Genomic DNA, 69,230 nt, shown 5'->3' with positions numbered 1-69,230 from the left:
CCTCCCCGCGCGGACGCGGCCCGACTTGGGCTCTCGCGTGACCCGCCCCTCCCTTCCGCGGCCCAGGGGGTCCCCATCCCTCAGAGCCCCTCCAGCCCCTGGGCGGAGTCCCCAGCTTTCCCCGCGCCCCTCACGGCCCCTCCGATTTCCCCGCAGGCTCTCGGGCGGGAACACACTTCGCAGAGACTTTTCCCCGACAAACTTCCAGAAGCTCTGGAGGACGGTGAGTTTCTGCACGGCCCGGCTGCCCGCCACCCGCTCAGGCCCAGACCTCCGTGGGAGGGAGGGAGCGAACCGAGGGGGCGCCTCCCCCCAACGGCAGCTCCAGGAGGCGGTAAAACCGAGGGGGTGGGGAGAGTGGGGGGCGGGTTTCCCGGGCGCCTCCGGGCTCGAGTCACTTCCGGTGCCCTGACCTTTATAGGAGTAAACAGACCCCCTTCATCTCCGCCTCCCCTCTGCCCAGGTGACTGCCTAATCCCCTGTCCCGAGGAGAAAGCGCTGGCAGGGTTCCTGGGCCGGCTGGGAGGGTGGGGGTCAGGTGGGGGCCGCCTGGGGAAGGCCTGGACCTGGATCTTCGCAGAACTTGGCACTGGGCACCTCCATCCCGTTTCTTCTCACGAACTTGAAGGGGACCCCTTGGCAATTCTTGCTTTTCTCTCGAGAGCAGACAGCCTTCAGCCCTCGCTGCCCTGCCCGGGCTGGCGTGTCTGACCCCGCTGTGGTTTTTCCAGGCCTGAAGGCCCCGGAGTGCGCTAGCAGCATGTACAAAGACACCGTCTACTCCGCCTTCAATCTGCTCATGCACTACCCGCCCCCCTCGGGAGCAGGGCAGCACCCCCAGCCGCAGCCCCCACTGGTAAGTGGCCCTAGCCCCCCCGGGTGCCTGCGACCTCCTTGACCAGGTATGTGAGGCCCGAGCAAGAAGTGACTTTCGCTTACAACAAAATAGATACGGGAGAATTCCGTTCTGGTCTGTCTTCCCATTCATGCCGAGCGGGATCTGAACCAGAGAACTGTGCTGAAGGAAGGAGGGGTGGCCCTGGGCACGCCACTTCCCCGCTGGCTGTTGGCTTTTGTCTTCCCAGCTTGCTCACAAGCAGGTGTAGGCCTTATCCTGGTGCTTGGTGATGCTGGGGTGTAATCTTCTCACAGTACATTTGTGCTGAGATCCATCCCCCTGACTCCTGAGGGTGGTGTGCATAGTGTGGTCTGAGCTGTGAGCTCTGTAGTTAGCCTCCCCCCTAAAGCCCGAAGCCCCAAGCCTTGGTGCTGGGAGGAACCCGCAGAAAAGCTGGTGGGCTTCAGATTTCCTGGGTGTGGATCGCTACTTGCTCTGTCCTTATTGGCATGAGTGCACCATGCAACAGAAAGCCTAAACACCATGTGTGGAAAGTGAAGCTGGCTTGGTCTCAAATGCACCACGAAAGGTTTGTTGAGGTGTTTCAAATCAGTAATGTTGGTAAAGGGCCTGTTTGATGAATTTGCAAATTAAGTATGTTTACATACCTAGTGGTTTGAAAAGATTTCATGATCATTACAAACCATGCTTTTCTGACCATTGGAGCAGATGATCTCAAGTGTGAAGAGCCTACTTTGAGTGCTTTGGAGCAGTTAAGCTGCACTTAAAAAAAAAATTCAGATTAGTGTTTCAGATTGTCCTCAGGTAGCCCAAGTTGGGGTGAGGTTAGAGCTCCTAGAGTACATGAAAGGTCTGGGGGACTCTCTTTGGCGGATGTTGGGTGCATATGCGGGCACAGTGTAGGTGGGTCCCACAGGTGCAGGCCCTATCCTGGCTCACATGGCTCATGGTGGGGGTCACCCAGAGGGAGGAGGGTGACTGCCTGGCTTTCTGATCTGGAGATGAGGGTTTCATGCTGAAGGCAGTGGGAGGTGAGATGACAGATTGAGGCTTCCCTCTAGAAACCCAGGATGGAAAGCCTTGTAGACAGCTGACTCAGGAAGTGAGCTCCTTGCCCTCTGCACCCCTATTTTCTCATTTCTAGAAGGAGCATGTTGGATGAGTGTTCTATCTCTTTCTGCTCGGGGGTGGCTCTATCTAGATGTTTGCTTCCTTTCAAGTCTAGCGGGGAGGGGGCTGACCACTGACCTTGCCACCTGATGCCACAGCTCTCCTGAGAGACCTCTGCCCCACAGGAGCAGATGCTTAACAAAGATGCTTTCGGGGCCCCTTAGAAGGAGCAAGCCCTTCGATTTGGGGCCAGGTTGACATAACTCACTACTGCCAAACCACTGGCAGGTGAGTTGCTTGCTTACATGGTCAGGGGCCTTGAGTCACTGTGATAACCCTGACTAGACAAAAGGCCTAGGCCCGAGAACAAGCCTAGCAGGGCAGGCTCCCCTCCTGCTTCTTGTGAGTCCACAGTGGTGCAAGGAGAAGCAGTGTTTCCGAGTTCCTCTCATGGCATGGGCAAGTGGTGGGAGAGTGCCCAGAGAGGGAGGGCCTCGTTCTCTGTAGGGGTGTGATGCTGAGACCATTTGGTGTCCTTTAGTTCACATTGGTCAAAGAGTAGGTGGACCCACAGCCAACTCCAGCCTAAGGATTGGGGGTGGGGTACAACACCCCTCTCCTGGCCTGGGTTGTGTTTTTTTTTCAACTTAGGAGCTTTCTCAAGATACAGCAGATGTATTTGTATGTGTCACACCCTCCCTGTAAGGGCAGACCCCTTGGTTCTCCTCCCCACTCAGCTGCTGCCTCCCCACAGCCTCGCTTCTGGGAGCACAGGAGGAGGACAGGCTCTGGCACTGACTTTCAGTGCCCTGGTGCCAGCTGCTTCAGGGGGTGGGCAAGGGCCTAAGTAGGGGTGGCACTGCGTGCGGAAGATGTATGTGAATGTAGTGGAGCCTCTTTTAAGAAAACTTGAAAGCCCTAGTCAGTTTGGCCCAGAGGATAGAGTGTCAGCCCACGGACTAAAGGGTCCTGGGTTCGATTCCAGTCAAGAGCATGTACCTCCCTTAAAGGCTTGATCCTGGCTCTGGCCCCAGGCACATGCGGGAGGCAACCGATCGTTGTGTCTTTCTCACATCGATGTTTCTCTCTGTCTCTCCCGCTCCCTTCCACTCTCTGAAAACTTGATAGTTACAAGCAAATAGCAAGTAAGAGTAGTTGTTTGCAATACTTGAAGAGTTGTATAGACAATTAAAAATTTGGTTGTGTTTTAAAAAGCAAAATTAATTGACCCTATGTTTTGGGAACACATTTATCATGTGACTCAAGGTTCATGTCTAGAATCAGAAAATATTCTCTTCAAGTGGGTCAGGAACCCCTTGCAGGGGCCCTGAGGGAAAACTGCCTTTGGACGTTTTCTTCAAAGCGGTGCTTTCCTGAGCCCATCTTCACGGCACAAATGACAGGCTGCCCAGCCCCTGCCCGTGGGCTTTAGAACTAGGCTCCCCGGCCCTTTGCCCAGCCCTCTCTGAGAGAATGCAAGTGGTCAGCAGTTGTGCTGAGGAGCTCAAGACCAATCCCTTGACTTCTCTGCCCATGTGTAGATGGAATGTCCATGTGGCTACCACATTCGGTACCTCAAAACAGGCAGACCCGAACCTAGCCTGGAGTAACGGGCCAGGTAACCACCTCAAGCTCAATTGCCACAGGGCAGAGGGAGATTTTTCCCCCCAAAAAAGTTTGTTTCTTTTTGGTACTTGGTGTCTTGTAGACTCTGTAAGGGGAATTAGGTCAAAGTTTATTTCATGGCTGATGTTTGTCAGGCATCTAATGCGGGTTTGCACAGTTACTGGCCTAGAGCAGTCACCACTCCTTATTTTGGTTTTATTTCCTCTGCTCTGAGACCTGGAGATGGGGGTGGAGAGCAGTGAGTGGGTCCTGGGCCAGACTTTGAGGGGCTTCTGGGATGAGTAAGGCATCATTCCTTAGGGAAACACAGGCTTTTGAATATGCAGGACTGATGATCTGGTACAAATCCTCATCTCAAAAGGAATACGAGGCCACATTGCTCTTGTGACCCCTTCCCTGGGCTACACTGAGAACCTGTGGCCTAGAAAGCTGATGAGCTTTTTGCTATTTAGATGAACTGTCCAGAATGGGCAAATCTATAGGGACAGACAGTAAATTAGTAGTTGTCAGGGCCTGGGAGAAGAGGGGTGTGAGGATGGACTCTAATGGGGTTGCTTTTTGGGGTGATGAATATGTTCTGGAATTAGATAGTGGACACATTTTTTCTACCATATGAATATACTAAAAGCCACTGAATCATACACTTTTTAATGGTGAATGTTATAGTACATGAATTACATCTCAGTACAGGGGGAAAAAAACACACCTGAGGCTCTTGGCTCTTATAGGGACTCGGGACTATTTCCCTGTGTCTGAGCACTATAGCCTTCCTGATACCTGGGTGTGCTTCAAGCCAGGGAGTCAGGCATCAGCTCCTGGGTGGAGGAGCCCAGCTAGGCAGTGGACTCATGCTGGGGCTCCTGGCCATTTGGCTCACATTCCCTGACTCCAAGGTCTGAGGTCCAGGTGAGGGCTGTGCAAACAAGTCCCCGGGGAGCAGGAGGTGAGGGTGTGAGCAAGACGAGCATAGGAAGGAAGTGCTGCTGACACATGGCCAGCGTATCCAGGGGAGCTCTGCAGAGATGCACCCACTCAGCCCGCCACACCCCGCAGAGAGAGCAGCAGGGCCTTGTTAGGGAGGGTTACTGATGGTCCATCACCAGCTCTGGTTGGAGTGAAGCCTGTTAGAAGGGAGGCTGGCACCAGGCTGAGCACCTAGGTGCTCCGCCTCTGGGAGCACCTGGCCGAGTGGAGAAGACTCCCTCCTGGCTGGACAGTGCTGTCACAAAAGACCCAGCTGGGAGCATCCTGGGCAGAGCTGATGCAGGAGGGTCTGCTGAGCAAATTCCTAAGGCACAGTTGTCCGACAGGTGAAGACAGAGGGACTGGCAGGCACCTGGGCTCCTCTCCAGATATCCCCGATTTCCCACTTCTCCACTTCAGTCACCACTCCCCAAGCCCAAGCATCTCCATCCCTCACCCAGATGGCAGTAGCAGCCCCCTCCAGGGTCCCTCTGCACCTGCCCCCACCCTAACCCTTACCCTAACTGCCACTCCAGGCTCCACATAGTAGCCAAAGGAGTCCTTTATTTTTTATTTCATTTTTTAAATATATTTTATTGATTTTTTACAGAGAGGAAGGGAGAGAGATAGAGAGTTAGAAACATCGATGAGAGAGAAACATCGATCAGCTGCCTCCTGCACATCTCCAACGGAGGATGTGCCCGCAACCCAGGTACATGCCCTTTACCGGAATCGAACCTGGGACCCTTCAGTCCCCAGGCCGACGCTCTATCCACTGAGCCAAACCGGTTTCGGCCAAAGGAGTCCTTTAAAAACATAAATCAGCCCTAGCCAATTTGGCTCAGTGGATAGAGCATCTTCGGCCTGTGGACATGAAGGGTTCTGGGTTCGATCCAGTCAAGGGCACATGCCCGGGTTGTGGGCTCGATCCCTAGTAGGGGGCATGCAGGAGGCAGCCGAGTGATTCTCATCATTGATGTTTCTATCTCTCTCTACCTCTCTGAAATCAATCAATAAAAATATATTTAAAAAACAACAACATAAATCAGATCCCATCTCCCACCTGATTAAACCCTATAGTGGCTTCCCATTGCTCATGGAATAAAGTCCAAACCACTCACCACAGCCTGAGTGCCTGGGTGGCCAGCACCTGATCACCCCTCTCATCAGCACCATACTCTTCTCTCCCTAAATAGCAGCCACTTCAGTGTCATGATAAGTTTTACAACCAACGAGAATCTTTTCCACCTCAGGACCTTTGCACTTGCCCCTCAGCTTGGAATTCTTTGGCAGCTCTTAACATAGCTACACCTTTTTCATTCCTCATTCGTGGCTTAATTCAAAGGTCGCCTCCTCAGAGAAGCCTCCTTTGGTACCCTCTGTCATGGCCATGGGCCTTGGCTGCCTACCCTCACAGCCTCTCTGGCCAAAGATGGCCCTGCTTTATGATGCACTTGCCATGCTCAGACCAAAGATAGCTCATCCATCAAAAGTATCTCAGCCTGCTCTGGCCAGGTGGCTAAGTTGGTTGGAGCATCATCCCATACACCAAAAGGCTGGGTGTTCTTTCCCAGTTAGGGCACATACCTGGGTTGCAGGTTCGATCCCCCGTTGGAGCGCATATAATCGATGTTTCAATCTTTCTCTCTCACATCCATGTTTCTACCCCCCCCCCCCCTTTCTCTCTCTCTAAAATCAATAAACATATCCTCAGGTGAGGATAAAAGAAAAGGGCGGGAACAGTATCTCAGCCTTAGTGTCCTCATCTGCACAATGGGAGTGGTAAGCCCTCCTCCCAACATTGGAGTGAGGTCAGGAGGCAGAAGTGCCAGGGAGGTGCCCAGGGAAGTGCTGGTGTGGCCTGGGCTTGCGACAGTGGTGGTTGGGTCAGGACTGATGCTTTCTCCCTTGCTGTCCTGGCTCCTCTGGGGCCGTTGTGGCTCAGTTGTAGCCCCATGTGGACTACCATCTAGAGGGCTGTATCTCCACTTTGGGCCACAGGGGCCTGGGGATCTGAATCCTGGGGCCAGCCCTAGGGTGGGGACACAGGTGCACAGACCCCCTCCTCACTGCTGCTCTACGTCACCCAGGGGTTCTTGGAAGGGGAAGTGCTATTCCTGGGCCAGGACAGGAGCTGTGGCCACTCAGTTTATCCTGAGAATCCTCTCCCACCACCCTAAGTATTTATCTGAAAGAGGTCCCCTTTCCTCAACCATATAGAACCCCTTACACAGGATGATAGGGGCTTAAGCTATTTTGTAAGAAAAAAAGGGAAAGAGACCCACGTGGTCATTAGCCTCCGAACCATCCTCAGACCTTTTCTCACAGTCACCCCTGCATGCCCCCCTGTGTCTTGCCACGATTCTCCCTTTGTGTGGGGGTGCATATTTGCAGGCCCCCTGACAGTGCCATGTACAGCATCTTTACTTGTTTATCTCGAATACTGACTCTCTCCCTCATGTGGCCTCGTTTGCTCACAGGTTGGGAAATGTTGCTCTGTAGAAATCACTCCTTAGTGGCTATTTTGCTTATTTTCCTGGAGCACAGTATCCAAGGAGAATTATGGGACCAAGAGGGAGGAAGAATCTGGCATTTGCTTCCCTGTAGCCCCAGTTCACTTTGGGATCCTTGCAGGGCCTGAGTATACATGGCTAATGTGGACTTTCTCTTTCATCATTCATGTAATAGGTTTGTCGTGTGCATTGGGACTTAGAAGTTATTTTGACTTGCATTCTTTCCTGACTTGGAAGGCCATGTGGTGTTGGCTGTGGTATTTGGAAAATCTGCAGCACCCCCTCAGCTGCTCCCCAAATCGGGCCTTTCAGGACCAGGAAGGTCCATCCTGCAGATCCCTGCACCACCCTGTTCCCAGGGACAGCAGTTTTAGGGCTGCCCTCTAGCTCAGCGGGGTGGAAAGGCTAACAGAGAGCTTTGGGTTGGTTGCCAGGACCCAGGTATTCTTCCTGCATTCTTACCACAGTTTCACCAAGTCAGTTTCCACAGCCAGGAAATAGGGACATTCATACCAGCTCTGTCCACCTCCCCAGGTGCCCAGAGGCTCGGGTGTGAGTGGGGTTGAAGGGAGGTCTTGGTGATCCCCTCCCAGAGGCTGCCAGCAGCCCATGCCTCCTGGGTCTCCTGAGACTCCCATGCTCTGTCCCTGCGGGAAAGGAGGTTTAGTTGAGCTGTAAAAATGGGCTCCAGGGGCACTGGCTTCAAGTCATTTAACTGCTGAGGTCTAGCTGGATCAGGATGGACATAGAGCCACATGGTGAGGATAGGGGGGCCTTCTTAGGCAGCTGCGGTCCTGAAGACATACAGTCACACTCCCTCATACCTTGTGACTGGCTGCTTCCTGCCACTGTGTACAAACAAGACTCTGTTGGAGGAAACAGGTGTTTTATCAGGTCACAGGGCCTCCCTCCCCCAACGGTAAAGTGCCCAGATCCTCGGGTAACAACCCTTCTTCTGCAGGTGGGGACAGTAAGATCAGGTCAGTACTGGTGTGGCCTGGGCTTGAGACGGTGGGGGGACTTGTCCAAGGCCCCTTAGGAGAGTGGAAGGGGAAGGCATTGAGTCTAGAAGACCCACCCTCAAATATATCTGCCACTTCTTGGCTGAGTGGCCTTGGGTAAGTTACTTAACTCCTCTGGATCATAGGTTCCTCATCTAAAATTGAGGATAATGAGAGTTCCTACCTCCATGGGTTACTGTGGAATGGATTGCGATAGTGTATGTGAGATCCCTAGCACATAGTAGATGCTTCATGAATGGAAGCCACTGTGGGAGGGATTGAACAGTGATAATGGCCCTTGTGAAGGGCGCTGTGCCAAGTAGGTGGGGCACTCCTGAAGCTGAGACTGGGCTGGAGCCGGGGTGCTCTCCCTCAGCTCAGCAGCCAGCTCGCCTGGGGCAGTGCAGAGGACAGCTATTCTGCCCATCTGGCCCTAGAATCCTGGGCCGAGACCCCTACTGGCAGTTACTGAGTCACCTGCTCCTACCCCCACCCCCACCCCCACTGTATACTTGGCCTTGTCTCAGCACTGAGAGGACAGCTGCCTCTGCCCGCCCAGAGCTCAGTCCTGGCAAGGCCAAGAGACTCTCCTGTGGGCTCAGAGTCAGCTTTGAGGTTCTGCCTGCCTGAGTTTGTAAAGGGCACCGAGGAGGGAGAGAGGCCAGTGGGGGCAGCCCGGGAGGGTTCCAGCTGGCCAGGAACCTGCACAGTTGAGAGTGAGAGAACACTCAAGGTGTGGGGACACAGCTTGTGCATAGGGTGTGAAACAGAAATTTGTATTTTCTTGACCATTGGAAGGGTGGACCAAAGCCCAGATCTGTGGGGGCCACGAGGTGAGGCTAGAGAAACAGGGCTAATACTGATGGCCCAGCATGTGACCTTGATGCCCAGGCAATGCTGGTTCCAGAGCCTGGGAGTGCCTGGTGGGCACATGTGGTGTGTTGGCAGCACAAAGGTCAGGGTAGTGCCCACCAGGGCAAGGCAGGCAGAGCCTGCACCTGGCACAGGATGGATGTTGGTAGATGCAGGGTAACGGAGGTGCGAGCAGGGCCTGGGGAGGGGTGGGCTTTGGGGAGGTTCAAGGGTGCTGGCACGTGCAAGGCAAGAAGAGTACCTCAGAAGTGGAAGTTTCCATTTTAGTGTTATTGTATTTGACTCTCAGTCTCTCCAGGGTCATGAGTGGAGGGTTTTGGCCCCCTGTTTACTCAGGGGCACTGAACCTCAGAGGTCAGGTCCCACCCATTGGTGATTCAGCCAGGGTGTGGAGAGCACCTCTCAACAGCATTGTCTCTAGCAGGACTCTGAGGTTCCAGGAGTCTGACAAGGGGGTTCTCTGAGAACCAGGACATTGTTAGCTTCTTCCTTCAGGCAGTTTGCTGCCTCAGCTCACAGGCCTATGATGCTTGGGGTTTGGACATGGGTGCCGCCTCCCTCCCTAAAAGGTGTAGTCCATATCATCCTTCACATGCATGAAGTCTCTGAGCTGCAGCGGGGTGGGTTTTTCCTGGTCAGAGGATCTGGCCCCTTCTTGGCTCAGTCCCCTGGTGGGTGAAGAGACTGTCCCTTACTGGGTAGGGGGTAGGGACCCTGGCCTGGGGTGTGGCTGAGATGCACGTGATCTGATCCTCTGGGGAGGCTGCCTGTGTAGCTTGTCTCACCCATTGAGACTGCCTGCCTGGGCTGTGTCAATAGACAGAGCCTTAACGCCCAGAGGGAGACTGGAGATACAGAGCCTTCACACTGTGGCAGACTTCTACAGCCATAGCTCCCCAGAGGTCAGAGGAAGTGGATGTTCTGCCAAATAAGCTTCTCCCTGCCCCCTTACTCCTCCCATTAAAACAACCAACTCTTTCTCCCTCCAAGGACAGGAGAGCTGTCTGGGCCCCACTATCTGCTTCCAAATGATGGGTATACAGCTGTGGCTGTAGGCATGGGTGGGCAGGCTGAGGCCCCAGGGAACAGTGGGCTGGCCCCCTCCTAGAAAGCCCCATTTGCCCATGAAGCCAGGGGGCTGTGATGAGTAAGGAAGCCAGGGGACCAGGGCATCTCCTCTCATGGCTATATGAGTTCAAGCAAATCTGTTAACCTCTCTAGGTCTCAGTTTCTCCCTCTAAAATGGGGGCAGGGGATCCCTAGCCTTGGCGGATTTCTGAGCGTCAGATAAGTATTGGCTGGAGAGGCCTGCTGTGGGGGGTGGGGGGGGCTATTATAAGGATTGCTCCAGGGCCAGCCTCCCCATCAGGCAAGAAGCGATTGTGGGGAGGGAGGTACAGGTGACGGGAGTCCAGGCTTAGGGTATTCTGACTAACTCTGACCTGGCTCTGGTGGCAGCAGGCCCAGCCTCCCAGTCTGCTGGGCCGCCATCTGAAACGCATTACCGATGCTTTGTAAACTCTACATCATTCAGCCACATGAAAGCCTGGAATCTAAAAATAGGCACTCCCAGAAGACGCCCCGCATTGGTGAGGCTCAGCTGACCTCTGCACGAACACCCACCACTAGGCCACCTCCCTTGCCAGGGAGCCCTAACTGACAGGACCACACCCACCCATCCTCCCAGCGTGGGCAGCCACTGCCTGGGGCCACTTTATCTGGGCGCAGATTTCATCCAGCTGGTCAAAGCTTTAGGCCCCAAGGCCTCACCCAGGGCAGAATGTCTGAAAGAACCAGGAGGAAGCAGAGTGTGTTGGTGGCCCTAAGACCCCTTCCTCAATGCCATACACGCCTGGAATGTCCATGGGAAAGTTAATGGTGAAACCATTGGAGCCATCTTACAGATGAGGATACGGGGTCCTGTGGAGGAAGAACACAGAAAGGGAGCCTTGGCCACTGTCAGATTGGTGGACAGGGCGGCCACTGGCTGATGTGCTGGTGTGAGAAGGGCAGGGGCCTGCCCAGGATCCTGTGGTGGCGGTGGAGAGCCTGCTGCAACAGGAACGGGGAGCGGCTGTGGGTCTCCAGGCTGCTAGGCTTGACTCTTTGCCTTGCTTTCTGTGGGTTCCCTTTCCCTATGGTCTCCATGACCAACTGCAAACCACTCTTTTCCCTAAAAATAAACATGCTTATGGGATTGGGGGAAGCTTTGTAACTATCAAAGGAAATAATAGGGTGTTTAAGAAAATTACATTGCGTTTTAAATAACCAGCATGAAAGTCATTAAGTTTGAAGTTTCATTCAAATCATATGGCTCTGTGGCTGGCCTGGTGGCCAGGCAGGCAGAGGGTGGGTGAGGCAGGCAGAGGGTGGGTGGGCCTGGGCCCTCAGATGCTGAGAGACAGCCTGTGGAGAGTTCTGCAGCAGCAGCAGCAGCAGTGAGGTCTCTGGTGGGATAAGCTACCCAAGGGTCCAGGCGGCGTGGCCACTGTGTTTGCCAGGCTGTGGCCACCACCCCAGAGCTTGCTGGCTGGCTTTGAATCAGGGTGCAGCCTGGGAGCCACCCAGCTGTGGTAGGCAACCCCATGGGTGGGGCTGAGGGTGACCGCAGTCCACAGGGTGTGGGGACAGATGAAGCTGGGATTGCTTAGGCTACAGGGATTGATGGCCATGACGAGTTGGGGGTTTCAGGGAAGATGGTTTGGATTAAAAAAGGCTAGAGGAGATCTACAGGGCCAGGGCCACATCTGTCCTCTTCATTGATGGAATTTCAGTGCCTTGCATAGTAGGTGCTCAGCAAACAGTTGCCAAAAGAATAATAGCAGCAATAGTGCCAGATCTGTACCAGGGTTTTTAATCCCAATATCAAGATCCTTGCAAGAAAGTAGATACTATTATTGCTCTCATTTTGCAGATGGGGAAACTGAGCTCAGAGTGGTTAAGATCGTGCTAATACCTAGCAGATCAGGACTTGGACTGAGGTCTGTTTTATCTCAAAGCCCATGCTCCTCGCTGCCCTGCCCCTTAGCTGGTGAATGTGTGGAGATGGGGGCATTGTAGGCCAAGAAGCTGAAGGTCTCTGGTGGGATAAGCTAGGCGAGGGTCCAGGAAAAGTTTTCCCTACTCTTTTGGGTTCATGCGTTGGATCCAGCTGGATTCCTCTGGCCCCAAGGAAAGATTTGGTCTTCATTACCCCACTGCATGTGACCTCATAGCTCTGGGCTTGGGTCAGGGCTGGACCCTTTCCTTCTTGGATGCCTGGCAAGGTCAGGGCTCCCAAAGCCAAAGAGGTTGTATTTCTTGGTTAGAGGCAGGAGCACAGGGCTTCCAAAATAAATGCTACCTGGAAAAGTGTTTATAAATGACATTTAAAATTGAATCAGGTTTGATGCATGACATAGGACAGGTCCTGGTCCTAGCTTAGCTCAAAGCTCATTGTTGGGCTTCTCTGGGCCCAGGAGCCCTCCTCTGTGTGGTCTGGGGTTAGGCTAGAGGGTTTCTTAGACCCTGAGTCACTGCTAATGGCTGGACTGAGGAAGTTGAGGGCATCCTTGAATGTGCCCCCCACGCTCAGTGGGAAAGCTTTTGTGAACCAGAGCCAACTGCCAGCCCTGCAGGGGCATTTTGAGAGCAGTTTTTTCTATTGCTACTATCCTCTGCTTCCCGCCCCCGACTTTAGTCACTGAAAGCGAGTCAGGAGCTCAGCAGTCTGAGCCGATAGCAACCAGGCAATAGTCCAAAGGAAATAGAGGGCCAGCGGCCCCAGCCTGGCACAAAGGCTGGCTTTCCTGAAAAGCCTTGGTCCAGGAACGCACTTGCCTTTGTCATTATTAACTCCCTTAATCCTGACATCAATCCAGTGAGGTATAGCCATGGTACAGTTGGGGAACCTGAGGCATGGAGAGACTGGCACCTTGTAAATGCTGGAAGAGGGATTTGAACCCAGGCATGTACTTGTTTTTACTGCCCTTAAACTGCCATGCTTCCTTGCCTCTTAGACAATTTATCTCTCCACCCAGTTTTTTAAAAATGAATTTATAGTTACAGCTGGGTCTCCCTGTTCCATCCCTCCCCATACTTCACCCCCAGCAATTTGGCATTTCACCCTCTCCCCTGTATTTTTATATGGTTACACTCAGGTGTGTATCTATAAGAGCTGCTTGGTGTGGTTTGGGAACCCCTAACTCAACCTCATTAGGAAGCTCCATCACAGAGGGGCCCTGTGGCAGTTGGCAGCCCTGCCCTCCTCTCCCACTCACACTGGGCAGGAGGGGCTTGGGTAGAAGCACTGGGGCCTGAAGCCTCCAGCAGCTCCTTTCCTCTCCTTGCTTGCATTCCCTTTGGATAAACCGCTGAGTCCAGGCAGAGCCCCAAGGGCCTTAACTGGCAATAGCTACAAGGGGTTAGACCTGAGTGAGCTTCCTGACTGTGGCCCAAGGCAGAACTGTTCTGGGACTAGTACAGGCCAGGCAACTCAGACACCCTTGCTCCTCAGAAGCTGGCTGGAATGAATCTGGCTGGGAACATAGTGCCGAAGCTGGGGGTGAGATCTCCACGTCTGTCCCTTCCACCCTCGAGCCATTTCTGACCATCAGCCTCCGAGTTTCTGGGCCTGGACAAGGCTCTCCTGGCTCTCACTCCTAGACAGCACACTTACCCTTCTAGGTAAGCCCTATGGAGAGCCACCCCAGGGGCTATCCCACCCCTCCTGGCATGTGGAGGGGAGAGCACAGCCAGACCCTGTGGGAGGATAACCTCTCGTTTTCCCTTTAGTCCAGTGGTTCTCAACCTTCCTAATGCCACGACCCTTTAATACAGTTCCTCATGTTGTGGTGACCCCCAACCATAAAATTATTTTCGTTGCTACTTCATAACTGTAATTTTGCTACTGTTATGAATCGTAATGTAAATATCTGATATGCAGGATGTATTTTCATTGTTACAAATTGAACATAATTAAAGCATAGTGATTAATCACAAAACCAATATGTAATTATATATGTGTTTTCCGATGGTCTTAGGCGACCCCTGTGAAAGGGTCGTTCGACCCACAGGTTGAGAACCACTGCTTTAGTCCTTTATGATAGAACCTAAATCATTCAAGGACAGGGTCATGGCACCCTTCACATAAGGCTAGGTGGAGGTCAGAGCCAAGCTTCCAGTCAGTTTGTTCCAAGAAAGGTTCTTGGCAAGGAGTTGCTGGCAGAATTGGTGGTCCCAGCTCCCCAGTGGGCTAGAGACCCAGTGTGGGGAAGAGTAGAATTTGAGAACCGCTGGCTCCTTGGTCTCCATGCTGGCACACTACCAGATAGTCTGTGAGGTCTGTTGCCGGGTGGTAAAGATCTTTGGCCAGGAACCCCAAAGGGCTGGATTCAAATCCAGATCTGTCACTACTTGCTGAGAGACCTCAGGCAAGTTGTTGAACCTCTCTGGGCTTCCCTTTCCCCACCTGCAAAATCTGCACAGTCACACAGTGGTTGGGAAGACTGGTGGGACTTTGGTGGGGAACAGAACCCTGCAAGGTGCTAAGGCACACAATCAGCTTTTAGTAGTGGGGGCTGCTATCTCTAAACCTGTACCTCTGCTGGTTTCTTCCTGCCTTTTCTACAAAGCCTTATGGTTTTGCTCCCAGGGGACCAAAATCTCTGAGCTCAAATGCCTCCTTCCCCAGAGCCTTGCTTTCCCTACTGCCAAAGACAGGCTGAGCTCTTAGGTTGAGTCCTGGCCTGCCTCTGCCACGGTGGGCTCTTGGATGGCTGGGCAACTACCCAGTGAGTGACTACCTGGGGATGGGAGGTGCCCAGCCTCAGGGCTGCTGCAGAGTCCCCAGACAATGTGTCGGTAGCATCAGCTAGCAGCTCGCTGCAGCAGCTCCCGGAAGCTTGTATTTTCCTCTAAAAACATCCTGTCCTGAGGGGCGTTCACCTCAATGAGGAGGAAGGAAAACACAAACGAATGCATAGAAACCGCTGGAGGCTGTGGGCCAGGCCACTCAGCTCACGAGGCTCAGCTAGCTCCGAGGGTGCCTCGGCTGGGCTGGGTCTAGAGCAGGCCTGTGGTTTGCCAAGGCTGCATGCAGGGACCCAGTCCTCACCTCTGCTGTGGCAGGGCCCCGTTATCTGATGTCGAGGCCAGGCAGCTGGTGGACTGGTCACACGCACCTGGCAGGGCTCTGTGCAACCATGGGAACAGTCCTGTGCTGGTAGGCAGGACCAAAGCCTCCTGGTCCACGAGGGTGCGGCCCAGCCAACCTCCAGCCCTGTAGCTCCACAGACGATTCGGCCACGGCTCCGTGGTCTGGGGTGGGCGTCTGGCACAAGACGTCCAGTATGATGTGGGTGGGGAGCTTTCGGGCTGTCCTCTGGAGAGCACCATGTCCTGGGCAGCAGGGCTCAGAGCGGGGGCTGAGGATAAAAGGGCATGAGCCCAGCTGGGGGTATATCTGCAGAGGTGGGGTCTGGAGGAGTCCACAAATTGAGGCCCACTTGATATGCAGGGAGTCCCCTTTGGAAGATTTTGGGGTACCTGTCTCCCTCTGGGGAGTTCATTCTCATGGTCCCAGGACTTGGGGGAGCTTCCCACTCAGCAACTGGCCAAAATCCTTAGCACTTAATTTAAGCACCAGTGGCACTGGACAGTGGACCCCAGCTCCAGACACGAAGTCTGAGGGAGCTGTGGGGTTGCCTGGAGCTGGGAGAGGAGCCCAGAAGAACTGATTGAGGCCAGAGTAAATAGATGCTCAGGGCCAGGCTATGGATGGAGCCTGGCTCAGAGCTGGCAAGCCTGGCTCTTTGCAATGTGGGGAAGAGAAGTGAACTGGAGGGGGCCTTTTGAGCAGGGCTACTATGATAGAACCAAAATCATTAGGTAGTTGGGCCAAGGAAATGAAACCCAGGCTGCAGTATGCTCCCCCAAATCATGTGTCCTGGCATGGGCCTGGGTGTCTCAGAGGAAAGGGTACTTTTTCTAATTAGCACAAAGGTACCATTTGAACTAGTGGCGGCCCTGGCTCTGTCTGGTCATTCTGACTCCCAGAGGTATTGCAGGCAGGCAAAAGTCAGGGTAGGAGGAGGTTCAGGGTCTCAGGTACCAGGCAGGATGTCCCTGACTCTAAGCATTGGCCTCAGCTCCTCCCATCTTCCTGTGAGCTACTGACCCTGTGCCCAGCTCCACCAAGGTGCTCTGTCCAGTGCTGGCACATTCTCTCTAAACACTGGCTTACACTGGGTGGGGCACCCATCCACAGTGCTAGAGACCCAACTTTGAGGGCCTAGCTTTAATTTACATAATAGGGATAGTGCAGGGTATGATCTCAGACCCCAGGGAAGGAATGAAGACAGACACTTATAGCAAAGCCAAGTCAGTGCTATAGTCGGTGGGCCTTAGCAGAGGACTCCTGCTCAAATGGGGAGGGTAGGAAAGGCTTCGAGAAAGAAGTCTCATTTATGATGAGTCCTGAAAGATGGATGGGAATTGGATAAGCCAAGAGGAGGGGAGAGTTCTCCCGGCAGAGGAAACGTCATGGCCCTCAGGGCCAGCAGCCCTCAGTGGCTGGAGCAGTGAAAGGAGGGGAGAGATGAGAGTGGCTGTCTGGCATCACATGTGACATTTATACTACTAGAGGCCCGATGCATGAAATTCGTGCAGGGGGCTCAGCCCCCACCACCACGGCAGCTGCCTCTGCCTTGGCCCCCCGCCGCCGCAGCTTCGTCCAGAAGGACGTCTGGTCTAATTAGCATATTACACTTTTATTATTGTTGATTTCTTTTATGTGCCTTGGTGGAGAGAACAGTAACTATCAATAGCCCACCTTTGTGTCTGGTCAGGCCCTGCCATTAAGGAACAGAGGCTCAAGGTGTGGATCTGACACTCCTTGTCAGGGCTCGTCCCCAAGGACCTCTCCCTAGCTCCACAGCAGGCATTGGGAACCCCCACGAGCCAGGAGCTGAGAGACTGAAGTCAGCTCCTGGCAGATGAGTGAGTGAGGCATGCAAAGATTCTCAGGAGCACCGGGGATTCAAGAGGCCTTCATTCAACAAGTCTTAGCGACTATGCTCAGAACCTGACAGGAAAAGATGATTTACCAGCCAATTCTGTCTTCCAGGCTCCCCAGGCTGACCTCTGACCAAGGGGCATCTCTGCATGCTGGGCTTTTGGAACCCCACCCAAGTCATGGTCCTTTCCAAGGAAGTGACCCTTAGCCTGAGGTCAGCATGAGGAGCCAGCCTGGCAAAGAGCAGAAGGAAGTACAGGAAGTTGTGAGAGGAGGGAGAAAGGGATAGGTAAAGGTGCTAAGAGGAAGAGCTGGGCACCTGGTAGGAGAAGTGTAGGCCTGAGCAGCGGGGCATGGCTGGGATGTCGCTGTGCCATAGTGATGTGGGCTAGGACTCTGGGGGCCATGTCCATTGATCACCTGCAGGCAGGCAGGGGTGTGGCCAGAACCCCAATAACAGGAACCTGCTGGAACATTTTTAGGATCAGGGAATCACTGGCTCTGGTAACTCTGACCAACCAGGCTGGAGAAGGGGGACATTGGCTTTAGGACTGGGACTCCCTCTTCTCTTCCCCCTTGTTCTGTCCATGATAGCCATAGAACCTTTGCAGTAGAGTGGGTAGAATCCCAGCTCTGCCACTTACTAGCTGTGTGACCTTGAGCAAGCTATATAACCTCTCTGTGCCCAACTTTCCTCATCATGGGAATAGTAATTATACCGATATAGGTTTGTTTTAGGAGTATGAGTTGAACTCTGTAAGGTGCTCAGAGCTATGCCTAGCACATGGTAAACACTCACCTGTCATTAACAGATGTTGTTCTCTCAGCCTGGAACATTCTTTTGCATGGCACATAGTAGGAGCTTAGTAAATATATCTTGATCAACTGTGTCTGCCAATAGCAACCAACTAAGAATTCTGGTGTGTGTGGAGGGTGGTGGTAAGGGGTGGGTGTTTTTCCTGACACAGCCTCTGCCACAGGGAGGCCTTCTTGGGAGGACCTGGTCAGCCCCACATGCTCCTCAATCTCTGTCTTGAGGGCAGAGGAAGCAGCAACTTTCTTCACTGGGAAAGTGTTGTGGGGCTCAAGCGTTTGGGGGTTTTCAGAGTCAACCGTCAGAGGCGAGGGAGTTTCTCTGCTAGCGGTGGCAAGGGCTCTCAGGGTGCGCACAGCCTGTGAGCAGACCGCTGCGGTCTGCAGGGAAAATGCCGACTGTGTTTATTTTTCACCTGAGCCTGCAGGAAGTTAAGGGGGGTTAGGAAGGGAGGAGGGGAAGCCAGCCAGCCAGGCCCAAGCTCAACTTCAGAGCAGAGGAGATCTACCTCAGGAGTCCCTCATTTCCACCTGTGCCTGCCCAGCCCTGCCCTTGGGCCCCTTCCTGGCTCCAGCCTGCTCAAGAAGAGGAGGGCATGCTGGGGCACCGCAGTAAGGAATTTCCAGCCATGAGCTAATGAAAATATCCCAGAAGGATGAGGACCACCTCTGGGACATGATTTTGAGTTCGGCATGGGAAGAGCAGTAAGAGCAATGCAGCAGCAGGAAGGACCACCTCTGCTGAGACTGTAGCAGACATAGCCTCCCAGCCCCAGGGTTTGAGTGCTGGATCCGTCTTGGAGTCTGGAGGGAGGGGTTCTCGGGGAAGGGGGCACTGCAGGCAAAGGCAAAGAACAAGAGTAGGGGTCCTGAAGTGTTCTGATCAAGGACTATGGACTGCTATTGAGTCTTTCATTCATTTATACCAGGGGTCCTCAAACTACGGCCCGCGGGCCACATGCAAATACAAATATTGTATTTGTTCCCGTTTTGTTTTTTTACTTCAAAATAAGATATGTGCAGTGTGCATAGGAATTTGTTCATAGTTTTTTTTTAAACTATAATCCGGCCCTCCAACGGTCTGAGGGACAGTGAACTGGCCCCCTGTTTAAAAAGTTTGAGGACCCCTGATTTATACAGTCTACCCTGCTGTGAGCACTTAATGAGTGTCCAGTTCTGTGCTCAACACACTGCCCTCAGAGGTAAGAAAGATGAGTTTGCACCATCACGATGCTCAGGACCTGGTGGGGACAATTGACCCAGGCCTCCTTCCCTTGGAGGCTGGGCACAGTCAACACCAGGTAAAGGAGAGGAGAGGAGCTCCCGTCACTGGGCTTCCATACACAACACCAAGCCTCAGGCAACCCCACCCTGTTGTCTGGGCAGCCTGGCCCTGGGACAACCTTGTGCTGAGGCCGTGGAGCGGGACGTTCCACTGGCTGAAAAGGGTATGAGACACTGGGCCCTGTGCCAGACAGCTCCCCCTGGCTACCACCACTAGGCATGGAGGGGGTTGGAGAGTGAAGCCGAAGGGCAGCCTGCATGAACGTGGGAAGGACTGGCCAGGCCCTTAATGCCCTACCCTGGAGCCCTGGCCACCTCAGGGCCTCCAGCTGCTGGCAGGCTCTGCCCTACCCCTGCCCACCTGGCACTTCTCCTGTGCTTTGGCTGCAGGCTCCTGTTTAATGAGGCTTTTCCCTAGTTCCCAGGGAAGGCTGGTAGACAGGATGAACCCTTTGTCCACCAGGCAACGCCCCACGCCCCACCCCACTGCTCCTGTCACACACATACATACTAGGCCAGAGGCTGTAGGCTGAGCTGAATTCTGTGGTTTCCTAGGCCTAGCCTGAGCTGTGCTGCAATCTAGGGCTTAACCAGCCTGGCCAAGGCGGGTCAGCTCTAGCCCTCCTCAGGGAGGGTGGTTTGCCCAGAAGCTTGCTGTGGAGCCAACACCCCTCCGCCCCAACCTTGCTCCAACCAGGCAGAGTGGGACTCTGGAACTCTCTTCCTAGAGCTGGCACCTTGGAAGTCTTAGGCTCTGCTCCTAAGACTTCCCACTGCTCACCCAGAAGCCAGGCTTACAGCCCTGAGTGCCAAAGCGCCAGAGCCAGGGCTAGATGTCAGGGTCTTCTCGGAAGCAAGATCTTAGACTCAAAAGTCCCCTGTGGTGTAGAGGGTGTCCATTCCACCCTTTGGGCCAGGGCACCAGGCATTTGTGCTCTCAGGCAGTGAATGGTGGAATGACTGCCACCAGGGTCCCAGGTTCTTGAGGGAGTAAACCCTGAGGCTCAGTCTCCTGACTTTCATGAAGCCTAGTCAGGGCTAATGCTGTCTGGCTACCACTACCCTAGGAACCTATCAGGATCAAAAGGCCCCAGAGGTTTCCAGGAAGCTTCCTACCTTCATAAGCCCTCGGCTCCAGCTCCTAAAAATTTTATAAAGCCGGGTTTTTGCATCTGTGACCAGTGAGGTAGGCAGGGCTGATATTCTCATCCTTCTTTTACAAGGGGCAAACTGGCCCAGGATCCCATAGTGAAAAGATCAGTAAAAGGTCAGTAAGCCTTGAGATGAGCTTCCCAACTCACTCACTTCACATCATGGTACACTTAAAAATTATCACTGGAGCCCTAACCGGTTTGGCTCAGTGGATAGAGCGTCGGCCTGCAGACTGAAAAGTCCCAGGTTCGATTCTGGTCAAGGGCATGTACCTTGGTTGCGGGCACATCCCTAGTGGGAGGTGTGCAGGAGGCAGCTGATCGATGTTTCTTTCTCATCGATGTTTCTAACTCTCTATCCCTCTCCCTTCCTCTCTGTAAAAAATCAATAAGCCCTGACCGGTTTGGCTCAGTGGATAGAGCGTTGGCCTGCGGACTAGGGGGTCCCAGGTTCGATTCCAGTCAAGGGCATGTACCTTGGTTGCAGGCACATCCCCAGTTGGGTTTTGCTTTGGACATATTGTGCAGAAGGCAGTTGATTGATGTTTCTCTCTCATCGATGTTTCTAGCTCTCTGTCCCTCTCCCTTCCTCTCTGTGGAAAATCAATAAAATATATATTTTTTTAAAAATCAATAAAATATATTTAAAACAACAACAAAAAATTATCACTGGAGTAACTAGAGAAGGAGGTTGGAGGCCGAAGTACCTATGGGAAGTCCTTGGCATAGAGTGTGAGGAAGAGAGGGCAAGGTAATAGGGTTAGAGATGGAGAGGGGGCCTAATCGTGTAGAGCTTTGTAGGCCCAGGTAAGGCAATTAGAGGCTTGAGGCAGAGGAGGATGTGATCTGATTTATGTGGCTGCCAGATGGAGGCCTGGCTGAGGGGGCAGGAGGCTACTGCAGTCATCCAGGTGAGAAGTGGCTGTAGCATGGACTTGGTGGGGGATCAGGAGGAAATGGTTGTTTTCTAGGTATATTTTGAAAGTAGAGCCATTAGGATTTGCTGACAAACTGGATATGGGTGTGAGAGAAAACGAAGAGTCAAGGATGACTCCAAGGTATTTGGTCTGATCATCTGGAAGAATGGAGTAGCCATTAATTGAGGAAGATGGAAAGGAGCATTTGGGGCAGAAAGTCAAAGGTTTTGCTTTGGACATATTGAGTCTGGGTAGCATTTTAGACCTCTGAGTAGAGTTTATGAGTAAGCATTTGGAGAGGGGAGTTCCTAGGAGAAGTTAGCACTGGAGATATAAATGTGGAGTCATCAGATGAAGATGCTTAAAGCCATGGATGAGAGCACCCTGGGAGTGAGCTGAAGGCCAATTTTGGGTCAAGAAGAGAATGAGATGGAACCAAAGCTGAGGAATAGCCTGTGAAGTTGGAGAAAAATCAGGTAAGTGTGGAATTCCACTGTGGAAGACTAATGAAGAAACTGTTTCGAGGAGGAGGAAGAGATCAGTGTGTCCAATGCTGCTGAGATGACATGAAGATAACATGAAGACTGAGAAGTGACCACTAAGATCAGCAACATGGAAGTCATGGAGATCTTGGCAACAGTCATCTGGCGAAGTGATAGGACAAGAGACTAGCTAGGTTGAAGAGAGGATGAGAGCTGAGAACTGGACAAGTGAATGTGGACAGATCTGTTGAGGTTTTCAATAAAAGGGGGATTGAAACATGAGGTAGTAGCTGGGGGAGGATTTACAGATGTGAGAAATGAGAGCCAGTGGGTACCCTGATAGGAATGAGACTGGGCTTGCAAAGTGTTTGGCATAGTGCCTGGCCTGTGACTGGTACTCAGTATATGAAGGATTTCACATGCATCCACATACCCCACAGCTGTCCCAGCCCACTCCTCTTTCCAGCCACCTGCAGACCCGATGATCCTACATCCCACCTTCCATTCCCACACATACTCCCAAACAGTCACAGTTGTGTCTGAGCTCAGTGCTGGAAATAAAAGAAAGCCTGAGATTGGCACAAGACTCCCCCAGGAAACCTGGCCTCAGAACAGCAACAGGAAAGTCACAGCACCCAAGGCCTGGGGACTGAATGGTGCTATCATTACCCTCCCCAGGTGATGCTGCCAGTGGGCTGCCAGGCATGCCTGCCATCTCCAGGCAACACTCGCCTCCCCTCAACCCTCCACCCCCACTTGGCATATCAGGCCTAAGTGTCTGGCCTGTGTGGGGACCAGCACCAGAGGGCTAGGGAAGCACTATGAGTAGCATTTCCTCTGCACCTGTGAAGGCTCTGTAGGATGAAAAAGGGGCTTCCTACATGTCCCTTCCTCATTGCCTGACAACTAAGTAATTGAGCTCTTGGGTATTGTCTGGTTTTATCCTCACAACAACCCTCTGATCATCTCCATTTTACAAGGAAATGTATGGTCAGATATTGTAATAAGTTCTTGAAGGCCACACATGTTAGAAAAAGGATCTGAACATGGTTGGCCCACTCTTCCTCAAGTTCACAGCAGAGAGCCCTCCCTGGGAGTGACACAGGGAGGCTCACCTGCCCTGCCCAAGGAGGCCAGGAAGGCTCCAGTCAGAGGTAGGGCATCGAACTCAGGAAGGTGCTATGATGCCATATATACGCCATATGCAAAGGAGGAGCCACTGCTATTGGGACATCTACCCGTCTGCCTGAGGACAAAAAGAAGGCTAATTAGCTCTGGGATGTAAGGTTGCTCCTGGTGGGCAGATGAGCAGGAGACTGATAGGTGGCAGTGACAATACCTTCCCTAAGCCCTGAGGGAAGTTTGCAGTTTATAGCCCAGCCTCAAGCTTCCATGGAGGCAGGAATGTAGGAAAGATGGAGGCCAGGACTGTTGCTGGGAAGTATGGGAGCCTGTGCCCACCTGGTAAACTCACACTTTGACTCTATGCAGTTCATACCCCATCTTCCCTGTAGCCTCACCCTGGACCCCAACAGCCAGTGCTAAGAGACCTGTGCCGAGATGTTAAGGAGTCTGGCTAAATTCCACTAGTGGGAGATTTCACCCACAGGGCCACAACCTCTCATTATTGTCTTGCCCCAGAGATGTCCCATTCCTTCTGTGCCATGGATCAGAAGTCACTCATCAGTGCTCCCAGCATCCCCACAGATGGACTTTCCTGAGTGGAAGTTGGGCCTCAGTTGTAGATGATGTCTCCAGAGCCTTGGCCCGTACAGATGTGTGCTCAGGATATGCAGAGCTGGGCCTTGGCCCTGAGCAACAACTCCCTGTGCCTGGGTCGCATGGGGAGCCCCCATCTCAGCCTGACTGAGTCATCTCATGACAGATCCATGTGACTAGTATGAAAAGTAAGAGTCCTGTGGTGTGAGCAAACAGGAAGTGTGGGGTTGGGTGGGTTGGCCCTGGGGGAAGCCTGGCCCCACTTAGCCCCTCCCCTGAGTTAGAGGGCTGAGCGGGGGCTCTTGCCTGTGTCAACAAATCCTATTAAGCCTGAGGTGGTACAGAAGGTCAAAGTCAGGACCCCTAGTCTGGGTGCTGGAGGAGGAAAGAAAGCTGCTAGGGTAGGTCAGCTCCTCAGACCATATCCTGATGTATGGACCTAGAGGCTGTGAGCAAGTCATAGGGCCTCAGAAACCGGAGGATCTCTGAAACTGGGAGGCAGCAAGAATTTCGTGGACAGGGGAGATATGCCTCCTGGAATTGAGTGCACACTCTCTACGAGGTGGGATAGCTTGGGCAGAGTCTGGGGAGGGGGAGGTGGGCAGGAGGGCTGGATCACTGGACACTGCCTGGTTTGAGTGGTACCCCCTCCTATGAGGACTGTGGTTTTGACCACCCCCATTTTCCTTTGACAATTGGGCTGCCCCCACACACAGCTATAGCCCCAAGCCCTGTGCCTTCCTGCCTCAGGTCTCCCCACAATCACCCATCCTCCTCATTTTTTCAGCACAACAAGGCCAGTCAGCCTGCCCATGGCGTCCCCCAACTCTCTCCTCTCTATGAACATTTCAGCAGTCCACACCCCACACCTGCACCGGCCGACATCAACCAGAAGCAAGGTACAAATCTGGGATGGGGAGGGGCCCAATGAGACAGGTGGCTGGATCCTTTTTTACAACTAGAGAACCTAGTGCTGTGCAAAATCGGGGCCCTCCTAGATGCCAGAAAAGTGGATCAGGGGACCTTGGAGGTACCAGAGGGCTGGGGGAGGTGGTGCCAGGTCAGAATTTGAAGGCTTCAAGTTGAGGTAGAAACCTAAATCCTGAGTGACCTCCCAATGCCAGTATGAGAGCAGGCATTTGTGTAAAGCTGATTATAACACTTATAGCTGTTCCCTCCCCCAGTGAGAAAATGGAAAGTGGTGGTTGTGATGGCTGATTCACCTCAGCCTCAGGCAAAGTCATTCTGAAATCAGCCACTGTCGACTGTGGGAAACCTGCTGACTCAAAGGGGGTGCTCGAAACCCTGGCTCCACAGGCCAGGTTCCCCCAGACTCGGGGGGAGGGGGCAGTAGAGGCCCCAGTTGCAGACTATCAGTGGCAAGGCCTGGCCTCCCATTCCTGAATGACTCCAACTCTGCCACTGACCAGCCAGTGTCCTCAGTCAAGTCACCCAGCCCTTCTGCCTTTGGTTCCCTAGCTTGTAAATGCAGCACTGTTATCACACTGGGGTAGTCCCGAACAAAGCCATATGTGTGGTACCCTAACATGGAAGGTGGGATCTTAGAAGCCCCCCACAGGAAGCTCTAGAATGCAGTAACTAGCTAAAGTGACCTCCAAGTCAGGCTAGCTCACTTACTCGGCCCTCTCCACTGCAGTTCACAGGCCTCTGCAGACCTCTGACCTCTCTGGCTTCTACTCTCTGACCTCAGGCAGCATGGGACAGCTCCCCCACACTGTGAGCTGGTGAGTGTGGGCCCAATGGGAAAGGGGCACCTCCTGATTTAGACTCTTACCTGCCCTTTTTTTCCCATCCTGTGCTGAGCACCCTGCTGCCAGTTCTATATACATACCAGAGCTGGCCAGCAGCTCTATCATTCCTCAGGTAGCCTGACATATTCCCTTTGGCAAGACTGGAGACTAGGCTACGGTCCCAGCCCTGTCGCCCTTGAACTCTGCTTCACTGTCTGAGACTTGAATGAGAGAACCTTGGACTGTTCAGGGCCATCTATGTGAGGAAGAAAAGGTAGGCCTGAACAGGGAGATAACAGCATGAATGGCCATAAGCGAGGCTGTTGCTTCTCAGCTACCTGGTGGGCAGGAGGATACTTCCCACTCACCTCAATGCCTACTGCTGGCTGGACCCTTCCTTGGCTGAGTTGCTTGAGGGCCAGGGTCCCTCCTTGCCTCAGTTGTGCCTGCTTGAGCCTAAGCCCTGGGCCAGTCTGCTTGGAGAGCCTATTTAGGCTGGGCCAGGAAAAGCCAGCCTGGACCCCAAGTCAGTAGGCCCAACTGTGGGCCAAAAGGCCTGTCTTCGGCTTGAGTTGGGTCTGGCAGGCTAATTGGCCCTTTGCTCAGCAACCACAGTGTGACTTGGGCAGGTCTTTAGCCTCTCTGGCCTGGGGCAATCACTTAACATCAGGAAAGCTTGGCTTCCCAGGAAGGCAGGGTAGGTCCCGAGGCCCAATCTAGAGGCCCACTTGTCCCTTTCTACTTGCCCTTCATCCAAGTTAAGCTGATTCCTCCATTTCTAGATTCTCCTTGGACAGAGTTCCACTCTGAATACAAACCATGACTACCTCCATGAGTACCCTCAGGTTTGAACTTGCCAGGCAAGGATCTGGGCACCAGAAAAGCACTGCTGAAGCTTGCTGATCCTCAGGTCCCCCTCCTCACAGAATTCACTCTTAACTAGTGCACAACCCAGACAAGTGGCCAGCCAATTACAAGGCACTGTTAGCAGTGCTTTGACAGGACTGTAGGAACCCAGGATGACCAGGAGCTGAAGCAGGCAAAGTGAGCAGGAGAACAATCCTGACAGTGTCGTGAGCAGGAGAACAATCCTGACAGTGTCGACAGTAAGTGCAAAGGCCCTAGGACAGATATCAATCCTGTACTGACACCTGGGGGCCTGCTGAGCTGGCTCCCCAAAGAATGCTGTCATTTCTACCCCTTAAGCACCAGTACTAGCCTGTAGAGCAGCGGCCCTTAAGCACCAGTACTAGCCTGTAGAGCAGCGGTTCTCAACCTGTGACAGGGGTCGCCTAAGACCATCAGAAAACACATATATAATTACATATTGTTTTTGTGATTAATCACTATGCTTTAATTATGTTCAATTTGTAACAATGAAATTGGGGGTCACCACAACATGAGGAACTGTATTAAAGGGTCGCGGCATTAGGAAGGTTGAGAACCACTGCTGTAGAGGAAAATAGGTGCAGCACAGGTTGCCCTCTGGTGGCAGATGCTTAAAGCACACATTGGAGTGGTCCAAGCAGAAGCCAATTTGTCTCTCATCTATGGGTCAGGCCTGAGCATGGAGGGAAGTCCTTCCCCATATAGAGCCAGTAGCCAGACTGCTAACAGCTGTCTTTCCCAACCACAGGCCCAGCCCTCCTCTCTATCCCCTGTCCCCTTCCTGCGGATATAGACAGCACTTCCCTGCCCCCACTGCAGCCCCTGGCGCCCCCTATCCCAGGTGAGTCCCCTACCCTGCAGCCAGGCTCCTGCTTTCTGTTGCCCAGGCTTCAATGCCCACACAAGGCCATGTTCAGGCCACTGCTTGCCCTGTGCTAGTCGTCTGTTCATCCGTCTGTCTGTCATTCTGCAGCACCTTGCTGCCCTGTGTCTGAGAATGAAGCCAATGGGACTGCAAGAGTTCTAAACCCAGGCCAAACTGTGCAGCACAGCACCACAAAGCAGCCAGGGACAGTACATGCACATGTGTGCTTGAGCTCCTGCCTCTGTGCATGTGCAAGTCAGTCCGTGTGCAGGTCTGTATGCATTCATCTCTGTTCTGCATCCCTGGGCAGAACAGAGCTCCACCCAAGCTGAGGCAGCATTTCACATGTGTCTTCAACATCTGGCCTGCTCAGAGACCCTACACCAGGGGTCCTCAAACTACGGCCTGCGGGCCACATGCAAATACAAATACTGTATTTGTTCCCGTTTTGTTTTTTTACTTCAAAATAAGATATGTGCAGTGTGCATAGGAATTTGTTCATAGTTTTTTTTTAAACTATAGTCCAGCCCTCTAACGGTCTGAGGGACAGTGAACTGGCCCCCTGTTTAAAAAGTTTGAGGACCCCTGCCCTACACCAGTGTAAGCAGCAAGAGGCAGAGTGGTAGCCATACAACAGCAAGAAAGTAAAGTGGGAGGCGTGTGTATATGTAAGCCCCTTTATTTAGCTCACTCCCTTAGTGACAGATGTATGCTAAGTATGGAACAAGGAATTCAGACATTTTCAGCCCATGGAGCTCACCGCCTAGGGTAGGAGGTATAGACAGCACACCAGCAATTGAATTGGGCTATGCCCTGTGGGTGATGGGGAAGCCCCAAGGAGACCTCAGCCAGATTTGATGGGTCACAGAGAGCTTCATAAAAAGGGTTAACATCTCCTGAGTAGTAGGGGATGGCTGGAAGTGGGAAGTGATGGGAAATGGGGGAAAAGATGGGGCTAGAAATGTCAGCAGGGCTGTAGGCAAAGGGAGAATTTCAGCAAGAACAGTCAGGAGCACACAGGTGTTTTTAAAAGGTCATTCTGGCTGTTGTGTGGAGAGAGTCCTAGAAGAGTCAGGAGAATGAGGAAGCACACAGGGTAGTCACAGGCTCATGAGGCTGAGCTGGAGAGGGCAGGTGGTGACAAGGGGAGAGATTCAAAAGCTATGTAGGGCTTAATTTAGTAACTACCTAAACGATGAATATATAGATTTTTGCAATGATGTCTTTGTGATGTGTTGGGAGCAGGTATTTGTATGTATCAGTGTACTTGTATGCAAGCAATGAGGGTGGGGTATCTGTTCACCTGTCGTTTAATGTGCAGGGCCTCTGTGTTTGCCAGGGTCTGTCCTGCACACACCTGACTCAGTGTTAACTTCCTCCTGCCTCTAGGTTCACCCACCCATCCCTGATGCTAGGTTCCAGCGTACCTGGTCACCCAGCAGCCATTCCCCACCCGGCCATTGTGCCCCCCTCAGGGAAGCAGGAACTGCAGCCCTATGATCGAAGCCTGTGAGTGAAAAGGCACAGAGTGGGGAGGAGCGGGGGGGCGGGGGGAGCAGACTTCAGATTCCCATCTATTTGTCAGCCAGGATACACATTTCTTCCACCAAGCCCAAGTCCTGCTGCCAGAGGAAGCCTTTGGTCAAACTGTTTTGTAGCTATTGCCACGGGCCACTGTTTTTTGAGGCTCTGAAGCAGGAGGGATTGGGTGGAGTGAGAAACAAGGCTTTAGTCTGAGCCAAGATGGGAGGGGCTGAGAAGTCCTTACACATATTTTTCTTACTTAGCTGCAATATTCCTATAAGGAACAAATACTTAACTCTGGTCACCCATTTTGGAGCAGCTAAGAAAAACACACACACACACACACACACACACACAAAACAGAATTTCACTAAAAAACCTCTAGTATCCATGCACTTACACATGCAATGGACACACTACAGGGTGGTAGCATTAGGTGGGCATGTGGGGACTCCCAAGTGATCTGGACATGTGCTCCTCAGGAAGACGCAGGCAGAATCCAAAGCAGAGAAGGAGGCCAAGAAACCAACCATCAAGAAGCCACTCAATGCCTTCATGCTGTACATGAAGGAGATGAGAGCCAAGGTTATTGCAGAATGCACACTCAAGGAGAGTGCTGCCATCAATCAGATCCTGGGCCGCAGGGTGAGGCCACAGGCAAGGTGGGCTGGCAGGGGTGGTACAAGCCTGATGATTGCCTTACACATCCCATCTGCCCCTCCTTCCCCTTTGCAGTGGCACGCACTGTCACGGGAAGAGCAGGCCAAGTATTACGAGCTGGCCCGCAAGGAGAGGCAGCTGCACATGCAGCTATACCCAGGCTGGTCAGCGCGGGACAATTACGTGAGTGGCCAACAACACACAGGGATGGGTAGGGGAACCTTCAAGATTCCATGCCCTGGGCCACAGTCTCAGCAAGAAAGGAATATTGTCCTGAAGGCACAGATGAGGGAGGTGGTGGACTGGTGGAGGGTCCATGGCCTCCCGTGGCTAGCTCAGGAGAGGATCAAGCAAGGGACACAGGAGGCAGACCCGTGTCCTGTTTTCTACCCAGGATCTATTCCCATGCAGGGCTGTTTCCCAGTATTTGATTGGGGCTCATGAGCAGAAGGGGAGAAAAGGGCCTGGAAGTTACTCTTCCATTCAAAATGGAGACAAGTGTGAGAAAGGGAGGAGGAATCCCTAATTGCCCCATATTACCTAGCAAGAACTGCAATCAAGAAACTGTGCCTGGAATCCTAGCGACAGCCAGGCTAGGCAGCAGGCTGCAGGTATCCCAGCCATTTGCTCACTGGGATTAGTGTCCACCTCCCACATCTGAGGATCCCTCCCTTTATTCCCTGCAGGGGAAGAAGAAGCGGCGATCCAGAGAAAAGCACCAAGAATCCAACACAGGTGAGGCCTTCCCTCAACAGTAGTGGAGGCTCCTCTCCAGGTCCCTATGTGACAAACATCACTGCTCTAGCCCAGAGGGAGGGGCAGAGTACTTGGCCATGAACCTTCAATGCCTGGGCCCTTGACTCTGTATACAAGGCCTGGCATCTCACAAGTCAAATCCCTACTTTAGGAACAGCTATACTAAGTCCTAGGGGTGACCAGTAGAAGCCAACACACTCCCACTACCTTGGCTAACCCTACCCTACTCACAGCTTTGCCTGTCAGGGAAAGTTAGTGAGGAACTGACAGTGTGATCCATGTTAAACACAAACACTGCATCCTGGTTAGTTCTGAGGTGGATAGCAGATTGTCTGGAGACTGAGCCAGGCCCCATACCTAGGCCCAGTAATCACCCAGCCTGCTGGCTGGTGCCCAGCAATTTCTCTATCACACTGTACCCAACTCCCAAGCCCTGTTTTTCATTGCAGGTTCTAAGTGCTCTATATAGAGGACCCAGGGAGCCCACACACTGTTGCAAGTCTCCTTCCTGTGAATAGATTCCTGCCCCAACTCTGATCCACATTTATGAACGACTCTCTCAACAGTGCTGTCCCCACATGCTACAACCAGGGCAGGGCAGACCTCAGCCATTTTTCTGAAGTTACAAAATGGGCTTTACTTTCACATAGAAAGTGTGTGGAATATGTTTTAAGTTACAGCACAAGGAGATATGGGTCAGGCAGATAGAGCATTCGCAAAAATGAAAAAATGGCAGGGAGTTTTGGGGTGGAGGCAGCCCTAAGGAAGAAGAGGCTGGATATGGATCCCCATGGGCATCCCTGGATTCTTCTGCCACAGCTCCCATACTGCAAGTGGCCCCTCAAGCCATAGAAAGGAGCTAGCCTGATATGGTCCCTTCTCTTCCCCACCATTCTTACCACTGCCTCTTCTGCCCAATTGGGTGCCGTGCCCGCCTTTCCAAATGACTCTGGGCGCTAGGGCTCCCACTGGGGCTGGCTGTGCCATGGAGAGGCCCTCTGCCTGTGGGGGCTGTGGGGTATCTGTTACTAGCTAACACTGATGTTACCTCTTCTTTCTGGGCCCTGCTCTGCCCTGCTGCCTGCCTGCTCGCCCTCTGCCCTGCTCTGCCCCTCTGGCATGGCTGTGAGCAGACCCTGGCTCGCCTAAGAAATGCCGTGCTCGCTTTGGCCTCAACCAGCAGACGGATTGGTGTGGTCCGTGCAGGTGGGTTTGTCCCCACCACCATCTTCCCTTTGCTTCAAGCTGCTTCCTTGACTCTGCACATATTCTGCTGGGCTTATATAAGCCTTCCTGTGGCTCCCCAGCCCCATAGGATACCTGCAGATTAAAGAGCCCATGCCTCGTAAGAATGGGAATGAATACTGAACACATCTTGTAGGGAAGATCTTTTGGATCTAAGTGGAAGGAGGGGGAGAGACAGAATGTTCTAGAAGGGAAGGAAAGGCAGACTCAAGAATGTAGTTCTGGTGCCTAGGATCCTCAGGTAATGATGGTTTGGTGCTAACTAGGCCCAACTGGTCCTCAGTAGCCAAACCTCACACCATTCATCATGTGGCCTCTGCCCCTACTCTCAGGCCTGAAAGTCATAATGGCCAACCAGCTCCATCACTTCAAGTTGAGATCCGTCTGAGCCCGTAAATCTAAGAAAAATAAGGTAACTATAATTGAGAATATCATGAGTAACCTGGATGCCAAGTGACTCACCATTTTGTACCTACTGAGACCAGAGGGCTAGAGAGGAAGGGAGAGAAGATGAGGGCTGTCCTAGCCAAAGGACCATACAAAGGTTTCATCTCATAACAGAAAATATCCCTGTGTATATGAAAAGAAGGTGTGCCTATCAAGTGGCTAAAAGTTGCCTAGTTTCAGGTTCATACCAGGCCTGATACGGCCAAGGCTGAGACTACTCTAGGCAGTTAGTTCACTGACTAAGGAATATTTGTGCAGCCCCTCAGAGTGCCCTCATGCTTCTTTATCAAAGGATAGAGATCTTGGATAATATGTGTGTGCGTGTGTATATAAACATGATGGGAGGCAACCCTGTCCCTCAGGGAAGGTCCTACTTTTACCCATTCCACAATCAGAGACAAATTGTGGTCCAGAGAACTCAAGATAGTAAGAATGTAGGAGAAGACTCAAAGAATCACTGTTCATTTCTATTTCCCCTTCTCCACGCCTAACCTAGCTTTGAGCCCTGAGATTACTCAGCCCAAGAAGCCACAAGCATTGCAGCCCCTTGTCTTAATGCTGATCTGAGCCCCACAAACATGCAGAGGCTCAAAGGCTCTCCTGGAAAACAAAGCAGCCCACAGGTCCAACTACAAAAGGTCCCTGTGCCACCATGTGGTGGTGCTGGCAAACTGCACCTGTCCCAGGTCTGGGCCAGGCCCAGCAGAGTTGCAGTGCTGATTCAGGTCTGAAGGATAAGCACATCCAAGTACTGGGGAGAGGGGATGAGAGGTCAGCTAGGCCTGTGCAAGGACAGCATTTTTTGGTTGTGGTGTGTGACTATGAATTCACCCTCTATTTACAGATAACTCTCTTCACTATTCCTAGGAGGAAAAAGAAATGCATTCGGTACTTACCCGGAGAAGGCCGCTGCCCCAGCCCCTTTCCTTCCGATGACAGTACTCTAGGCTGCTCCGGGTCCCCAGCCCCTCAGGACTCACCCTCATACCTCCTGCTGCCTCACTTCCCTACTGCACTACTCGCTAGCCCTGCGGAACCGGCGCCTACATCACCAGGTCTCTCTGCGGCACTCAGCCTCCCAGCTCCCTGGGCCCCCACGGCCCCCCAGCGGTGCCCTGCAGAGTACACAGGTACAGCAACAGGAATTTCGGAGGCAGGCAGCCTAGCATGCACAGGACACCTGGCCTCCTCCAGGGACCCACTCTTTGAGAAGCAGCAACAGAGCCCCAAAGCACGTGGAAACCGATCAGGGGCCCTGTTAACTTCTTCTTAGGGTCCAGGTGCTGGAGATTTCAGAGGCTGCACAACTTCTGCCTGAACCTGGGGCCATCAATTCAAACTGCTCCGAGTGGTGCATCAGATCTGTGTTGTCATTTGATTTAAGGGCATCTCCTGTGCCGGTGGAAGCCTGCATCTTTTTACCATCTGTCTGGTTAGCCAGATGCCCCCGCCTCCCTTCCTTTCCTGCTATAGATCATAGATGGACTACCCTGAGTTCAGCTGCTTTCTCTACCCTGCCTCCTCACTCCCCCTGCACTGCCACACCCTCCCCATACCAGACACTTCATGGACCAAGAATGAGTTGGTTTATCACACATGTAAGCCTGGTCACAACCACAAAGCTCAAAATGACAGTGCTTTTCTCTTGAAGGCCTGGAAAAGCCATGTTTTACAGAAAACTAGCTACCATTTTTAAGCTGGGCCAGAGGAATCCTGCCGAATTCTCAGGAGCTTATAAGTGGATGGGATGAACAAGTTAGTTTAAATCTATACCCTAGGCAACAGAAAAACCTGACACTACCTTAATCTGGCTCTCTACTTCAAATTACTTGGAAATGATTCCTGAGAAACTCAATCGCCTAAGAAGCCCTGATATCAAAGCCCCAAGGCCTGTTACTAGTGGCTGTAGTCAATAGTTCAAAGAAGTTATGGCCCCAAATCCAGTGTGCATCCCTCCCCATTCTGAGGGCCTTTATTACGGATCCATTTCCAGTTTATCCACCCCTTGGGCAGTGGTGAGGGCAAACACAACCTTTTGTGACAGCCAATATCTTTCAGCATGAAACGAGGCCAGCTTCAGATTTCCTATGGTTCTGTGGGAATGAGGACTATTACAACCAAAACAATAAGCCCAGAAAACCTTTAGGGATAGACACTGGGTTTTCACCACAGCCTAATTTAACCCATTTATGAGCCAAGCTTCAACCCTGAGCCTTTAAAAAAATCTTTTTAATTTAACTTGTTTTTTTGCCTCCTCACCGTACATAGCCTGAATCCAAAGAAAAAGGGCTGTCCCTGTACCCACATACACCCTTCAACAAATGCCTTTAATACCTACTTTAGCCACTGGCTTCTCAGATTCCAAAGATCATGTATTCTGGTGTAGTGTTGCAGGAAGTTTTGAGAAAAAAGGACCATTGTAGTATTCAAAATATTTTTGTATTGTTAATGCATCATCATAGAAAAACTTTAAATGTGAGAATAAAGATACTTTTTCCTGTTGTTTTTTTCACCCCCCCCCCCCCCCCCCCAAGCTTGACCCTGAGGAATAAGCTGTTTCAGAAACAGGATAATTCTTTTCTTCACAGCCATGAAACTTGGGGTTTATTCTCTACTATGGTACACATGTTAAAGACTCAACCTACAGAAGCCGGGGATTACTCTCATCTCCCCTTAAGGGGCTTGGGCCTGCCCAGCTCATGCTGCGGATAAGCTCCCATTCCAAGCCTTGCTCTGAACCCACCAACCCTCTGACCTAAAAATTGATGCAGGCACAGGCCAGCCTGCCTCCCACCCCCATAAGATATGTTGGAAACTGCTATCCATAAACCCTAAGACAATCCAATTAGAAATAGATGTACAGACCACTAGACTCCATTTTCTCTGAGAGTTGAGATTAGACTAACCACTCCATAAGTACATATTCTATTATAAGGAAAATAAGTCTTTTTATGTACTGGTATAAACTCCAAAAAAATTTAATAGAACGCTTTCCTCCCCAAAACTGTATTAAGGTGCTTGAGGTATCTCCATATTTTTATATAAAACCTCTGAAATTTGATAATTCTACAACCTTTTCACACAGCAGCTTCCATTAAAGTACAATGTTAACTTTAAGACCCATCACAAATGTAAAAGGTATCATAAAGCCACCTCAATAGGTCAGTCAACCACTGGGCCACCATCATGCATTGTAATTTTCACTGAGTTATATTTTTTGGATTTTGTGTGTCAGAGTAGTGTCTATTTAAAGTAGGCCACTGGAAATTGTAATCTTGGAGTTGCTTTTTTCTGGAAGGGTGCTAGAGGAGACCAGCCATTTTCTTGACATCTGTCCCATTTAAAGAATTCCGCTCTGGCTACTGGCCTAGATGTTTCAAAAAACTACATTCTAACCAAGGCTTATGCAAGACTGGGTTACTGCATCTGATTAGATGTCTTATTTAGAGTACACTGGGTACATGAACAATGCACTCTTTGTGTATGTGAGGGTAGAGAGGGGGGCTTTGGCAACATTGTTAAAATCAAGCCAGCCTTTTTAAAAAACTGACATCAAAGAGGAAATTCAAACCCTCCTGGATCACACACATTCCTATGAGGTCTCATGGTGACTTGAGAGTGTCCAATTCAACTTCAAATACCATACCAGTTCCACCTTACTGCCAGCCAAGAACCAGCCTCGTTTTCTGAGACCTGAGACAAAATAACCTAACACATCCTGTACATGTTCCCATACAACTGGCATATTTGCTTGAAATACAGATCTGGAGCCCTCTCCCGTTGCAGCTGCTCCCACTGTGCTCAGGATATTGTGATGGCTTAGCATGGCAAAACTAGCAGGGATTTCCCAATTTGAAGGTGTTTCTCCCTTTTATAGGAAGCCCCAGGGCTAGGATCTTCTGAGCTGTTAACTATCTTGAATGGCCCAGAAGCATAGCTATTCACTGTACAATAATCCTGGAGAAGAAGGCCACACCTGGAGGGAAGAGAAATAGTTCTTTACGTTGTTCCAAAAAAGGAATTGATTACTGTGTGCATCACTAGGAAAACAGCACAGAAGGAATTTGTCAGGCCTATATATCAAAGTAGAAGATTTGAGACCAAAAAATAATTCATATCATAAAAACACTGAATTGGCTTTTGAGGTTGGAAAGGCTGTTTTAGCATGAGTTATTCTCAGGTCTTTTCAGAACTTTAACCCTTTGCACTCCGAACCATTCTGGACATTGGCTACCAGCTACTCGACGCTACTTTGCGGCAGAAACGTGCATTTACAGACCCTCGTATTATTTAGTATAATTTTGGAACCAAGTAACGTATTATAATTATATTGGACTTATATGAATTGGGTGACATCGAGGAATGTATATTTGCAAAAAAAACAATATTTTATTGTTTATAATTTTGTACAGTATGATAAGTTTTGTAACACTCCCCAATATGCATTGCAGGCTGATTAGTGCATGTTTGACAGTAATAAGTGGTTTGACGCCTGCCACCAGGTGTTTTCCTGTTAGAGCACACAATGCAGTCCCGTTTTCTTTGTCCCACATCGGGAATATGTAGTTTATTGTTTAATCCGACACAAAACCCGCTGACATTTCTCGTATATATCTTAGTAATTTTACGATATTTTGATTTAATTTCTTGTGCCATTTCAAGATAAAACTTCAGGGAAACATGCATGTCTCAAAAAGTTGCGTTGAAATAACTCAACTCCCCGTAATCACTAATAAACTGCAATGTCCCCTGAGAGGGGACATCCGAGTGATATGCTAGAATTCCGATGTCCCCTGAGAGGGGACAGCGGAGTGCAAAGGGTTAATATTTCACCATGGGTCCTTGAGACCAAACTGGCTATGCAAGCAGATCCTGGTTCTTGAGTTGAGTCAACTCACCCGATCCCAATTATTCTAATCACTTTCTTTCTGAGATCTCAAATCACTACAGGACTCTTTAACTCAGGATTCTGGGCTCTCCAATGTCTGGAGCAGCTAATAGATTTTTAACTGGTCTTCTATTTAAAGTAGGCCACTGGAAAGTGTAATCCCAGACTTGCCCACAATGGACATGGTTGTCTGAGAGGAGCCCTAATTTCATGTATCCAAAACAGCAGAGAGTTTTTAAAAAGAACAGATGGGGATATTTCCCATAATCGGTTCTGTAGAATAAAAGCCTAGCTCAGGTTAGGAGAAATTTTGAAGTAGTTAGAGATAGTATGGGATTGGGCATAGAGTTAACTGGAAAGGGCAAATTCTATCCTAGGGTTAGGAATTACCCTATCCCTGGCTATACTCATGAGTCAGATCACTAGCAATAAAAGTAAGGGATATTTCAATAGCCATGAATTACATGGGAGATAGTTAATTAGAAGTTCAGGCTAACACTTATTTCAAGTTCACGAGAGGCTCTGGACCATCAACCAGGGTTTACGTTTTCATTCAAGGGTTCTCTCATTCCTTAATCGGAAGTCTTCAGACATGTTGTACAGTCAATGTTAAGGGTGGGGGAAAGAAATATGGAGATGGAGGAGTTACAGTCTACTCACCACCACCCCCAATGCCACTCTGGAAACCCCTTGAATATAAATTTCTGAGTGTAGTGCTCTGTATTCCTACCCCTCCTGTAAACCTGCTGATACAGAAATACCCGTAAACCATTTGAAGCAAAAAAAAAAAAAAAAGTTGAGGTTGTGAAATGGCATGGTCAGCACAGAAAGGGCACATGAATTTGCACCATACAGGTGGGAAGTATTGAAAGTGAAAAAACTTTTATGAAATAGGCTGATCCTCAGAGTGAAAGAAGAGGCTGGTATATAGCAGGTTAGGTGCTCATTAAATACTTCCTGAAAATATCAAGTTCAGTGGTATCAGAAGGTCATGAGAACAAGAGAAGTGGAAGCATATATTGTGAGCAACTAACTATACTTCATCCACAAAATGCCTCTCACACAGAACAGCTTTATCCAAAAGTGCAAAATTCTGCAAGCTAGCAGTTAGCCATGAATTAAACTATCACTCACACGAAGTCCCACATTGGAAATCTGTCAAATAAAGAACACTTTTATACCACCAACAATGCTCATAACTACTGACAACTCAACAGGAAGGACCAAGTGTCCAAATCCTGCTTAGGTGTCCAAATGACTCAATCTTGGACCAAGGATGTTCTAAACTACTACTTACATCATTCTTTGTCTTGATATATACATTGAGTTCTTACTCATTCTTCCTTCTTTTTAAAGATACAGTGATTTTAAAAATATATATATTTTTTATTTCAGAGAGGAAGGGAGAAGAGAAAGAGAGAAACATCAATGATGAATCACTGATCAGCTACCTCCTGCACACCCCACACTGGGGATCGAGCCCACAATCTGGGCATGTGCCCTACCGGGAAATCAAATGTGACCTCCTGGTTCATAAGTCGATGCTCAACCACCGAGCCATGCCGGCTGGGCTAAAATATAGTGATTTTTGAAAACAGTAAAATAAGGAGTCTAGTTGTAAAAACCCTAAATATTCAGAACACTTTAGTCCAGCAATTAAAAAAGAAGTTTTAGTTCTAACATTCAAAAATAGCAATGTCTAACATGAGTCTGATAAACACTCTTCCTAGTGTCACAAAAATCCTGTCACCGATCTGGCTTTAATGTTTCTTTCCAGCCAATAATCGCCAGCAGACCTACTAACACCCAACCTCTACTGCCAGTTCCAGACTGAGCACTGCTTTCCCTCCCTCACCTTGGCATCCCTCCACCCCAACCAAAACCAGCTTCACTTTTGAAACTAAATAAATTTTCCTCATGAAACATCTCCTAGACCCTTCCAGTCCCCTAGCCCCCACTTTTACTAATTAATCTTCTTCTGTCCAGGAACGTTTTTATTAAAGTTACCCATTCTCTCCCAGCAGTATTTATGCTTTACCACCTTAACTATATTCCAAAAGCTCCCAAGAAGGCAACCATGTCTCACCCTTCCTACAAAGGATAAGCCAGGAGCTACACTTTAGGTATTCAACCATTTCATATGCTTTGCTTTTACTTGCATTATTCTCCCTTATTCTCCCCCTTCCTAGCTGGAAAATAGTTTTCACACAAATCTAAATAATCGAAGATTATCAACTTTCTAAAGCTCAAGCAACTTAGTAGGGAAAACATTTGAGTCCTCCCCACTTGAATGTATACTGAGCTTCAGAAAAATAAAAATAAGAAAGACCTTCAAATGAAAGTGGTGGCAAACAAAAGTTAAGTGCCGAAAGATGAGTGAGATTCTGATGTTCATGGATTCGGTAAAGGGTGCTCAGAGCATGAAGTCTGTTGTTCTCTCAGTTCTCTTTCCTGGTGAAAGCCCCTGTTCAAACTGCCCTATTAAGAGCCTAGACAACCTACCAATAATTTTTTTAATTTACCCTTGGAACAGAAAACAAATTACAGGATTGGCCAATTTTTAAGTAAATTAAGAGATCGTGAGTTTTGGAATATCTGCCCACCCTAAGTCACATGCCTATAGTGACTCACTGTTACCTTCTCCAGCTAGTTCCAAGCTAAGCTCAGCACAGTCCTAGCAGTCCACCAAATTATAATATAGGTCTTGCTTAGTTCCAGCAGCTGGTGGGTTCAAACAGTTGTAGAATAAACAAATCACAACTATAATGTCACTCAAGCATCTGTAACTTAAAGGGATGTCTTTGTGAATCTTTGGAAAAATATAAAAATTGTAAAGCAATACCTACCTTTGTGTGTTGCTAAAGGTAGATTTATGAAGGCAAGCTAAATAAACTATGGGCATAATTCAGGATATTTCAAGTTCGGTTTCAGAGCACCACAATAAGTGAGTATTGCAATAAAGCAAACCGTAATCCTTTTGTTAGTAGAGTCTCTTGTCTTCAATTTGTAAAACACCTGTTAAGTGCCATGAAGTGAAATGCAAGAAAACAAGATCTGCCTGTATAACCACTTCAAAAGAAGTAACTTGCTTTTGCAATTTAAAATTAGAATCTATTGGAGGAGCTACATCCTTAGTCCATGACAATGTTAGGGAGAAATAATAAGGGCTTTGGTTTCATTTTCTATCAAAAGTGACATAGTCAATGAAAAACTGAAAAGTCAAATGACTCTCACAGAGGTCTTAATTACCAATAGCACCACACTGCAGGTTAACTACTGTTTCCAACTTATCCAGGCCATGCAGGCACTAAAAGGCAGAGGGAGGACTCCAGCCTTACAGTATGACTTCATGCCACAGTATTAGTTTAGAAAAGCTGGGAAGTGAGGACAGGCAGGAGTGGGTATATCTTTGAAGACAGGTTTGGCTACTATGGGAAAGGGCCACTCCTGCACAAGACGAGAGCGGAAAACTTTTTTTTTTAAATATATGTTTATTGATTTCAGAGAGAAAGAGAGAGGGAGAGGGAGATAGAAACATCAATGATGAGAGAGAATCATTGATCAGCTGCCTCCTGCACGCCCCCTACTGGGGTTCGAGCCCACAACCTGGACATGTGCCCTTGACCTGAATCGAACCCAGGACCCTTCAGTCCGCAAGCCAACGCTCTATCCACTGAGCAAAACTGGCTAGGGCGAGAGCGGAAAACTCTTGATAGACATAGTAAAAATAGCATATAGCAAGAAAAAGGGGAAAGGGTAGGAAGAGTGCTGCAGCTAGCTTAAAGGGCCTCTTAATACCAAGCCTATGATTCATTTGGGTACACGATATCTACAAATGGCCTACTCTTGGATGAGCTGTCAGATCTATATTAAACACGAGAGCCCTGGTGCACGAATTTGTGCACGGGTGGGGTCCCTCAGCCTAGCCAGCGATCGGGGCCAGCTGAGGCCAGCTGGCCTGGGAGAGGGACCACAGGAAGTTGGCTGTGCACGTCACGGCGACCAGTCGTTCAGTCATTTGGTCGCTTAGGCTTTTATATTTATAGATGAGTTCAAGATTATCAGGACATTTTTATTTGTTTAAAGACTAGAGCCATGGTCTACAGAAAGGGAACAAAAATTTGAACTACTCTACTGTCTGTCCACTCAATCTTAGCTATTCAGAAAGGTCCCAGTATACTTTACATATGGGTAGTAAAATTATTTAGTCCTGTAATTCTAACAATTTGGGGGAATTATACAGATCAAGAGCTAATAGTAATAGGCTTTTGTTTCCTAGAAGCTAATACTTCGTTTCCAAATTAAACACAGCATATGCTAATAATTTTTGACTTTCAGTAAAGGTTTATGTTTGTCATAATATTGCTAGGGATATACTTGGGGTGGTTAAGGTTTTTGTAAGAATTGGCCATTATTGCAGGAATTAGCAGATGAGATACTCCAGCCAGGATGGAACTCTGCCATATTCTCCACTAAAACCAAGGTAAGTGGAAAACAAGCTTACTCTCTGAGAGTAAAGGGAATCAGGGATCCAGAGGTAGTCAAGGGGTTGACAAAGTAAACATTTTAGGCTTCTGGTCAAGTACAGTCTGTGTGTGTGTGTGTGTTTTAAATTGATTTTGGAGAGAGAGAGAAACATTGATTAGTTAGTACCTTCAGTACGTGCCCTGACCGGGGATCAAACCTGGCACCTTTTGGTGTACAGGACAATACTCCAACCGAACCACACTGGCCAGGGCTCTGTGTGTATATTTAATGATCCTTTAAAAATGTAAAACTCAGCATTGACTAGGTGGTTCTGTTGGAACATCATCCTGGACACCAAAAGGTTGCAGGCTCAATTCCTGGTCAAAAACACATACCTAGGTGGCAGGTTTAGTTCTTGGTCAATGTGCATATAGGAGGCAACCAATCAATGTTTCTCTGTTTCCCCTCCACCTTCCTCTCTCTCTAACATCAATGAAAAAAACATATCCTTGGGTGAGAATAAAAAAAAAAAATTTTTTTTTAAAAAGAAAAAAGAGTAAAAATAATTTTTAACTCACAGACTGCAAAAACGCTGTGAGCTGGATTTCACCCACACAGAGGCTGTGGTATACTATCTCCAGTACAGTCAACAAATGGGGATTCATGTGATACAGCATATGGGACTTTATGTAACAAGGCAGATTTGGAGCAAATAAGAGGTGAAGTTGAGTTAAGCTGCTGTCAATAATCTGGCCAGAACAGCTCATGAAGAGAATACAATAAGGCTACATGTGAATACGGATGATGCTAAATGGGAAAGGAAGAAAAAAGGAAACAGAAGAAAAAACACATTTGTGAATCATCTCATGCCACCAAAAAAACTTCATTCCACTGTAGGGGAGAGGCTGGAAACAATGACAGTGCCATTTTGTGTGCCTGAGTACACCATTTAAGAATTAAAACACCGCCGAAACCGGTTTGGCTCAGTGGATAGAGCGTCGGCCTGCGGACTGAAAGGTCCCGGGTTCGATTCCGGTCAAGGGCATGTACCTGGGTTGCGGGCACATCCCCAGTGGGGAGATGTGCAGGAGGCAGCTGGTCGATGTTTCTCTCTCATCGATGTTTCTAACTCTCTATCTCTCTCCCTTCCTCTCTGTAAAAAATCAATAAAATATATTTAAAAAAAAAAAAAAAAAAAAAGAATTAAAACACTGGCCCAGCCAGTGTGGTTCAGTGGTTGAACGTCCACCTCTGAACCAGGAGGTCAAGGTTCAATTCCTGGTCAGAAACATGCCCAGGTTGTGGACTCGATCCCCAGTGGGGGGCGTGCAGGAGGCAGCTGATCAATGATTCTCTATCATCATTGGTGTTTCTATCTCTCACTCCCTCTCCCTTCCCCTCTGAAATCAGTAAATATATATATATATATATATGTTTTTTAAAAAGAACTAAAACACTGGCTCCAGCCAACCTTTCAATGGCATTAGAGGAGACAAAAGTCTATCAGAACCCTATTGTTATGTCAGCAGCTTCAGCAACCTAGTACTGCCTACGAGTCTTTTTTAGCTACAGAACCATTCATAAATTTAACTCATTTAATACTAAGTGAAGAGACACATTTAAAGTACACAAAAGCAAACCGTTTACTACCTACTATGTAACTTACTTTTTATTGAAAGTATCTTGCATTCATGCTGGATGCTTTCTGGGTTTTGCCACACATTTTAATGTTAAAGGTTAAATTTTTTTGTTTTTTACATGCAAGTATTGTAAATAGTTTTGCCCATATGGGATCACTGATTATAAAAAGATGACATACCACAAGGGCTGTCTTTTTTAACTGAAAAGCTAACAACTGCATAGTTATATTTCCCCCAAAACCACAAACTGAGTAGTAACTGAGTCTCTAACCAACATAAGATTAAAAATGCAAAAACAAGTCCTCAGATTCAATTAAGGAAGCCCTGCTACATATGGGCTAATCAATACCAGTGGTACTCCTTGACTCCAGGAAGCTGAAAGACATCCTAATAACCCCATTCAGAACATTTACCTCAAGTAGACTTTTCCAGCTTCCAACTCATGAATAAAGATAATACATTGTTAATTCTATTTCAGAAAACTTTTGCAAGTTGTTTTATTTACAATGCCAACTTTTGAAAAGTCACTAAACTAAAGTTAACTGGACAATAAACTAGGCAGAAATCGCTTTGCAAAAAGAGGGAAAGCCCAAAATGCCACTTTCTATAGAGAACCCACAATTCAGTTTTATTCAGAGCAAAGAAAAGATATTTTGATCATACTGGAAGAAACTCAGCCATAGGTTTGGAATCTGTACCCAAACTACACATGCAATGAAGACAATATTCTGCTAATACAATTGATTTGCTGCTGCATTTGTCTACTGTTTGCCTAATATTAACAATTATAAACAGAGCAGTGCAACTAGTATTTGGAACAATCCTTACAGTGTTACAGTGTCAGGCACAACTTTTCACTTCTCTTCACACCACTGGTTCTCTTTGCGTACCTAGAAAAAGAGATGGATATAAGAAAGTACCTTAAGTAGTCTTTCCTAAGACTAATACTTAGTAATTCATCAATAATCTCCGAGGTTGATCATAAAGAAACAGATGGAAAACTGGAAAAACACCAGGTTAATAGTAAACTTCCTAGTCACCCTTCTTTTCCTCCCCTAGGTTATTTTGCCCTGCTGAAATTATCAAAAAAGCAAAGGCATGCCCAGCCAGTGTGGTTCAACAGTTAAGCATTGACCCAGGAACCAAGAGTTCACTGGTTCAATTCCCTGTCAGGACACATGCCCAGGTGGCAGGCTCCATCCCCAGCAGGAGGCAGCCAATCAATGACTTTCTCTCATCATTGATGTTTTTCTCTCTCTTGCCCTCTCCCTTCCCCTCTTGCTAAAAATCAATAAAAACACATTAAAAATCCGTAGCCTGTTTTGCTCAGTGGATAGAGCATCGGCCTGCGGACTAAAGGGTCCAGGGTTCGATTCCAGCTGGGGGCACATGCCCGGGTTGCAGGCTCAATCCCCGGTAGGGGGCGTGTAGAAGGCAGCCAATCAATGATTCTCTCTCAACATTGATGTTTCTCTCTCTCTCTCTCTCCCTCTCCCTTCCTCTCTGAAATCAGTAATATATATATATAAAATATATTTTTAAAAAAGCAAAGGCAGAGGGCAATTATAGCTTCAGTCACTAGAGCTAACAGAGCAAATTCAAATAGTTCATTCACATTATTCCAGTTTGTAGCTGTGTCAACAAAATCATTCTGATCTATTCACTAATTTCTTCCCTGTTCACTAAGTTGCTCTGAAGTATCCTAGCATCCAACCATCCTGCTTTTCTGAAGCCATTTATGTCTTATATGTAAGGTCCCAGATGCCAAAACTAGTAACTACTAAGGAATAAGTACCAAAGAGCACCTCTGGCTGAAAAGTATATTGTTCTTATGTTTATAAAAAAGCAGTATCATTCAAGTGTTTAGACTCATTTTAGGACACAGAAGGTGCCTGTAATGTTTTAGGACATAGAAAGTATCTACCTCTTACACCCCAAATAGTCAACATTCTTTGATACAGGCACTTTCTTTTCCTGATATGTTATGGATTTTATTCTCTTTTAAAAAGCATGTGATCAAGAACAAACTATTGGCTACATACCTGGGCTTCCTCTTCTTCAGTAAAGTCATTTTTTATATTGAAGGTCTTGCGAATCTCTTCAGGGGTTTTCCCCTTGATCATATTGGCAACAGTCTTGCATGTAACATCAAGCAAACCTTTGATGTCTAAATAGTTTGCAGCCTGTGAAGTGATTGTTGTTTTCATTAAAGTATATTTGACGGTTTAAACTAATAGAAAGTTAACAGTTGATAATTCATATCTAATTAAGCTTAAAATGCTACTTTTAAGAAATTAAATGGAGAAGAGTAAATCAGACAAGTTTTGTGAAAGATATTTGTTCATACCCTTCATTGTATACCTCTATAATAATGAGTCCTCCTGCTGCCTTAAGTAAACTATATACACTACACCTCAAATGTTAAAGAATTGCCATCCGGGGGGCGGGGGGGGGGGGGGGGGGTGCGTGCATGCACAAAGCAAGTGCACAAGCACCACAGGTCAAATCTTGACATTTAAAGAATTCAAACATAAGCAGTTACAGCATTACATTTTATTGATCTTCTGAAATAATCAGCTTTTGGTTTCTTTGATTTTCTCTCATTTTCTCATTTTCTATTGATTTCTGCTCTTTAACATTCTCTTTGGGTTAATTTCATCTTTCACTAGTTTCTTTTGGTAAAAATTAAATCACTAATTTGAGATTTTTCTTCTTTCCAATTATCAGTGTTTAGTGCTATCAATTCCCCTCTCATGACCCTCAGGAGGAGGAGGGTCATCCTTGTGGTGGGTGTTCCACTGAATGACCTACCACAAAAACAAAAGTTCATTCCTCTGTGGCATCTCACAGATTTTCATGTATTCTGCTTTATTTCCATCCAATTCAAAATACTTTATAATTTTTCTTTTGATTTCTTCTTTGACTCATGGAAAATTTGTTTTTCAGTTTTCAAATATCGGCAAATTTTCCAGATAGCTTTCTGTTACTGATTTCTAATTTAATTCCACTGTGATCAGAAAATACCTTGAATTCTTTCAAACTTGAGACTTATGTTATGGCCCAGAACATGTCTAACCTTGATAGCATTTATTTGAATATACACAGAATATGTATTCTGCCGTCACTGGATGTAATGTTCTGTAAATGTCAATTAGGACAAGTTGATCAACAGTGTTACATAAGTCTTCTATATCCTTACTGATTTCTCTACTTGTTTTATCAATTATTTATAGAGAGGCCTGGAAATCTCTAACTATGATTGTAGATTTGTCTGTCTATTAATCTTTGAGTTCTATTGGTTTTTGTTTAACTTTTTGGAAGTTTTGCATTTAGGCAGATAAATGTTTAGAACTGCTCTGTCCTCTTAATAACGAACTGATTCTGTTATCGTTATGTAATGACCCTTTTTAATCCTGGTAATATTCTTTGCCCTGAAATCTACTTAATATAGTCACTCCAATTTTCTTTTGATTAATATTAGTATAATATATACCCCCCCTTAAATCTACTGTGTCTTTATATTTAAAGGGAGTTTTTTGTAGGCAGCATAGCTGAGTCTTGCTTTTTTTAATCCAATGTGATAATCTCTCTACCCTTTAATTGTGGTGTTTAGACTATTTACATTTAATGTGATTATTGATATGTGGATTTGAATTCAGAGTGTTAAAATTCAGTATCAGCCGTAACCGGTTTGACTCAGTGGATAGAGCGTCGGCCTGCGGACTGAAAAGTCCCAGGTTCGATTCTGGTCAAGGGCATGTACCTTGGTTGCGGGCACATCCCCAGTGGGGGGTATGCAGGAGGCAGCTGATCGATGTTTCTCTCTCATCGATGTTTCTGACTCTCTATCCCTCTCCCTTCCTCTCTGTAAAAAATCAATAAAATATATTTTAAAAAAAAATTCAGTATCAATTAATTTAACAAATTAAACTCTTTAAGAAGTCTAAAGGCTCTGAACTAGAGTGTCCTACAGTGTTCCTTAAAAATATACCAGAATAGCAGCTCTCTATGGAGCACACCACACCTTCGCCCATCCCCTTCTTTCTCTAGTGCACTCTCTTTTTCCAGTGCACCCCTCTGCCTCTCCTCCCTCTTTCATCTCTCAAGGCACATACCTCTCTCCCTCTTTCTCCTAAGCTCCAAGGGTCATTCCATTGCCTCTGTAACTTTCTAAATAAATCTTCCCTTATTAAAAAACAAACAAACAGGGGGGCGGGGAGGTTGGGGGTTAATGGGAAATGAGGACACATTTGTAATACCTTAACCAATAAAGAAATTAAAAACAAACAAACAAACAAACGTACCAGAATTAGTTCAAATAGTGTTCCTTGGTCAACTTTGAGGAATTCTTGGTCCCAAACAGGAATATCATCTGTTCGCTTTTCTTTGTTCTCATCATCCTCAGGAGGAGGAGGGTCATCCTTGTGGTGGGTGCACCACTGAATGACCTACAACAGAACAATAGCTCATTCCTCTGTGGCATTTTATCACAAGGTATTCATTCCACTGCTGGGGCAAGGTTATTCCTATAATGAGCTAAGAACTAGCTAGAAGTTGACTTGAATAATAGTTAGTAGCCAAGCTCGAAAAGCAAATATGAAGCTTGAGGAATCTTCACAACTCTAGAGGGTGGAAGATCTTAGATTATCAGCTAAACCTGCAGACTATACTTGACCACATTAAAAAGCTCTTGTGCAAAAAGATAAAGTCACACAGGAAAAGGAATGGAAAATACATACAACTAGCAATGGATTACCCTATAGAATATAAAATCTTAAAAATCACTACAAAGAAATAAGCTAAAAACAAACAGGCAATTCATAAATCTGATTAGTAAAACAGGAGGAAATACTCAGCCTCACTAGATGCAAAATTAACACTCTGGTCAGATGCAACTAGTTTAGATTGCTAAAAAATATATATATTTTTTAAATAGCGATGTGAGAGAGACACATCAATTGGTTGCCTCCTGCATGCACCCCATCTAGGGCTGGGGATCAAGCCTGCAACCAAGGTGCCTGTTTTTGACCAGGAATCGAACCCAGGACCCTTCAGTCCGCAGGCCAACACTCTATCCACTAAGCCAAACTGGCTAGGGCGTATTAAGATTTTGATACAAATTATTAGCAATAATAGTGTAAGGGTAACAACCTCTTCTACAGGAGAGTATAAATTGGAATAACCCCTTTGAAAAGTAATCTAGCACTACCTAGTGAAACTGAATATGTACATACCTTATCACCAAGCAATTCTAAATACAGACACATACAGAAGACTACTCAATGTAATAACAAAACAGGAAAAGCCCACATGTTCCCTTATTAGGGGAATGAACACATTATAATTAAATTTTCAGGAAGCTGATCAGCTAGACTAGATGTATGATTGTAAAGGCCAAAACCAACACTAAAAGTATTAAGCTGTAGAATCTAAGTGGCGGGCAAATGGGTGTTTTCTGTATGATTAAAATTTTTCCACAGTATTTAATATTGGGGGGAAATGCTGAGAAAAAATGGCAGAGCCAAGAAATTTTACTGCCAGGATGCAAAAAAAGTAAAGAGCTATTTCAAGAAGGAAAAGCCAAGAATAAGGGGATTTAATGAAATAAACAATAGCTTTTTTTAAAAAAATATATTTTATTGATTTTTTACAGAGAGGAAGGAAGGGAGAGAGATAGTTAGAAACATCGATGAGAGAGAAACATCGATCAGCCGCCTCCTGCACATCTCCTACTGGGAATGTGCCCACAACCCAGGTACATGCCCTTGACCGGAATCGAACCTGGGACCTTTCAGTCCGCAGGCCGACGCTCCATCCACTGAGCCAAACCGGTTTCGGCAACAATAGCTTTTTAAGAAGTATTCCAGTCTTGTAAGAAAAGGAGCACATAGGCCCAGCTGGTTTGGCTCAGTGGATAGAGCATCAGCCTACAGACTGAAGGGTCTCGGGTTCAATTCCTGGTCAAGGCACATGCCTGGGTTGTAGGCTCGATCCCCAGTGTGGGGTGTGCAGGAGGCAGCTGATCAGTGATTTTCTCTCATCACTAATGTTTCTATCTCTCTTTCCCTCTCCCTTCATCTCTGAAATCAATAAAAATATCTATTTTTTTTAAAAAGGAGCAACCAGTATTTGCTTATATAGGCATTAAAAAAAACTCTTGAAAGGATATAAAAGAAAGTAATGTTTATTATTATTTATGGAGGTTTCTGGTCAGATGAGAGACAGGAGATTTTTATCATATATTTTTAGGTTTTGGATCATGTGATTATTCAGTATACTTAAGGTTTAAATAATCTTTTTTTAAAATATATTTTTCTCTAGCCATTTTCCTCTAAGTCTAGCCAGTTTTTCCCCCAATGTGAAAACTAGTTGCTGTTGTTTTTTTTTTAGATAAGAATTCAATTTAAATAGCTAGTTCTGTTAAGGAGCCATGTGACCTGAAACACTAAAACCCTATTCAATGTGGAGAGCCGTTTATGCTTAGACACAAGGTAAGGTGATCAACTGAGATAACAAAAGTACATCTCTTATTCTCAAGTTCCCTTTGAGGCACCCATTCAGTGGACAAACAACACAAGAATTTTCCTTTTTACTAGTCACATATAGTTATATTTAAGTAATTTAAATGTGTTAATGAAAAGACTAGACAATTCAAACTCACAGGGCCAGGTTAAATAAACTACAACAAATACTTAGTCAATGATACTACAAAGAGTTCTAGATTTTTTTAAAAGGAAGCCATCTCTTTATCAATATAGAAAGATCACCAGGATACTATTAATGAAGAAAGAAAAATCACAGACAAGTATATAGCATGCTAATTTACCTTTTTTAATATTGCTGCATTAACATTTGGTAGAGGAACTGGGTCATCATCGCCTTCATCATCCATTCCCAAATCTAACAAAACCAGAAGAGATTTGCCATTATTTCCTACTCCATTATAACATTTATACAAAACTAGGCTATTTCTCAAACAAGTGACTAGCATGACATGTCTGGAAGAGTATAAAAAGTACTTTACTAAGAATAGTTCTTTTAACAGCATTTAAAACTGGTGGTTCCTAATAAAAAGTCCATGAACCAAAAAAAAAAAAAAAAGTCCATGAACCACCCAAAACTATATAAAGTTGTGAGTGGACAAATATAGTAAAATTATATCAAAAGATTTCTTAAATAGGAAGAAAATTATTTAATAAATGTGACTGAGATGGCTGGGCAACCATTTAGAAAAAACACACAAACTAAACTCTTATCCTCATTCTTTATACTAAACCAGCCGTGGGCAAACTACGGCCCGCGGGCCGAATCCGGCCCGTTTGAAATGAATAAAACTAAAAAAAAAAGACCGTACCCTTTTATGTAATGATGTTTACTTTGAATTTATATTAGTTCACACAAACACTCCATCCATGCTTTTGTTCCGACCCTCCGGTCCAGTTTAAGAACCCATTGTGGCCCTCGAGTCAAAAAGTTTGCCCACCCCTGTACTAAACTCTCTAACTGGACTGCATTTAAAAAAATAAAACAATGACAGGTATCACATGTAACAGAATCTCACACAACACACACAACATATCATGCAGTCACTGACAAAAACAAGGCAGGCAGCTCCATACCTACTGGTATAATTTCAAGATTAAAGTTTTAAAAAATAAAATACATGTTATCTGAATAAAAAAGGGAATATATATTTATATTTAAAATATTTATATTTAAAATAAGGAACTGTTAAAAATATGTCATTGAGAGACTCAGTTTCAGGGTATAACCTTTAGTGTTGCTCATCGTGTACATATTACCTATAATTTTGAATCTGTAAGTTTCTCTGATTAAAAGGCCTACCTTTCCGATTCTCAAAGTGGCTAGTAAACTCCAAAGACAAAACTGAACATAAAAATCCATGTTATTTAAAGACTAGTAGCCCGGTGCATGAAATCCGTGCACATTAAAAGGGAATTAATTGCCCTAACCGGTTTGGCTCAGTGGATAGAGCATCGGCCTGCGGACTCAAAGGTCTCGGGTTCGATTCCGGTCAAGGGCATGTACCTTGGTTGTGGGCACATCCCCAGTGGGGAGTGTGCAGGAGGCAGCTGATCGATGTTTCTCTCTCATCGATGTTTCTAACTCTCTATCCCTCTCCCTTCCTCTCTGTAAAAAATCAATAAATATTTTTTTAAAAAAGGAATTAATTAGCAGAGATATTTTAACATTGCTATTTGCCCTTTCTCTATAGAAATGTGAGAGATGAAAGGAAATTAGTAAAATGTATATGAAAATAATATATAGATTAATAAACAGTAACAAAAGGATATAACAACAGAGGCATGATATAAAAATGACAAAAACATGATATGAAAACAACAAAAACATGATATAAAAACAACAGTGATGCAAACAATGACTGATAAAGTGATTAAACTTATTCTAATATCTCCCTGTACACCACATTAAGAGTGAAAACACTTTCAGAGTGCTTGACTAATTTCCCTTATGATGAAGTACTTAGAACTTTAACTGTAACATCACATGCTCTTCAAACTCGAGAGAAAGCAACATATAACTGACCATGTGCAAAAACGGGTTCAGGTAGGAACATGCCTACTCTGTCTAGAGTTTGTCCTTGTGATTTATTAATAGTCATCACAAATGCTGGCATCACGGAAAACCGTCGTCGAATCAATTTAAATGGGAGGCCAGTGTCAGATGGGGACAAATTAATTCTTGGAATCAGAACAGCCTCTCCCTCTGCAGATCCTGTTAATACTTCAGCTTCGATAATGTTAGGTCATAATCTTTTGATAATAAATCTGGTACCATTAAAAAGACCCCATTTACTATTGAGATTTCTCAATAGCATGATGATTGCACCCACTTTCAATTTTAATTTATGACATGGCATTCCCGAAGGAGTAATACTATTCAGAAATTCGATGGGGAAATTTTCCTTTGTTTCTTTGTTATGGGGTGGGGCCACAACATTAGTAACAAAGAAACAGAATTAAAACTTTATTGTGGGGAGCCGCTACAGTGTTTTGGACAGGTTCAAGCCTTGGACTGATGAGAGGGCACAGTCCTCTCATTGCCACGTGCAACTCCCAGCTTGGAGGGCAGGGCCCTCCCAGCACAATTATAGCCAACAGCTGTATTTATAAGCTTGAACCTATGGTCGGAACACGTGGCCCCATGTGCCTGAGTGATGTGGGCTTGATAGAGTTCAGGTGCATGTAGTTGAGTAGGATTGAAACCCAGGAGAATGTTTGTAAACATCTTGGTCACGCCCTTACTTTGCCTCATAGAATCTGCTATTAACTAAAGGCATGGCTGTGGGCGTGGTTGCTGTCTCTCAGAAAAGCAGCGTCCCACCGAGACCTGGCTTTCATTCTCTTGTCTGTCTTTTCTAAGCCTTTCAGCCGCCCCACTCAGGTTCACCCCTTGCCCTGCTGGCGCGAGGCACACTTTAGAAAGATCTGCCTCCATGCTCCCAGGGTGGGTTCCTGCCTCAAACTCTGCCTTTACAGGAAGCAGCTCCGGGAAACAGCTCGGGGGAGGGCGCAGCCGTTGCCAAGACAACCCCTGTAGGACTGACTTCCTTCCGCTCAGTGTTCGTCTATATGTGACGAACACCACCCATGGTTTTTATATAAGTAGATTTGTCTTTAAAGATTCTATATAATATTTTTCAAATCAAATGGATTTGTCCTTAGGTATCTACAGGACTCAAAAAAGGTGCCAAAGAAAGTCAGTTAATAGCACATACCAAGATTAGAGACCAAAAGTTACTACAGTACTATATCGGTGTAGCACAGTATCAGTTATACTAACATGGCCCATGTTGAATCAAACAATTTAGTCCCTGATATATCCAGGTGCTGTCCCAGGCAGTTAAGAGTCAGCAATGAGCCCTGACCGGTTGGCTCAGTGGATAGAGCGTTGGCCTGCGGACTGAAGGGTCCCGGGTTCGATTCCAGTCAAGGGCATGTACCTTGGTTACGGGCACATCCCCAGTAGGGGGTGTGTAGGAGGCAGCTAATCTGTGTTTCTCTCTCATCAATGTTTCTGACTCTCTGTCCCTTTCCCTTCCTCTCTGCAAAAAATCAATAAAATATATATTTTTTAAAAAATCAATAAAATATATTTTTTTAAAAAAAGAGTCAGCAATGAATACAGAATGGGAGGAATTGTTGCAATTTTAGAGATCAGGATGTCTCACGGAGATGACCACATGACGTTTCAGTATAATTTTAGAGGAGGGAACACCTAAGCAGAGGAAATGGCAAATGGGAAGGCCTTCTGACGGGAGTGTCTGGGATGGTCTAAAAACACTAAAGAACCAAGTGTTGCTAGAGCAGGATGGGCAAGGGTGAAAAGAACAGAAGAGATTAATAACAGGGGGCCTGACAGTAATAGGGCCTTCTGCATTTTTGGCTACTGTATTGGTTAAAGATGATAGAGAGCAGTGGGAAACCAATTATGGGGCTAGCAATAATCCAGGCACAAGATGATAGCTTAAAGATTTACAGCCATGAAAAAATTAAGAAATGGTCTAATTCTGTATGCATTTTGAAGGTAGGGGCAATAGGACTTGCCAACAGATGGGAAGTAGAATGTGAAAGGAGTCAGAGAAGACAAGGTTTAAGACATGATGAACTAGATGGAATTGCCATTAATTCATATGGAGAAGGCTGTCCGAGAACTGTGATTTTGGAGGGCAGAAAATCAAGAACTCTACTTTCATAAGTATGAGATAGAAATTAGATACAATAGATTTAAATTAGATACATAAGGGTAGACAAAGTGGTTAAATATGTAAGTCTAAAAATCAAGAGATCAGAACTGTAGGGTAAGTTTGGGAATTGGTGTATAGATGGTTTATAACACTACTAGAGGCCTAGTGTACGAAATTCATGGGGGGGGGGGTCCTTCAGCCCAGCCTGCACCCGCACCAATCTGGGACCCCTCGGGGGATGTCCGACTGCCGGTTTAGGCCCGATCCCTCAGTCAGACATCCCTCGCGCAATCCAGGACCACTGGCTCCTAACCACTCACCTGCCTGCCTGCCTAATGCCCCTAACTGCTCCCCTGCCTGCCTGGTCGCCCCTAACGGCCCTCCCCTGCCAGCCTAGTTGCCCCCAATGTGCATATGGCTGGGGTCCCTCAGCCCGGCCTGTGCCCTCTCGCAGTCCGGGAGCCCTTAGGGGATGTCCTCGGGGGAGCGGGCCTAAGTCAGCAGTCAGACATCCTTAGCTCTGCTACAGAGGCGGGAGAGGCTCCCTGCTGCGCTTGCCAACCGTAAGCCCAGCTCAGGGCTTCTGGCTGAGTGGCACTCCCCCTGTGGGAGCACACTGACCACCAGGGGGCAGCTGCTGCATTGAGCGTCTGCCCCCTGGTGATCAGTGTGCGTCATAGCGACTGCTGCATTGAGCGTCTGCCCCCTGATGATCAGTGTGCGTCATAGCGACTGGTTGTTCCACCGTTTCGTCAATTTGCATATTAGCCTTTTATTATATAGGAAGAGACTAGATGAGAAGACCAAGGGAATAATAAATCAGTATAAATATAATGAAGAGGCCCAATGATTAAGTACACCTTGGGGAACTTCAGGCTTTAAAAACAAGGAGACAGAAGGCTGTGACAGAGGTACAGTACTAGTAAGTAAAGTATCCAGGAAACCAAATGTAGAAAAGAATGACCAACTGTCACAAGCTGTCAATAGGTTTAGATGAGAAATGAAACACTTGACAACACGTAGTTTCAAAAAGTATCTTATTTTCCTGTATATGTTAGGGTTACTCATCTCCCCTCTCCTCCTTCCCACCAATGTCTTTTCCTGATCCCATCTCTGCTCAGAGTAAAACTAAAATATGATACTATCCTGTCCTAGCCTGTATGGCTCGGTTGGTTGAGCACTGTCCCATACATCAAGAGGTTGCTGGTTGACTCTGGGCCAAAGCACATGCCTGGGTTGTGGGCTGATCCCCAGTAGAGGGCATGCAGGAGGCAGCCAATCCATGTTTCTCTCTCATTGATATTTCTCTCTCCCTTCCTCTCTAAAATCAATAAAAACATATTTTTAAATAAAAATAATAATATCCCAATTTGGATCAAGCCACTTACCCTTTTCCTGAACTAGTAGAAAATATTTTTTAATCAGAAGGAAGAGAAAAAAGTTTTACTATGTGAAATACTTGTGTTTGAGGAATTAAGATTTAGAGAAAACATAATACAAAAGACCATCTTGCTTAAATCCAAATGTTATTTGGAAGAAGGCTTAAGTCACATTAAAAATAAGGGCCTTACCCCTGGCTGGTTTGGCTCAATGGCTAGAGCGTCATCTTGCTGACTGTGCTGACTGAATGGTCCCAGATTCGATTCCAGTCAAGGGCACATGCCCAGGTTGCAGGCTTGATCCCCAGTAGGGGATGTGCAAGAGGGCCATTCAATGACTCTCTCTCATTATTGATGTTTCTCTTTCTCCCTCTCCCTTCCTCTCTGAAATCAATAAAAATATACGAAAAAATAAAAAAAATAAGGGCCTTAGCCTTGGCTGGTGTGGCTCAGTTGGTTGGAGTGTTGTCCCAAGCACCAAAGGGTCATAAGTTCAATTCTCGAACAGAGCACATACGCAGGTTTCAGGTTCAATCTCAGGTCAGGTAGCTTAGGGGAGGCAAACAAACGACGTTTCTCTCACACATCGATATCTCTCTCTCTCTCTCTCTCTCAAATCCATAAAAACCTATCCTCTGGTAAATACTAAATAAAAATGGTTGCAAAGGATTACTTCTCTAACATTTAAACTAAGGATTTGCTGGGGTTTTTTTGCATTTAGACTGAATGCACAAGTAGCAACAGTCATTCCTTTAAGCTATTTAGTTTTAAGAACTTCTGAGAGACACCTGTATCCTGATACCACACCCTGTACCTGAACAAATCAGTCAATCCACATGTACAAAACCAAGATTTTCACTTCTGATTGTCCTGTGATTAGAAGTTTATATTTATGTTTTCTGAGTCACAAAAAAACCCATAATAGAGATATTGCAGATGCAAAACAGGAAAGCAATAAGTTGCTGAATTCAATAGACTCTAGTCCTCAAGAGGCTAAACTTCTAGATAAACCATTGGTATTTAAGACAAAGTCAAATGCCATGGAGGAAATGAATCATTTAACTGTTGCTATCATGCCACTTGATTCAGTGGGCAAAGTTGGTGTGGAAAACCTTCAAGGAGCCCTATGTTCTTACATTGGCAAATGCTTCTTTGAAGCAGTACAAAACAGATTAGTGTGCCAGGCACCAACTAAGATGAAATAAAGAACACTTTCATTGCTAAATCAAGTATTCACGCAACAATTGTGATATCAGTTTCTACATCTTCTAGATAAAGCCTTACTCACCTGCCTTTAGGGACACTTGGATTTTTTTCATACTTGATGAATAGTGACTGTAGGATATACCAAGGGTTTAACAACTTAACAGAAATTATCTGTGTATGTAAGTTACTAGAATACAGGAATGTAAGTACCACATGATTGGTATCAATGACCAAAAAGAATTATATGTTGTTTTTATCAGCCAACAGAAGTCACACACTGAGAAAACAGAAGACACACCCTCTGCAATTCAGCTTCCGCCTCTACCACACCTATTATCTGCTGTTGTTAGAAATCCTCTAGCTTATTAATTGTAAAATCCTAAGTGATCAGTCAACAGTATATGAATCCAACAATCAGTCTGTTCACCTCAAAATGCCTCCCTCTTACCTTGGCTTTCACAAATACTACTTCACTGATTCTCCACTCCTGACTTCTACATTCCTGCCCCAATTTCATTTACTGCCATAGATACTTCCATTCCTCTCAAGCCCATTCTTCAGCTCTACCAACTACAGTATCACAATCTCATCCCACCCCCAAAACGCAACTAAAAGCCTTGATTTTACTTTTCTTTAACACATCCTCTCTACTGCAGAACAATCTTCCAAAACATCCTAATTCTACCAGATTTGAAATATCACCTAAGACTACACACTGCGGTCTCTCCACAAGCCTGAAGAATAGCATCAGCCAAGATGTTCCCACAGCACCTTTTGGCACACAATTTTATTAATGCACTAATTATATATACCATGTGGCAGTTTGACTTCTTTGGTGTCTGTCTTCCTTCCTGGTTTAAAAATCCTTCAAGAGCAAAAACTATTTCTCACTTACCTTCTTTTCACCAGAATATAGCTAGTGCTTGGCACATAACTCACTTAAATATCTGTAAGCTACATATCTTCCCTATATAAAAGCATTTGATATTTGAAAAATTAAGAAATGGTCTAATTTCTGAAGAACACTCTTACTACTAGTAAATTTCCCCCTCCCCACCAATTCTAGAGACTGATTTGTATGTCTCCATTTTATATTTATGTCCACCAGCCCACTGGTTACACTAAGAGATCCATGTTAACTAGTAAAAAATTTCAAAAATGTTTCAGAACCGGTTTTTCTGTCTTACTTCTTTGTTGTGCTGCACATATACTTTGCAGTAGTTTCAGAGGAATGACAAACTAGACAAAAGGAAAAACTTGGTTAAAAAAAACAAACACACATCTACTCAGTTTACAATCTACTCAGTTTACTCCTTCTGTTGAAACCAGGTGCTCTATTTAGCTACCTTATAGAAAGGATCTCTTTTCCAAAGGCTTTAATTTTTGTCACTAGAAATTGTGAATCTAAATTTACTTGAAACTGAAAATTGGTCTTATCTATTTAATGGGCGGGGGGAGGGGGGGGATCTCATTATTTCAGACAATGCAAAAGAGATGACCTGTATCAAAAAAATGCAGTTAATACTTTAAATTTTAAAAAGGTAAACTTAACCCCTTTATATTCTTGAGAACTTTGACAGATTACTTGTATAAATTCAATGTTCACAGATTACCTCAAATTATTTATTTTTTCCCCCTGACCCAGGCTTTTAAAATAACTTACCTTCTAACATGGTCTTGATAGTCACAGATTGTTTGGCAATTTCAACATCAACTTCAAATATCTCTCCATCAGAACTCTGCAATTTAATTGAAGGCATCTAAAAAAAAAAGGCATTATATTGAATTTGAAATTTACGAGATATTATTTCCATACACTACTGATTTTTTAAAAGTAAAATCAAGGTTTTTCGTTGGTTTTTTGGGGGGTGGGATGACTCTGTTAAAAGCCCTCTATAACTATAAAATCCTAAAAACCTGTAGTATATAGCCCTGTAAAACACTGTGAGTGGTTATTCACGGGCTAACATACAAGTGTTTCTATAAAATTCTTTCAAAGTATAATTCCTAGAAACAGAAGCTCTTAAGGCCTTCCCTACTGAACTCATTGCTGGTTTAAATTTAAAGTTACATTCCATACTTTTGATGCAAAATATTTCTAAAATGGGACTTACTTTTTTTGTCTGCCTTTCTGCTTTCACTCAATACTGACTACTGCATTTGAAGTGAATTGTCACAGTTAACTACCTGCAAACCTGAGGGAGGGCAGTCCAAAATAAACAAAGCTACCAAATAAGATAGTAATTTTCCTCTAGTGAAACTTACCAATGAAAAATAAGTTCAAATCCAAAGTTGATCATGACATACTTATTTATGTTTGGATCAATGCAAGATCATATAACAGAATAAAGAGCTAAGGATAAACAGATGTCTATCTAATTCCCTATGCCAAATAAGAAACAAATTGCACAGCGTCCTTTTTATCTTTCATTACTGACTGTCCAGGTGTCCAAGTTTGAGATCTTCTGCCAAAATCCTCATAGTAATAACCTACTACTCGTTTCAAAAATGTATTTATTAACTAAGATTGAGTCATTAGGAAAAAGACACCTCTTACATGAAAGTTAATTGAGCAATTAACTTCAAAGGACTTGAATTCTGGCCAAAAAAAAAATTGTTTAAAATTAAAAATTCTAAGCCAGCAATTTCTTACCATCTTCGCATTCTTCGGGAGAAGAGGGTGGGGGAAGAGAGAAAGGGTAGCAATACCTGCCCATAAAGATTAATTCAAGACCTCTTCAAATTTCAAGTACAGATTTTATGATCCTTTTATTTTGTTTGTTTTATTTTGTTTTGTTAATCCTCACCAGAGGATATTTTTCCATTGATTTTTAGAGAGAATGGAGGGGGAGAGACAAAGAGAGGGAAACACTGATGTGAGACACACATCCATTGGTAGCCTCCCACACGGGATGAGCCTGCAACCAGAATCGCACTCGGGACCCTTTAGTCCAGCGGTTCTCAACCTGTGGGTCGCGACCCCTTTGGGGGTCGAACGACTTTTTCACAGGGGTCGCCTAAGACCATCGGAAAACACATATTGAATATATAATTACATATTGTTTTTGTGATTAATCACTATGCTTTAATTATGTTCAATTTGTAACAATGAAAATACATCCTGCATATCAGATATTTACATTACGATTCATAACAGTAGCAAAATTACAGTTATAAAGTAGCAACGAAAATAATTTTATGGTTGGGGTTCACCCCAACATGAGGAACTGTATTAAAGGGTCGCGGCATTAGGAAGGTTGAGAACCACTGCTTTAGTCCATGGGCCAACACCTCTATCCACTCAACCAAACTGGCTGGGGCTCAAGTATAAATTTTAAAGACTTCTGAGAGTCTTAATCCTGTGATGTCACTATTAACGTGAACGTGGATAATTTGGCATTTAAAACTTTCATTCATTTTAGGTTTAAAGACTTAAGTCCCATTAAACCAGTTAAAATGTTCATTCAGCTTTTCCCAGACAATTATCTCCATCCCCCAAACAGACAAGCTATTAGGGAAAGGAAGCAAAAAGGTAAAGGTATGTTTTAAAACCAGGCACTGAAATATCCTCTCACTGACCCATGATTGTAAAGAATTGAATTTCGCTTTTCAGTTTACAAATATGTCTGCTTCTCCATGTTGCTTAGTGCTTGCCATAATGCAGAGGGCCCAGGGCAGAGGACCTGCCCTGTGACAAGGCAAAAAAAAAAAAAAAAGACGACGAAGAAGATATCTCCAAAAGAAATATTTTAACCTAAGTCCAATTTTTAATTACAAAATATTCTATGTTCTTTTTATGTTCTATAGTACTGGAATAAACATTACAGAATCACAAGTCTGGCAATGCAGTTGATAAAATTATTTTTAAGCAAGACTCATTGCACTTTTTTTTTTCAAATAACTCTCAATAAATAACAAGATCTGCTTAGTCATAGTCAAATTAATATATTAGGTTACTCTTAAGGGAGTTGAAGTCTTATTAAATAGCAGGGAGTCAATCGGCTAATCTGTAATTCGATGCACATTGTAATCCTAAACTTAATATTTAAAGAGAACTTTTTTTAGTGTTATACAACTGGAATTTGGTGCAACAACTTTTAATAATGGATGAAATTTTGATTTGACATGCTTTCAAGACCGTTACTTCATTTATCTAGGCTCTTGTAGCTGGAAATTAAATCACTCTCCATGGCTAGCATGATGTGAATTCTATCAACATCATGAAGGGAAGAAAACTGTTTTAAGTGACACCTCTTTTCAGGGGGCAGAGTGGAGAAGTGCATTGCTCCACAACACACATAATTCTATTGTGACGTTCTGACCAAAAAAAAAAAAAAAAAAGAAGAAGAAAAAAAAATTCATGACCCAAAAACCCAAACCCGAAGTCTCCATTAAAAAAATGATCTAGCCGAAACCGGTTTGGCTCAGTGGATAGAGCGTTGGCCTGTGGACTGAAGGGTCCCAGGTTCGATTCCGGTCAAGGGCATGTACCTGGGTTGCGGGCACATCCCCAGTAGGAGATGTGCAGGAGGCAGCTGATCGATGTTTCTCTCTCAATGATGTTTCTAACTCTCTATCTCTCTCCCTTCCTCTCTGTAAAAAATCAATAAAATATATTTAAAAAAATGATCTAAAGCAAAAACAAAACAAACAAAAAAAGTGAACCAAATCAGGTTCACTTTTTAAAAGCCAGACACCTTCAGTTTTAGAGTTAGGGTTCCTAAAAGTCACACCCTGTTGACTATGGTACCTGCTATTACAACCGTTGTGTCACCAACTTCTAGACTGTGGCAAAATCATAGGAATATTCAAGAGGAACGGGCAGCTATCTGCAAAGATCCGGCCCCACCTTAGCGGGCGGAGACCCGGTTACTAGCGACGCCAGAGACGGGAGGGAAAGGACGAGCGCTTTAAAGAAGCCCTCAGGCTAGCACCGCCACGCTCCCTCTCCCACCACAACAACACGGACACACGCCCGCGCTCCCCACAGCGGGGCCGCCACTCAGACCCCGCGGCCTTCCCCGCCCCGGGTCCCCGAGGCCGGCAGTCTCAGCACCGAGGGAGGCGCCGGCCGCCGCCTGGGCCTTGCAGCCGAGCTCCGCGCCGGCTGACGCTGGCCCCGAGCAGCCAAGGCCCAATTCCGGGCTCGGCTCGCACCTTCTCCCGCCCGCCCGGGCGCCCAAGGGGCGTCGTGACGACGCACGACCAAATGAGGCCTCGCCGAGTGGAGGGGCAGAGCGGGAGAACGGAGGCCGCCGGCACCTCCCGGAGAACAGGGTCTGAGGCGGGTTGCACCGGGCCTGAGGGCAGACCAGGCCCCGGTGCCTCCCGCCTCTGGCAAGCCGAAGCCGCAGCGGTGCGGCCACCAGCTCGCGATCCGCCGCGCCACCGCCCCTTCCGGCTCTGTCGGCGGCTACTCACGGTGCTCGGTCTCAAGGAGAGAGCGGGCCGGAGGCTGACGAGAGCCGGGCAGCGTCAGCAGAAGCAAAAGGAAAAAGGTGGAGAACAAGGCCACTTACAGCAACAGCGCGGCTCGGCGTCGGTCTTTATAGGAGCGGCAGTCGAGGACCCCAGGGCCCGTGGCGTCACAGAGCGGCGGGGCTGGCCGCCGAGTTCGCCTGACGGCAGGTGGGGGACGGCAGGGTGGCCCCAGGACGCCGGAGGGGCGGGGCCGGGCGTAAAGACCGAGGGCGCGACGGGGCGGGCCTTGATTCTTATTCCCACCCCCGGACGCGGCATTCGCTGTTCTCAGAGGCCCCGGGGAAAGGCCGGTGCACTCTGCGACCTGCAAGGGTCTTTCAGGCAGGGGCTGCCCCCAGCCGAATTGATGACCCGGGTCCCGAAAAGCCTAGAAGCTGCTAGTGTCTGGGACGGGCAGCGGCTCCCGTTTGGGGCCGGGAAAGCTGGGGCTCCGAGAAAGAAGGCAGATGGGGCCCTGCAGTCACCGCCGAGCTTCTGCTCAGGGCCTCCGTGCCCTCCACTGAACCTGACATGAGTTAGCTCACAGTCCGCAATACCTCTTGAGGTGAAATATCATTACCCTTTTCTCCTTTCATTGTGAGGGACAGGTTCTGAACGGTTCCGTGGCAAAGCCAGTTTGGTGCTCTTAACCTTTTACTAACATCGACTTCTGCAGAGACTTCCGGGCCCAAGATAACCACTGTTTTAAGGAAACCCCCGGCCTAGAGAAGAGGCCTCCCTCTGGCAATGGATCCCCATTCGCTGGGGAACGAATGCTGAGCTCCGGTGCATGCCCCGACAGCGCTGGGGATTCGCAGTGAACCAGCGAGCCAGCCAGCCAGGGTCCAGCCTGAACGGAACTCTTTTTTTTTTTTTTTTAATATCTTTTATTGATTTTTTACAGAGAGGAAGGGAGAGGGATAGAGAGTTAGAAACAGCAGTGAGAGAGAAATGTCAATCAGCTGCCTCCTGCACACCCCCTACTGGGAATGTGCCCGCAACCAAGGTACATGCCCTTGACCGGAATGGAATCTGGGACCTTTCAGTCCGCAGGCCGACGCTCTATCCACTGAGCCAAACCGGTTAGGGCTCTGAATGGGTGCTCCCTGAAGTCTGTGATAGGGTCCATAGGATGAAGCCAGCCCTAGAGAGAAGGATTGGTCTGAAAATCCGCTCCCCTCCCCACCCCGTCAGGGACTTTACCTGGCTCTACCCTGCTCAGCTTCGGGAACATTGCCACCCTCCCGAGGAGACTAGGGCGCCAGGCTCACCTAACCGGCAGGCACATGATGTGTTCCCGACGCCAGGGAGACAAAAGACTCTTCCACTCAGGGCCCTCCGAAGAAATCAGAGGCCTCCAGTTCTGACGGGACGGGCTGGGACAGGGAGGCCAAGCAGCGTCTTGAGTTACCGGGCCTTTGTCTACCAGCAGTGGTATCCAGTGTCCGCCAGGTGCCACAGCTGATGAAGGAAGATGAAAGGACCTACAGCTCTTGCTTTTTTCCATAACACAGCCCTGCCCTCAACAACTGAGCCGCAGGTCTCCGAGGCAAGGCCCCCTCGAGCCCCTTCGCCCTGTTTGCCCCTGGCATACAGTGGCACCTTGTAAACTCAGTTGAGTATCCTAAGCAGGACTGGGCAGTGCCATGTCACACATCTAGCCCAAGCACCCAGCACAAGGCCTGGCATAAAGTAGGTGTATGGTTTTCTTTGTTTTTGTTTTTTTTAATACATTTTTATTAATTTCAGAGAGGAAGGGAGAGGGAGAGGTAGAAACATCAGTGATGAGGGAGAATCATCCATCGGCTGCCTCCTGCATGCCCCCCTCCTGCACACAACCCAGGCATGTGCCCTTGACCAGAATCAAACCTGGGACCCTGGTAGTCCACAGGCCGACGCTCTAGCCACTGAGCCAAACCGGCTAGAACAGTTAGTGTATGTTTTTCCAAATTTGTCTGAGGACCCCCAATATTAGAATCACCGAGAGATGCTTGTTTTCAGGTTCTTTTTTTTAAAAAATATATATCTTATTGATTTTTTACAGAGAGGAAGGGAGAGGGACAGAGAGCTAGAAACATCGATGAGAGAGAAACATCGATCAGCTGCCTCCTGCACACCCCCCACTGGGGATGTGCCCGCAACCCAGGTACATGCCCTTGACCGGAATCGAACCTGGGACCCTTGAGTCTGCAGGCCGACGCTCTATCCACTGAGCCAAACCGGTCAGGGCTGTTTTCAGGTTCTTAAAAAATGATTTACAGGAAAAAAAAAATGATTTACAGACAGTCCTCGGAGGGTTACGTCAGACTTGACATATATCGTTTCCTGGTTACATCGCCATCTCCCATCCTATCTAATAAAGAGGGAATATGCTAATTGACTGCCATGCCCTCGAAGATAGCTGCGCCCAGTCCCCTCAGCCCCACTGGGGCAGCAGGCACACGGCAAGGCTGGACTTCCCCAGTCCCCTCATCCCCCCAGCCGCCCAGGGCCAACCTGAGGCGCAGGTAACCAGGGCTGGCCAAGCAGCAGAGGTGTGATGGGGGTGTCGCCTCCCGCCCCTGAGGGCTCCCGGACTGTGAGAGGGGGCAGGCCAGGCTGAAGGATGCGCCCCTCCAGTGCATGAATTTTTATGCACCAGGCCTCTAGTTATTTATATTTTAAAAAGTTCCGTCATTTTGACATATGTACATATGTGCTTTATGTTTTTTATTATTTACCACAAGTAAAGGTCAGGAATTATCTTTCTTTTAAATTTTTTTAACTGTTTTACTTCATTACTGCTGTGTATGTGCTCCCTGTGAGTGATGTAGGTGCTTATGTAGGTGGGTTCCGGCTTACAGCAAAAATTGCGTTACGTCATGCCGTAGGAACAGATCTCCAACGTAATTCGAGGACCTACTGTATTTTTATTTGGCCTAATGTAGTATTACAAATACTGAGAACACTGAATTGCAGCAATTACCATTTATGTAGTGTTTTTTTTCTCACAGAAGTGTGTAAATATTAATTTAAATTAACTTAAAAAGTAATTCCACTGAAATAAGTAAAATAACAAATAATATATAGTGATATGAGATCATCATAGCAAATATAAAGTGTCCCCCCAAAATTTATACACACTTGAACAGCTGATAACTCACTAATTTTCACTCCTTTTCAGGTTTAACTGATTTGAAATAATGGGTGAAGCCCTAGCAAGTTTGGCTCAGTGGATAGAGCGTTAGCCTGCAGACCGAAGGGTCCCAGGTTCGATTCCAGTCAAGGGCATATGCCTGGGTTGTGGGCTTGGCCCAACATGCAGGATGCAGCCAATCAATGATTCCCTCTCATCATTGATGTTTCTATCTCTCTCTTCCTCTCCTTTCCTCTCTGAAATAAAAAATATATTAAAAAAAAAAGAAATGAAATAATGGGTGAAGCTAGACTAAGCTTTGAACAAAGAAAATTTATCCTAAAGTGCCACTAGACTTTTTTTATGGAGATACATAAAAGATAAAGTTTCTGGTACAAAACCCAGCAACAGTCGATGAATTGAGGACACACAAATACCAAACAAAATAATTCTTGATGCTTGTGATTCCATTGCTTCGAGTTATCAGCAGTGCCTGGACCAGAACAGTCATCAGTTTGAAAACAGACATTGACAAAAACAATTATTCATTTCTGTAGATTCTTTTAAATTTTGAAAATGAACTGTATGTTAATAAACACTGACTTTGATTCAAAGTGTGTATACAATTTTTGGGACATCCTGTGTGTATTTTGCATGCTACTAACTGCTTTATTTTTATGAATAAAGGAACTTTTTCAAAGCAAAAAAAAAAAAGATGCTTGCTTTTAACATTTAGATCTCATTTACTCATACATACTATTATATGCATAGATTATTTCAGGAAAAATACACAAGAAATTGTTTGCCTCAGGGGAGGGGAACTAGGTGACGAGGGGGCAGGAGTTGAGGTGATTTTTCACTTTATACCCTTTTCTACATTTTGAATGTAAATCCATATGAATGTATTACATATGTCAAAAATTCTTTTCTTCAAAAAATAAATTGGCTTCCGGTCAAGAAAAATGCAAATTCCTGGGTCAACTCTTGATCTAATGAATCAGCTCCCCAGGGGGCAGATTTTTCTGCCTTTTAAACAAGTCTCCAAGCCCAGGACAAGTTGGGAAACCTCTGCAGTAGGACTCAGTAATAAAGCACTGCTAAGAAGGGACCAGCAATGTCTGTCAAAGGTGACTGGTTTAGCTCCATACTTTTTGAATCAACCCTACCCTCTTTCAAACCCTCCACTCAGGAGGGACAAGGCAATTGCTGGACTGTGGGGTACAAGCTAGGGATCACTCATCTCCACTCATCTATTCTAATAAAAGGGTAATATGCTAATTAGACTGGGAGACCTTCCAGGAGACCTTCCGGACGTTCTTCTGGACAAAGCCATGGTGGTGGGGCCGAGGTAGAGGCGGTTAGAGGCCAAGAGGGGAGGGCAGTTGTGGGTGATCAGGCTGGTGGGGGGCAGGGCCGTTAGGGATAAGCAGACCAGCAGGGGGGCCAGTTGGGGGCAAGCAGGCCATCAGTGGGGGTCAGCTGGAGGTGATCAGGACAGCAGCGGGGGACAGTTTGGAGTGAGCAGGCCAGCAGGGGGACAGTTAAGGGTGACCAGGCCAGTGGGGAGGGAAGATGGGGACAAGCAGGCCAGCAGGGAGGGCAGTTGGGGGTGTTCAGGCTGGGGGGGGGGGGCATTTGGGGGCAAGCAGGCCGGCAGCGGGGGCCAGTTGGGGGCGAGCAGGCCGGCAGGCAAAGTGGTTAGGGGCAATCAGGCAGGCAGGCAGGCAGGTGAGTTGTTAGGAGCCAGCAGTCCCGGATTGCGAGAGGGATGTCCAACTGCTAGTTTAGGCCCAATCCTTGTAAACTGGCAGTAGGACATCCTTCAAGGGGTCCCAGATTGGAGAGGGTGCAGGCCGGGCTGAGGAACACCCTCTCCCCCGTGCACGAATTTCACCACTAGTTAACTATAATCACCAGCCTAAGTCTGAAAGAACTGGCCTCTAACATCCCCATGGTGTGTGTGGATGGAGGGGTTAAGCCCTGAGAAGGCTGAGGTGTCATTTTTACTTCAATCACTCCACACACTACATAATGAAAACCCCTTGTTCTACAGAGGAAGGAAATAAAACCAAAGAAAAGGACTTTTCCTGTGTCGCACAACCACTGCAGAGTAGGGCTGAGGCTCAGGCCCAGCTATGCTTCTGCCACCACAGCCCATATGTTGAATTTTAGTCCCATCCCTCAAATGCCAGAAATGTTTCCTGATTTACAACTATTCCCTGCATACTACCACGAGGGAAGGTAAAGGCCTTGGATTCAGGTACTCCTGGTTTTTATGGTGAAATTATTTCCAGAGATGATCTCCCTTTGTAAATAGTTTCATTACCTGTAAAGTGTTCACAGGAGGATTCCTTCAAGGACCAGCCCCCTCAGTGCATCTAAAATGGAACAAAATTCAGTTCACGTTCCCTTTATCTGGCACCTACCACCCATGGGACAGACCTTGGATTCTAGATTGTACATGTGTGTGCCAGCCCATAGGACGGCATGTAAACTAAGAAGTAATACCATTCTCATGGTCAGAGATCTCCTGGCTGCACTCTGCTACTGTGTCAACTTCCCTAGTCTTGCTCTCCTGATAGAATGGTAAGCACAGCAACTCTGTTAGGTGATCTTGGACAGGTTAGTTCTCCCCTCTGAGCCGCACCTTCCCCTGCTGAGCCTCTCCTTCCTCCTTTTTGCCAAACTCTAAGCTTTCCACCTGGGTGTACCTAGGCAGGTGGACCTGAGAGCATCTCAGGCTCATGCCTAATGTATAGGATCCCAAGGAGCATTAAATATGTCCTGAGGTCCTAAAACAGCACGGAAATTGCTCAAAGAGGGGGTAGGTGACCAGGAAGGAGCTTCTGGGGATGTGATAAAGGGAGCACAAAAGCAGATGAACTCCAAGCCAGAGACCATGGCACCAATGCAGACACCTGTGGGCACAGTAGAGACCAAGGATGGCAGCTCACAACCTAGTAGGGGCAAGGTCTGCCTGGTTCCCTGGGCAGTAGAGGAAGATGTATGATGACTAAGGACCAGACACCCTCCAGCTCCCTCACCTCCCACTCCATACCATGACCATATACTAGTTAGCTCTGCAGAATGTAGCTGTGATCTCAGATAGCAGAAGAGGGACAGACCCTCAACTTGACTGATGTACCCCTGAAATGATTGAGTGATCATGCACTCACCCAACTGAGTTCCCCAGGAAGTGATCAGATCACATTTCTGCTATCAAATGGTAATAGGTACTATAGATGAAGCATAGTAACCTCTATTTTGTAAGAAGTGCTGTTTGAAATTTCCACTAGACATAGATAGTCCTTTGTTCTGTGAATTAATTCTGCTATTATTGGCTTGCTCTAATGATAGGAACTCAACTGTCTGACCTTGCAAGCCGCTCTGCTGCTGTCCTTACCTACCCCCATACCAGGTGTCCTTTAGTTATCTGTACTCAAGGCTACTGAATTGTGTTGTACTCAAGGCTACAGGCTTCCTGCGGGATATCTGCTACCAGCGGTTCTCAACCTGTGGGTCATGACCATTGGAAAACACATATAGCATATCAGATATTTACATTACGATTCATAACAGTAGCAAAATTACAGCTATGAAGTAGCAACGAAAATAATTTTATGGTTGGGAGTCACCACAACATGAGGAACTATATTAAAGGGTCGCAGCATTAGGAAGGTTGAGAACCACTGTCAGCTAAGCATACATAGGGCTTTTTTGAAAACTTGCAAAAGGGACTGGAAGCTCCATATTTAGGAGACAAAGACGTTAGAAAAATATAAAAAGGGAAAGAAAAAAAAAAGGGAAAGCTTCCTCCATGTTTTTGCTCAGACTCTGGAAACAATATTCCTCTGAGCCCGCTAGCGTAATAAAAGACTCCAAATTAATTTGGCATATTAAGGCGTCTTATGTTCAGCTCACTGATTTACAATATAACAGAAAGTAATTAAGAAAATAAGTTATTGCCCTAACCGGTTTGGCTCAGTGGATAGAGCGTCAGCCTGCGGACTGAAAGGTCCCAGGTTCGATTCTAAGGGCATGTACCTTGGTTGTGGGCACATCCCCAGTGGGGGGTGTGCAGGAGGCAGCTGATCGATGTTTCTCTCTCATCGATGTTTCTAACTCTCTATCCCTCTCCCTTCCTCTTTGTGAAAAATCAATAAAATATATTTTTTTAAAAAAGAAAGAAAATGTTATCATTTTGGCACACCTGAGTTTTCTTTTAAAATTATTTTTATTTTTTAAATTCTTTATTGTTGAAAGTATTACATATGCCCCTCTCCCCCCCTTCCCATTGTGTTTGTTTATTTTAGAGAGAGGAAGGGAGAGAGGGAGAGAGAAAAATATTGATTTGTTGTTCCACTTATTTATGCATTCATTGGTTGATTCTTGTATTGATGGGGAATATAAGACATTTTGAGGGGGGGGCGGTAGGCTAGCAATCTGAATCTGTGCCAGTAACCTAATGTACATTCTTGATAGCCTATAATTAAGTCACTGCCCCTTTCTTAATAGTCTGGTCTAGCAAGACCTGTTTTCCTAATTACTCCCAATTTATAAAGGCTCCATAAACAAAAATGTAACAGTTTTGCTACAGGGGAGGTCACTAATTAAGTTAATAACAATGTACCTACCTGTATAGTTTAAGTTTAAAAAATTTGGCTCTCAAAAGAAAATTCAATCGTTGTACTGTTGATATTCGGCTCTGTTGACTAATGAGTTTGCCGACCACTGGTCTATGGGGATACATGGGTGCCCACTGTGGTCTGAGAGTGGTCATGCTGGCCCCAGCAAAAATAGGGTCAGGGTTGGGGTTGCCTGCAGTCAGGTCTTGAACAGTTCCCAAGAAGTACTAGTGCTGATTGGCTCCAGCCAGCAGATGGTGCTAGAGTAGAGGGTCAGATGG

General features: G+C 46.9%; 2 protein-coding genes across 7 annotated transcripts; one reads left to right on the top strand and one right to left on the bottom strand.

Moving 5' to 3' along the window:
- Nucleotides 1–137: 137 nt before the first annotated feature.
- On the top strand, nt 138–33,950 carry TCF7 (transcription factor 7). 5 transcript variants are annotated; one of them, XM_014453910.2, is made up of 10 exons: nt 138–223; nt 732–856; nt 24,092–24,203; nt 24,962–25,049; nt 28,198–28,317; nt 28,815–28,977; nt 29,068–29,175; nt 29,679–29,727; nt 30,882–30,954; nt 32,308–33,950. In XM_014453910.2, exons 2-10 carry the CDS (start codon nt 761–763, stop codon nt 32,711–32,713), a joined length of 1,215 nt encoding a protein of 404 aa, XP_014309396.1. In that variant the 5' UTR covers nt 138–223; nt 732–760; the 3' UTR covers nt 32,714–33,950. The 5 variants fall into 5 exon arrangements, with proteins under 5 accessions (XP_014309396.1, XP_014309397.1, XP_014309394.1 ...); XM_014453911.2 differs by lacking the exon at nt 30,882–30,954 and adding an exon at nt 26,692–26,784 and having other exon boundaries at nt 32,308–32,517; XM_014453908.2 differs by lacking the exon at nt 30,882–30,954 and adding an exon at nt 26,692–26,784 and having other exon boundaries at nt 32,285–32,442.
- Nucleotides 33,951–42,446: 8,496 nt separating this feature from the next.
- SKP1 (S-phase kinase associated protein 1) lies at nt 42,447–61,413 on the bottom strand. 2 transcript variants are annotated; one of them, XM_006086597.3, is made up of 6 exons: nt 61,269–61,413; nt 57,413–57,509; nt 49,262–49,335; nt 46,740–46,883; nt 44,478–44,618; nt 42,447–43,325 (listed from the first exon to the last, which is right to left on the bottom strand). In XM_006086597.3, the coding sequence occupies exons 2-6, from the start codon at nt 57,507–57,509 to the stop codon at nt 43,290–43,292; spliced, it is 492 nt and encodes a 163-aa protein (XP_006086659.1). In that variant the 5' UTR covers nt 61,269–61,413; the 3' UTR covers nt 42,447–43,289. The 2 variants fall into 2 exon arrangements, with proteins under 2 accessions (XP_006086659.1, XP_006086658.1); XM_006086596.3 differs by having other exon boundaries at nt 61,171–61,313.
- Between the last annotated feature and the right edge of the window lie 7,817 nt (nt 61,414–69,230).

The sequence above is a fragment of the Myotis lucifugus genome, unplaced genomic scaffold (genome assembly GCF_000147115.1).
Source record: "Myotis lucifugus unplaced genomic scaffold, Myoluc2.0 scaffold_28, whole genome shotgun sequence".
NCBI classification, from domain to species: Eukaryota; Metazoa; Chordata; class Mammalia; order Chiroptera; family Vespertilionidae; genus Myotis; species Myotis lucifugus.
Note: the sequence above shows the minus strand (reverse complement) of the source record. Positions and strands in the feature narration are given on the sequence as shown.

Bases quoted from the DNA above. Each gene is read 5' to 3' on its own strand.
- TCF7 (XM_014453910.2), top strand. From the start codon at position 761: ATGTACAAAGACACCGTCTACTCCGCCTTCAATCTGCTCATGCACTAC. The intron at 28,318-28,814 runs GTGAGTGAAAAG...TGTGCTCCTCAG, and splicing joins CAGCCCTATGATCGAAGCCT to GAAGACGCAGGCAGAATCCA. The intron at 28,978-29,067 runs GTGAGGCCACAG...TCCCCTTTGCAG, and splicing joins ATCAGATCCTGGGCCGCAGG to TGGCACGCACTGTCACGGGA.
- SKP1 (XM_006086597.3), bottom strand. From the start codon at position 57,509: ATGCCTTCAATTAAATTGCAGAGTTCTGATGGAGAGATATTTGAAGTT. The intron at 49,336-57,412 runs GTAAGTTATTTT...TGGTTTTGTTAG, and splicing joins TATCAAGACCATGTTAGAAG to ATTTGGGAATGGATGATGAA. The intron at 46,884-49,261 runs GTAAATTAGCAT...GTTCTGTTGTAG, and splicing joins ATGCAGCAATATTAAAAAAG to GTCATTCAGTGGTGCACCCA.